This window comes from Pagrus pagrus (assembly GCF_965226575.1).
Source record: "Pagrus pagrus genome assembly, chromosome: 9".
Classification (NCBI taxonomy): Eukaryota; Metazoa; Chordata; class Actinopteri; order Spariformes; family Sparidae; genus Pagrus; species Pagrus pagrus.
The window spans coordinates 19,587,715-19,659,318 of NC_140193.1; the positions used below are offsets into that span (position 1 = coordinate 19,587,715).

The 71,604-nt window shown below is 42.6% G+C and overlaps 3 protein-coding genes across 7 annotated transcripts; 1 reads left to right on the forward strand and 2 right to left on the reverse strand.

Annotated features, from left to right (window-relative positions):
- Positions 1-12,221: 12,221 nt before the first annotated feature.
- On the forward strand, positions 12,222-43,014 carry bcl9 (BCL9 transcription coactivator). 3 transcript variants are annotated; one of them, XM_084362868.1, is made up of 10 exons: positions 12,222-12,377; positions 14,360-14,526; positions 30,545-31,027; positions 35,547-35,860; positions 36,553-36,660; positions 36,807-36,993; positions 37,846-37,942; positions 38,054-40,232; positions 40,713-40,985; positions 41,150-43,014. In XM_084362868.1, exons 3-10 carry the CDS (start codon positions 30,741-30,743, stop codon positions 42,187-42,189), a joined length of 4,485 nt encoding a protein of 1,494 aa, XP_084218994.1. In that variant the 5' UTR covers positions 12,222-12,377; positions 14,360-14,526; positions 30,545-30,740; the 3' UTR covers positions 42,190-43,014. The 3 variants fall into 3 exon arrangements, with proteins under 3 accessions (XP_084218994.1, XP_084218993.1, XP_084218995.1); XM_084362867.1 differs by lacking the exon at positions 12,222-12,377 and adding an exon at positions 12,410-12,760; XM_084362869.1 differs by lacking the exons at positions 12,222-12,377; positions 14,360-14,526 and adding an exon at positions 27,234-27,288.
- Positions 43,015-43,950: 936 nt separating this feature from the next.
- acp6 (acid phosphatase 6, lysophosphatidic) lies at positions 43,951-50,599 on the reverse strand. Of its 2 annotated transcripts, none has more exons than XM_084361457.1 (11): positions 50,453-50,599; positions 48,553-48,772; positions 48,319-48,447; positions 47,387-47,517; positions 47,169-47,248; positions 46,992-47,079; positions 46,687-46,819; positions 45,860-45,960; positions 45,674-45,766; positions 45,413-45,578; positions 43,951-45,320 (listed from the first exon to the last, which is right to left on the reverse strand). In XM_084361457.1, the coding sequence occupies exons 2-11, from the start codon at positions 48,763-48,765 to the stop codon at positions 45,186-45,188; spliced, it is 1,269 nt and encodes a 422-aa protein (XP_084217583.1). In that variant the 5' UTR covers positions 48,766-48,772; positions 50,453-50,599; the 3' UTR covers positions 43,951-45,185. The 2 variants fall into 2 exon arrangements, with proteins under 2 accessions (XP_084217583.1, XP_084217584.1); XM_084361458.1 differs by lacking the exon at positions 50,453-50,599 and adding an exon at positions 49,890-50,358.
- A 1,885-nt stretch (positions 50,600-52,484) lies between these two features.
- On the reverse strand, positions 52,485-63,442 carry gja5a (gap junction protein, alpha 5a). 2 transcript variants are annotated; one of them, XM_084361460.1, is made up of 2 exons: positions 63,233-63,442; positions 52,485-55,426 (listed from the first exon to the last, which is right to left on the reverse strand). In XM_084361460.1, the coding sequence occupies exon 2, from the start codon at positions 55,358-55,360 to the stop codon at positions 54,209-54,211; it is 1,152 nt and encodes a 383-aa protein (XP_084217586.1). In that variant the 5' UTR covers positions 55,361-55,426; positions 63,233-63,442; the 3' UTR covers positions 52,485-54,208. The 2 variants fall into 2 exon arrangements, with proteins under 2 accessions (XP_084217586.1, XP_084217587.1); XM_084361461.1 differs by lacking the exon at positions 63,233-63,442 and adding an exon at positions 56,470-56,556.
- Positions 63,443-71,604: the final 8,162 nt, after the last annotated feature.

Below are 71,604 nucleotides of genomic sequence, written 5' to 3' on the forward strand. Positions count from 1 at the left end.
GCTAAAGGAAGAGGGAGGGAGGGACGAGGAAATAAGGCAGGGAAAAGAGGAAGCGAGGGGAGGGTGTTTCGGGGGAGGAGAAAAAGATGGGGTGTAAAAGGGTAGATGAAAGAGAGGGAAAGTTGAAAGGTAAAGGGGGTGGAGAAACGAGTGGAGACTGTGGCGAAGGAAGGCAGGGATGGAGAGAGGGAGGGAGGGAGGCTGGCGGAGGAGGGAGGGAGGGAGGGAGTGAAGGGAAAGGGAGGAGGGTTGATCTCTGGGGTTTGAAGCACATTAGTATTCATGGGGAAGAGGAGGCCACAGACAGCAGAGAAACAGAGGGACCAGACTGAGAGCAGCATACCACACACACAAACACAAATACACTCACACATCTCTCTGTATACGTGTCCCCCCACCACACACACACACACACACACACACACACACACATTACAGAGGGCCTAACCACTCCTTGAGACATTCGCGCTCCATCTTGTCTAATATCTCCAGGTTGCACGCATTAATGTGCATAGAAGGCCCTGAAAATCCTCCCAGGGGACACTTTAGCGGTTCAGGCCTCCGAAACCGCACGCACCCCTGCTGGCCTCGGATCGAATCCCGCTTCAGAAGCATCTCTCCTGTGTTTTCACTGCTTCGCATCCCTTTCCTCCCTCCTTGCTCCGTCAATAAAAGGCAAAAACATACCGGAGGGCTGTGGATGACGTCTGCCCGTTTTTGCTTTTGCTTTTGCTTCTTCTTCTTCTTGTTGTTCTTTTCTTTTCTTTTTTTTTTGTAAATAAGAAGACCTGAACCTCTACCATGTACCTACAGAAGCGGAGAGAGGAGCGAAGGAGTGCAGGTGACTCATTTCACTGTGGGAGAGGAGCAGAGAGGAGGAAAGGGGGCTGGGCTGAGCTCTGGGGAGAGGGTGGAAGACAGAAAAGATTCCTATCGTGTTGGAGGCCACTTGCAAAAACACCGCTGACGGTGGCAGGAGGAGAGGGAAGAGGAGGTGGAGGGAGGAACAGCAACACTCTCTGGGTGTTCTATTCTTAGTCGCTTCTCCTCAGACTTTGGGTGTACGTGTGTGTGCGTGCATGCGTGTGTGTGTGTGGGCAGGCAGGTGGTGTACAGCTGACAGTTGATTTGCTGTGACACCAGACACACTGGCTGCCTTGGACTCCCGTGGCCTAGATATCAGAGTCTCCTGGAAGCCCCTCACACTCTATTTACACACACACACACACACACACACACACACACACACACACACACACACACACACACACACACACACACTTCATCACATGCACACGCTCATCTGTGTCACTCTCCTCTCTTTCTCTCTCTCTTTTTTTTGCCCCCCTCTTAGACCTACATATCATTTTCTGATTGGCAAGCAGGTGGTCTCTACTGTATGTCCTTAAGGGTTTGGAAAAAAAAAAAGAAGAAGAAGAAAAAAAGTAGAAGCCAGAGAAAGAGAAAAAAGAGTGGGAAAAAAAAGAGAGGAGCGATAGTGATAGAGAGAGCGGGAAGAAGAGATCCCATCATGTAAACAGTCTGAAGCACCGCATAGAGATGGAGGAGGCTGTTGCCATGGCGGCAGAGGCTGCATCCTTTTGTTAAAGATGTCACTCAGGGGGAATCAGGGCTAATGAGGAAGGACTATTGCGCCTGCGTGTGTGTGTGTGTTGGCGCGCGACTGTTTAGTCAATGTGTATCTGAGCAACTGCTGGTATTCTTGGTTGAGGAAATTGAAAGAGAAAATGTAACAGGCGATAGTGGGAAATACGGCGAGGAGAGCGGCGAGGGAGGATGAGGGGGGGGAATTAAAAATAGAGGAGAGCTGAAGTCAAGCAGGGGTTACACGGTGCATGTGGAGAAATGTCAATGTCATTGGTGTGAGGGGGGGAAGCAGAGAGAGGCGGTGAACTACAGATGAATGTAACGTGTGTGTGAGTGAACTCTATTGAGACTTAGGCAAGTGTGTGTGTGTGTGGTTTGGTGTGGCGCTGTGCTGCGTAGGTGGTTTGTTCTTCGTGCTCTTCATCTCACTGCAAATTAGTGAAGAATCAAAGGGAAACAGGTTTCATTTAATCCTCCCCTCTCTGTCTCTCTCCGTCTTCTCTTTCTTTGCTCTCTCTTTCTCCCTCTCTTGTCTCTCCGTCCTCGGCAAACAGCCTTGAGCCTCCCACAGAGTGAATGCAGACATCTGCCTGCACTTTCTCTCTCTCTTCTCTCTCTCCGTCTCTCCCTCGTTTTCTGTCTCAGATCCAGCACACAAACACACACACACACACACACACACACACACACACACACACACACACACACACACACACACACTTGCACGAGGCGTATTTGTTTTGCTGTCAGCACCGTCATCAAAGAGAGTGAGAGAGGTCTTCGCGCCATTCTTCCATTCTACTCCATTCCCCCCCTCCTGTCTGTTGCCTTCCATTCCCCCCTGATCTTCCTCTCCTTCCCTCTCTTCCTCTGCCTTTATAGACAGGGGATAAATAATTTGATCTGGAGGGTTTTTAAATTCCACCACTCTGAGAGGCGTGACGTTAATCTTTTATTATCTGCTCCCTCATTCTTCCTCTCCCTTTCTCTTCCTTTCCTTTTTCCTCCTTATCTCTCCACCAGACCCTCCCCACCCTCCTCTCCTCTCTCCTCTCCTCTTCACCCCGTCCTTGCAGTATTCTAATGATTCATATTTCACATCCACTGCCTTTTCATTTAGCCTGTCTACACCGCTTCAGGGACAGCTACTCACGATCTTAATTGACTGAGGAGATAGAGGATAGAGGGGCTGGGGTATAGGTGTAGAGCCACCATCCCATCCCCAAACAAGGGTGAGACGGAGACGAGCGCACATACACCTCGCTCTCTCTTTCTCTCTCGCACTTGAACAAAAACACATCAATGCACGGGCAGGCATGCAGATTTGCACGCCGTGGTAATTAAGCTGTCGATTTTTTCTTTTAGGGTCAGGGGAGTGACGCAGGAGAGCAGAGCAGAAATGATGATGTGAAGCAAAAGGATGCTCTGATGAGGACTCACTCCCTCCCTTTCTCACCTCTCTCTCTCTCTTTCTCCTCCTCTCTCTGTCTCTGAATCCCCCCACCCCCCCCACCCCCAACCCATCTCTCTCTCTGTCTGTCTGTCTGTCTGTGCCTCTCTTTGATCTCAGCCTCTGTCCCACGCTGCATATTAAGATGCCCGGGCCCCCTGTTTGGTATTCTGAGGCGGGCACCGGGATGCCAGTCTCCATATCCTCTCCTCGCTTCTCTCTGAAAGAGAGCAAAAACCCCTCTGTCTGTCTCAAGATGCTTATCCCGCTAAATGGGTCTGAAATAGCTGGAGAACAGGGCGGGGGAGCGGTGGCGGTGGTGGCGGCAGGGGTAGAGAAGAAGAGAGATGCTCGGTGGTGGGGGGAAGTATTAGACACACACACCACAGACGGGGTGGCGGGGTGGGGGAGGAGGAGGGAGGGGGGGGTAAGGGAAGGGAAGAGAGGCAGAGTGATGGGGCTGATTTTAGCTGAGAGGATAATTAAACGCTATTATCACAATGGGCCAGTAATACAGCTAGCTTGTACACAGAGAAGCCAGCCCTCCCATGTTTGGAGGAAGGAATGAGGGAGAGAGAAGAGGAGAGGGAAGCACAGATTAATAGGGGGAGGAAGAGCAGGAGAAACAGAGGGAGGGAGACATGGGAGGGGAGGGGAGGAGAGGAGAGGGGGGAGAGATGGCAAAACAGGCAAACAGAATTAGAATGGGAGAGTGAGTGGGAGAGTTTAGTGTAGTGGTGGGGTGATTGCTCAGTGTTTGGGATTAGCATCTCCCTCACCCACTCTCTCTCCATATATCTCCCTCTTTCTCTCTCTCCCTCTCTCCCTCTCCTTCCATAAGCCCTGGGGATGGCACAGCTTTAGTTAAACTGCTCTATTAAACGGCGCCTGCTGAGAAAATCAAATTATAACTTCCTTTAATCAGCGAGTATCAGTGGCCCACACAGGAGCAGCCGGCTCTGACAGCACAGAGAGAGAGGGAGAGAGAGGGAGAGAGAAGGAGACTGTGACTGGAGACCTGAGGGAGGCCGATATGAACCTGTCTCCCGTCTGCTTTGGTTCCCATGGCAACAAGATAGAGTGAGGGGGAATATGGGTTGTCTGCATCTATCGTTTCCTCTCGGTAAGCATTCATACACAGAGATAGGAGGGAGGAAGAGAGCACGCTCAGTGAGTCAGGGTGTTCTTCTTCTTCTCTTTGGGTGGCGTTTGAAGGTGGTGCGTGCATGCGCGCGCACACACACACACACACACACACACACACACACACACACACACACACACACACACACACACACACTATGTGTGTCTGCTGGCCCATGTGAGACCTGAGTAACCAAGTACATTTACTCAAGTACTGCACTTAAGCACAATTTCAAACTCAGATTCAGAGAAGTGTGTCCAGACTTTTTTGACTTGACTTACGCAGTTGGTGCATGAAGTTTGTACCTGCACACATGCTAACACGACTGGATAGCATTAATTTACCATTTCTCAATCTATCTACTTTTATCACTAACATTACAATGTCTGACAGTCCTCTGTTAAAAGTTGTATTTTAAGGTCCAGTTTGTAGGACTTGGTGTCATTTAGTGGTGAAGTTGAAGATTGCAACCAACTGAATACCCCTCCACATATACCCCTCCACCCATCCTTCCCTTAGAGGCATGTAGGAGAATCTATGGTGGCTGCTAAAAACATTAAAGAATGTAAAGGCTCTCTCTGTAGTGAGTGTGTGATTTGTCCATTCTGGGCTACTGTAGAAACATTGCAGACTTCATAGAAGAGGACCAAGGGCATTACATTAAAACCTGGATACAGTGTATCATAGTTTCATAGCTCTTTCTTATGAAAGCTGCTCAGTGGCGCTTGAAGCCAAAATAGCTTGACTTCCTGGCTATAAAATAACCCGGATCTTTCATGTTGTGTGGCCCATGCGTACTAGAGACTTTTGGTTTAGCGCCCGGCTAATTAAATGGAGATAAAATCTTGCGGATCCTCTAGACTTACCAAAAATGTATTGGACCGAATGGTTCAAATTATGATAGTCAAACGAGTCATTTTGCCGGGGTTGTGACGCTCAAAACAATGTATCCACCGTTTTACAGCCACTTCTTTCAAAATGTAAGGTTATGGGAAAAAGTTTTTTTGGGCCTCAATGCATTACGTGATATTGTACTTATACACTACAAAAGTTGGTTTCAAAGCCTGGTGCTCCTCCTGGGGACTTGAAGAGGACCCGCTTCCTCTGAAGATAGCCTTTAAAAGACTCATTCTAAGGTAATGAAAATACAACAAGTTTCAGGCAGAGATGTGGTCTTGAGTCACTTTGACTTGGACTTGAGTTGAATTGGAGTTGACCTCAAAGTTAAAGACTTGTGACTTGACTTGAGAAGCGATGACTCACATGACTTGTCTGTGTAAATTTTTATGTTTTCAGTTTGCATATAAAATATAAAATATTAGAAATGTTCAATGTTGTCAGTGTTGACTTTAAGGTGCCTGTGTACCTGGTATGCAAGCACACGTTAGTTATGGCATTGTCATGACTGGGAGACTACTCAGTCAGTCAAGTTCCTGATGATTGGATGGCTAGGCAAGTTTGATGCATTTAAAAAGGAGGTTGCATATCAACAATGGGCTTCTTATCGGATTACTGGAGCCAAAAAATACAGTGAGCAAATTCCAAAAAAACATGAAAGGGCAGCACATCTCAAATTTCCAAGTCAGGGAGGACAAAATACTCACATTCCACTTGTTTACTAGGCTCACATCACAATAGATTAATGCTAGCGTTTAAGGCACAGAGCCTTCTTCAGAGTGTTTTGAGGAGTTTGATGTTATAAATTGGCTGCAATGGGTGTGAAGCCAATCTCACAAATGTTTCTGATCATAGCGAGTTGTTTTTCTTCCATGGATGGAAAAAAAAAGGACTTTGGACTCGACTTGACCTGCCCAAGGAAAAATTACTTGGGACTTCCTCAAGACTTGGACCGAATGACTTGAGTCACATGTCTGGCATCAGGTGAGAATACATAAATGAAAACATACATCGAACTAAGGTGGAGAAAGGGTCAATTTTCCACCTTTCAAGGGGCATGAACGGTGGAACCTGACCCCATCTATATTTTGCTAAATTGTTTTCCAGATTTAGATGTACTGACGAATGGAGTTGCTGCCTGGATTATGTTCACATGCAACCTTTTTGGCTGGACCACAGCAAAGTAGGGCCAGAAAGTCTGTCCCTGACTTACTCACTGAGTGATGAAGTTGCACCATTGGCTGGTTCGAGTGTTGGAGTTTCCCCATTGGCCGTTTCTCTTTAAAAATGAATAGGGACTAACAGTCCTCAATTACGTCCTGAGGGGGCTTTTGCAGCAGTTCCACTCATTTAATGCCGTTTATTCCAAATCTATCGCCCACTAGAATTCTGCTGCTCTCGGATACTATAATCTGAAGACTAAAGACTTCTGCTTTTATCGCATCAACCATCTTAAGATATGAGTGGAAAGTATTGCATTTTTTGACTCAAACATAGCTTTAACATGTCATGGGACATGCTACCTCAGAGAACTTTAAAGGGGCAATATGTAAGAATTAAGGTTGAAAATGTTATTAAATGAACTAAAATTGTCAACAGAATGGGAAGAAATAGCAGCTTTGAGGTTATGTCCATTGGTTTGCAGAGATACTGAAGTTATTATGCTAACTAGCTTTCCCTTCCCTGTTCCAGTCCAGAGTTCCTGCGCTGGTGGTGTGAACACTTTAACACACAATGAATGAATGAGTGAATGACACATTTATGTACCAAACTGGAGTAGCAGGGGTTACAGACTGGAGGTTCGTCTGTGGTTTAGGCAACAAAATGACTTTGGTTAGAAAGCTTGTGGTTTCAGTTAAATGTTCACTTTAATATTGTGTCTAGTGATTCCAGTTACTGTAGACTTGTTCCTGTATTAAACTAGATTGTGATCTTAGTGCTGTAAGTCCTTAAACATACATAAACTCTATCAATGCTGTGGTCACTGCTAGTGGATATTGTACCGCAAGATATCTTAGATATTTTTGTGAAAAAAATAAATAAATAATACAAATAATATAATAAATAATATATGTTGTTACTGAACATTTCAGTATCAACAATGTTGTGGCTTGCCAGAAATGTCAATCTTTCCTTATTATGTTAATGGCTGGGGATGACCAAGTACACTATTGTCTGTATCTGTATATGTATCTGTTCAGCCAACTAAAGTATCTGTATCCTTAGCCGTACCTGGAATGGGTGGATCCTGAACAGGAAGTGGTTGGTGCTTGAAACGGAAGAGGGCAGGGTTGCAAGAAGTTGAAAGTGTATGGCTGAAATTGATATGGGTTGATCAGAAGTTGCTATATTTATTATTAATTTGAGAACTATTCACAGAAAAGCATCAGAATTGAGCTTCACATCAATATTTTTGATCACAATAAACTACAGTCATCTACCAAATGAGGATTTTCCTTCATCATGAGTGCAGATATTGACACATTTTACCAGATGAAACTCATACTTTTAAAGATGACATTAGAGTTGTTTGAGGATTTGATTAAAACAGTCAAGTCCAACAATATCTATACAAACTTGTGTACCAGGCAAGTAAAATGTTACTTACACATTGATGCATCAATATATATATATATATATATCAGTATGACTATTGTCATATTGATACTTTTACTCACATAAAGGAGCCGAGTACTTCCTCCACCACTGAAGCTCAGCTCCTGCTATCACTGTAAAGGCCTCAGCCATATAGGCATAATAGACTCTTGCAATCATAAATCCTTCTCGTTAGGAGGCGATCTAATCGCTCTTGCCTCTGATTAGTCATTAACAGTCCAGTTAGTGAAATGGTGAGACGCAGGTGGGTGGGCAAGTGCTTAGATCTCCAGGGTCTGCCTTGACTCGTTAATGATCGGTTAATTAACATTGTTTCAGTCCTCCAGCGTGTTTACACTCACCTGCCATGGGGAAGAGTCAGAAAACACTGCTGCAGGGGACAGTAAACAAGGGCAGGAGGGGGGGGGATAAGGGGAGGCAGAAGGGAGGAAATGATGTTGAAACTTCTAATTGAATTGAATCTTTAGGTGTGCAGTCAGCTTCAGCAAGAGCGATAAAAAGAGAAGATGTAAGAGGTGGAAACTATAGAATGGAACAATCCAAGTGGCAGCATCTCAGTGCATCAACCATCATTAGGGATCGGCAAGGCAGTGCTTGACTCTGTTACTCATAGCAACACTGCATACCATGATAATAGGCTGACTGATGATTGGTCAGGCAGCCACACTCTGGTAAGTGACCTCACCGCTGTGTGAGTGAGCTCACTGTCTCAGTATTTTGATAACCCAGCCAGTCCTGGCGTTCTTCACAGCAAACCTGTTAATGAACAAACATGAATAGGACCAGCGATCCTGCTGTGGGCCAAAACAGGAGCCCTGAAGATACACTCCCAACCCCCATCCCCCGAAACCACCACAGAGCTTCCCTGAGGCCGGCTGTGTGTCTGTTTTACTGTATTTTATGAATATTGTATGTGTGAATTTGTCAGAGTTGCTGTCTTTATCAATAAAATGTATCACACCTCAAACCCACCTCATCCTTCCTCCCTGCGTCTACGCTGTGTCTCCCCAGCATAAGACTGTTTTTTCGAAGCTTTAAATAATGCAGATGGTAATATGATAAGTGAACAGTCAATGTTGGTGTCCTGCTTAAACACACACGCTCACACGGATGATGCACACACACCCACGCATGCAAGCAGACAGATGGGCAAACACAAACACACACATAGCGCTCACGGGGCAATAAAAACGAATCCGTTTGTCTCCAGTCGTTTTAATGTTAACATTGGGCAGAAACAGGATTTTGTGTCTCTGTTTCCAAAGTATTCTGGGTTAGTCATGCCAGAGAGCTGCAGCGCTGGAGAGCCAGAACATCGACCTGAAGAGCTTTGCTAGTGTGCATGTCTAATGCAACCCAGTCTGGGAATACTGCCAGTCTACTGTTACTCCACCAGTGGGGTTTATCATACACACATGCACACACCCACACATTTACACACAGAAACCAGAGAGGGAGGGAGAATATGTGTGTGCGTGTGTGTGAGAGACGGAAAGAGAGACAGAGCTTTGTGGTGTGTCACTGATCTCTGCTAGCATGCACAAACATGTCCCATGTAGCCATGGCCTGCTTGTCAAAAGTCACAAATATGCAGCTCTCATCCCGCGATTTTGTGTCCTACAGATGTACAGTACGTCATCCAACAATGCTCACTGCCGCACAAGGTTTTAACATTGCTGATGATTTACAGCCATGTACGATATATGCAGGGAGGCATTTGATATGTTAACACATTGAGGTCATTTTTGAAGCAAAACTCAAGGAATCCCAGAACTTAAACGAATATTTGTTGGTTTTCTTGCTCCTCTGTGATTGCAAACCCTTGGATTTTGGACCGTCTGACAAAATAAGTCAACTTGGGCTTTGTGAAATTGCTGTGGATATTTTACACTATTTTCAGACATTTTGTAGACTATGAATCAAGAGAAAATTCACTGGCACGCTTAGAAAAGAATCATTAGTTTCAGCTCTAAATGTTAAGTATTACAGTATACAAATCGAACAACTTTTGAGCATGCAACTCCAATTTTCTGCGTGTTAAAGTCCAAATCTGCTGTTTCTATGATTCTGTCCTTCCACGCCCTGCACTTCCTCAGACTCAGTTTGCAAAAATATCTTCACTTTGAGAGTTTAAATCAGATCTCAGAGAAGAACAGCAACCAACACACACACACACACACACACGCACACACGCACACACACACACACACACACACACAGGCCAGCTAATAATGTGTGCACTTAAACACCAGTTCATTCAATCCCCCATGTTATGATTATACATTTGGGTTAGATTTGAAATGTATCTTGATTAAATATTGAGGAGGACCACTCTCACATCGCATGTCCTTAATGTTTCACTCTTCCTCTGCGGCTTGTGATAGTCTGACAAGTGTTTGTGCGTGTACGTGTGTGCATGTTTAACCATGTGCATCATGTCGACCACTATCTATTCATACATAGGGGGATTTGTAAATGTATGGTTGTGTTTGTACATATGAATTAAAGACACTTTCTTTCTTTCTTTCTTTCTTTCTTTCACATTCTTGTTTTCTGGTGAATCTAATGATTTGGGATTAAAGTAACTTGTCGTGGTACAAAAACCGATACTGATATGTTTGTGTCTCCTCTGATTTTACACATACATTAAAGGCCAGTTAACTTGTCACGAGGAGTACTACTCAGCCTGCGCAACACTAACAAAATCTCCAACAACGTCTTATTCTATGACGCTTTAAAAGGGACTTTGTCAATTCTGAAAAAAATAACCCCTGCAGATGTCATCAGGGTTATCTCAGTGTGAGCTTGAAGGCTACAAGTTTACAGCAGAAAACATGAGTCACAAACTGGAGGTGTAGAGTCTGAAAGACATGGGTATTGCTGCACAGGGAGGATCTAATGAAAGATGGTTTGATTGTGGGAAATGTAGAATTGAGGGTTTTTGAAACCCATACTGTGGGCCAAAAAAACTTGATGCTTTGATTTTGTCAGTCTTTTATGAGCCCTCGAACTTAATAGAAGTGCATTAATAAATGGCTGAACTCCTTTTAAATCTAATGCACATGTAGATAATGAAGTACTTCCTTTTGAAAAACATCAAGGCACTTTAGAACAGCTTCTAATCAATTGACAGCTACATAATAAAAATAACCGAGAATATTCTAGTAGGATTAAGTAGCATCTAGTGGTGGGGTTTCAAACTGCAACCAACTGAAAACACCCTGTCTCACCCTCCTGTACGGTGAGCCCACGTTTGGTTTGTCCATTCTTGGCTCCTGTAGAAAACAACATGGCGGACTCCCTGAAGGAGGATCTACTACTCTGTAGATATAAAGGGCTCAATCTAAAGCGAGAAAAACACAGCAATTCTTAGTTTCAGGTGATTATATACGAATGAAAATTATGAATATTGTATTCCATTTCTGCCAATACATCCCCATAAATCCCACACACTGGACCTTTAATTCCAGTGACAGTAAACCAGGATGCAAACATTTTTCAACCTCTGCCACGGAGGTTATTGTTTTGACCTTTTATTTGTTGGTTTGTCAGCAGGATCACACAAAAACTACTGGACGGATTGCCACGAAACCTGGATGGAGGATGGATCTCTGCCAGAATAAACCCCATTAACTTTTGGTGTGGATCCAGATGGGGGTACAGATCAATTAATTCTTTTCTCACTTTCTTAAAAACAGAGTTTTCGGCATTTTTGTTAATTTCTCGGGTAACAATGCATGGATCTCAGTGAAAACATTAGACATATTTAGGTGGCTGGTATCTATGAGTAAGTACAATTGCATGCAGATCCAACTAAAGTTCTGGATCTAGCTGATTTGAATATATTTTATGTGGTATTGGATTAGGCTGGACTGAATTAAAGGTGACTGTTTCACCTTGGCGGTTGCTAATTCTAGATTTTATGATTAAAATGCCAGTTATTTTCTTGATTAGCTGATTTATAATCTGATCTTTATTGTCATTGCAACTTCCTACTAACAAGGTGACTATCACCAGTTCACTTTCACCTAAAACAACATCAGAAAAGTGTCATTATTGAGAAGCTTCAACTAAATATATTTATTCTTTTGTTTGAGAAATGATTTACGGCTATCAACGAATTACAAAATGTAGCCGGGACTCATAATTTCTTAAGGCATGTGTGCCCTTAAATCATTATCCTGTGAGAACTTCCACCAGTTTGATGCTTTACTACTCCAAAGTTCTTTCATGTGAGGAAGTTTGACGTCACCACAAAGACGAGAGTATAACTCGCTACGCAAAACAGAAATAAATAAATGTCTAGAGCACAGTTTGGGTGTGTTTGTCCTCTGTACATTTGTATGTTATTTACCATGTTGTGAGCAGTGGACATTGGTGGCTCGCCGCTGTCCGACAGTAACATTCTCACTGGCACACAGACCTGACCTAGAATTGCTACTTAGAATTCGGGCTAAACCATCGCGCTGGAGCGGAGAGGGGGGGGGGAGACGACAGGAAATCTTGACTGGGATGTAATGGAGTAGGACCACTGGAAAGCTCGGGCGAAAGGGGGGAGACACATTTCTATTTTATAATGTTACCGTGATAATGTTGTGATTTGATGAGTGTACGCTATGAATCCGTCGTTCGAGGAAAACGGAAATTAAGCTAACATTCCAGGTGAGTGCTCCTTTATCCAAATCCAGGTGGAAAGTGTCGGTACCAGAGCTCGCCTCCTGGCAACGGGCACACGCGGGTCCTCCTCCCGGGGACATCTCACTCCGGTATCCGTTCTTCTCTGCCTCTGTCCCCGAAGGCTGGCTAGCAAACCCACGTCGTGTCTGGCCTGGCAGACAGCGAGCACCCTTTCAACCGCGAATGCCGTTTTTTTCCAGCGCACCGAAAGCGGATTATTCACGATGTTTTCAGCATGGTGTAAAACCCGCGGAGAAATATTGGTTTTTACCCCATTATACTGGAGGACCGCCCGTGCTTGGTGAAAATGAAAAAAGGATACAATGCAGCATGCATGTTCTGCATTCTTCGGGAGTACCACACCGCTGGTATTGTATTTCCTTTATTAAAAATGTGTGTGATATGATTTATAAACGCGTAGCGAGATTATAGGCCTCGGCTGCTGATTGTGTCGGCCAGCCCTATCATCTGCCGAGCGATTTAATTGTTACATTGTTAACGGAGCTAGCACAACTTGAAAATGAACGTTTGCCCGAGGAGGCCTTGGATTGTTTTATTCACGCACAAAGCCCTCCAATGAATCTCGTTTCGTGTGTGTTTTTTGCGTGTGCTTGTGTGCCGACGTCGTTGTTCTCGCTCCCAGCCGCCGTCCAGTGCCTCCCTCTTCGGGGAAGACTTTGTTTGCGCTGGCCGACGCTCCATGAATGCAAGTGCTGAAGTCCTCCCTTCCCCCCCAGTTCTCTGGCGAAACAGGAACAACTTCTTTTAGGAAAAAGAAAAAAAAAAAAAGTTCCTGGAGTTTCAAGCGCCATGGAATTACTTTGTCCGCCAAGAGTTGTCCAGTGAGGCGCTGAGATTTCAGGGGGGGAAGTCTGGTCTCTGTAGTTGTTGTGTGCTTTACGTTTATTTGCAGACTTTTAGGTTTGAACGTGTCTGTGTATATTTTAGGACGACTTCCTCGACTAGGCCCGTTTGTGAATAACTTGTGTGGCATTGTGCTGTGTTACCTTGGCAGGACCCAGAGAGCTAAACATAGCAAAGAATGTGTTCAGTCTTTTAGTGTTTTTATCAACCTTTTTTTCTTTTACTTGACTGTGAGTGAGGAAAAAATCCACAGGTCCTATAGTGGAAATGTTTAGTAGTAAAAGGCATCTGATACCTGTGGATTTTGTGAATTAACTCCTCTCATGGATAAAGTCTTAACTTGTTACCTTTCATGAGTTAATTTAGGGCTAGTCCTTGAGCCATTTATTTAAATTCTTATAAAATCAAATTTCCCATATTTATCCGGCGTCACATTGGCAGAATACTAATGGTATTTTCTCTGCCAGGAAGCGTAATCTTAGCAGCTTTTGTGCTTTGTTTCAGTTAACCGTCCACTCCTTAAACCGATGCTGTTATCCAGAGTGACTTCTGAGTTCGGTGTCTCGTTCAAGGACCATTTCGAAGCGTACCTGCCAGTTGCTGAGATTGAACTGCAGACCTTCCTGTTACAGGACTCTGGTCTCCTCAATTGCTAGGCAACACTGCTGTCTGCCATGAGCGTGTATCTGTTGCATAGTCTTGAGGATGTTTCATATGTATCTTCTCTGTGGTCACCACTTCAGCATTATTTTCTTTGCATTATTTAGGTGTAAAAAAAAAAGTCACTTTGTCGCTCCCACAGTTTATATCTGGAGGAAGTCCTCTCGGGTGCAAAGGAGCAAGGAGGCTCTTGACGGAGTATCATACGCTGCCTTGTAGTCCCTTATGTGTACACTGGTCGATAACTGAAGTATAAATGAGTGTTTGGGTTAAAAAAAAGCGAGTATACACCGCTCCTGTAGCCCCTAATGACCTCAGCCTTGCACTGGTTATGTGTTTGCTACACGCTGGTCTTGTCAACACAAGCGACTGAGTGCTTTTCCTTGCCTTTTGCTTGTTTTCTGTTTCACCCGATGAGCAAAGTTCTTCTCCCTCTGTTCCAGGTGTGAATGACTTGTGGCTGTAGGGTGTCGTGAGTGGGTCCAGGTTCCTGCACAGCCTCCGTGGCTGACTGGGAGGAGTTGAGTGGAGAGCAGACATCAGTGCCCAGGGGACCTGAGACCTGGTTCTCCATATGAGGCCCTGCTGAAAGGGCAGGGGGGCTTCTGAGGTAACCCAGCTCAACTCTGGCTCTCTTTATTTTTTTTACTGTGTCACACTTAATCACAGACTTTCGCTCACACATACACATCTCCACTCTTTTAAAAAACACACACCAATAAGATATGTAAATACGATTCTCCTAATTGCTGTCCCTCAGTCTGAAATCCCTCCCTATTTACCATGTAGCGCACCACATTTACTGTCCGCCATTTTATTTAAGTGTCCGAATTCCTTGCCCATAAAAATTTCCACAATGCAACGAAAAAAGCATCCACGGCATGCACAATTTCTTTCATATTGGGAGTAGTGATTTCAGATACAGTCATGACGTAGCAGTAAAACAAAGTTGTTTTTTTTCCACCATACTCGGGACTAAGAAAAGCAAATTGAAAAAGAATGAGACTATCTGTGTGCAAAGTTTTCCTCACTAGCATTTCACACACATTTTCCCGACTATAGAACCAATTATAATGTTTGTTTTAAATAACTTCCCGGCAGAAAACCCCTGCATCACGCACTAGTATACATACAATCATATTGTCTTTTTCATGTGGTTATTTCAAAGCTTAAAAATCATTCTTTCATCTAAAATGCATGTTTGATGCTTTGTTTGAGACCTAATTTACCCGTTAGACCACAGACTAAAGAAAACGACAGCTTGGGTATACCCCAACGCTAGCAGTTATACCGAGATGTCGCTGTTGTGTCAATATCAAAGGCGCTAGCTAAGCAGCACAGTACATAAAATAAGCTCAGTAGAAATATCAGATAGTTTGGATCATCGTGATTTACTAAATGTCTTTGAACGTTACATTTGCCCCTGAAAATGACAATAGTAATAAAGAAGTTGCCAAATTCACAAATGCCCTTAATGTGAATTAACTTCCAGGTGTCTGTCCGGAAGTGACCGTTGGTGTGAACTCGCAGTGATTCGGTCTATAATGTTTGTGTTTTTGTTGTTTTCTGTTTCTCAAAGACTGACTGGTGCCACAACTTCATAGCTTAGTGTTGCTCAGATGCAACCATAACAAGCATGCTCTTCCCAAACCAGTCACTATCTCTTTGACATTTATCTATGAATGTGGCCATGTTGATAGCTGCACTCTGATGACGGAGGCCTTCAATTGTAGAGCGTCTTGAGGAAAAAGGACCTCAGAGCTGCACTGCTTTGGACTATCCGTGCAATATTTGGTCTCTGATCTGCACATGCTGAGGAGGACGCAGCGCGGTCAGGGCGCTCTTCCTGAGAACGCTGTCCACGCTGTTTATTTATCTGCTATCTAATCCGGAGCGTGTTAACCAAAAACCACAGTGAGGTGAAGGACGCAGGGAAATGGATATTGATGTAAAGTGGCAAAGGATTTATTTTCTCCTCTGTGTATTGGCCTCTCATGTTTCCGTGCATTTGTTTGCTTCATGGGTTTTCTAATTAAAACTCGCAAGGCTTGTGTTGTGTGTGACATGGAGGGATGTGTCGGAGGGGGAGGTTTGTCTCATTGCCTGAGTAGTGGGTGGCAGTGGGCTGCCCTCCTCATCCATACAGCAGGTTAGACCCAAGTCTGTATTTTCTATAGCTTAATTTTTTTTATTTTTTATTACACATAAACTATAGAGTCTTAATATTTAGTAAAAGCATCAGTTCCCCTTTAAAGACTTCCATTTACAAATAATTAAAGAATTTAGTTCATCTGCTGAATGACTCCTACAATAGTCAGGCCTCCATTGTACAGTAATTATGTAGCATCCCCAGGGAGCAGAAAAGTACTATTTGGTTTTTAATCATCATAGTCTGCAAGCTTACGTTCATATGTGCATTCGTTTCCCAGTTCCAAGAAACTGTTGCTTGACAGAAGACAATATGTCATTCCTCAATTTATATAAGGTAGTTGAAAAAACTACTAGATTTAACGTAATCAGGTCTTTGAAGTTGAAGACAGACGAAGTGAAAAATAAATCTTTAATTTCTGTGTGTAGTGATTTCAGTGATTCTGCAAACATTGCCAATTTTCTGCACCGGTGGTCATGTCTCCCATGTCAGTCAAAATAAGTAGTGATCTAATCTGATAGATTTAATCTATAGTGGCACCTATAGACTTTATCCCATGAATCCAGTTCAGGCCAGCTGTGACCATCTGACTGACATTTAATGCTATTTATGTTGGTGTAAAATTGTGACCACAGTTTTATAATAAAGCTTCAAAACACAATATAATTAAAATCAGTTTATTAGTTCCACTCTGAAGATTACAAAGTTTTTTTTAAGTAGTTTTTTTTTTTTTAAGAAAGAAAAAAGTGAACTGGTATTGGATTATTCCTTTATATCAGCCAATATCCTGAGTTTAGCTATCAGACTTTGTATTTAAAGGGAGAAAAAGTGGAGCCAGTGTATCCCTAAAAATAACGGTTTAGCACTTGTGAATGGCCAAGCTACAAAGTTCAGAAGCAAGTTAGTAACAATAGCTGTTGTTACATGGAAAATATTTATTCAATCCAGTAGAAGTCATTCTGATTAGAGATTCCCACTTGACTGTTTATATGGATGCTAAATTAACTGGTCCGATAAGATGTACATTCACATGCCCCAAAGCATTTGATTAGAACTAACATTTTTTGACCTGTGTTAAGTGGTTCCCTCGTCTTTGTAGAGTCTGGAAATGTAACATAAGAAGAATAAGAATTTTGACAACTTTATGTAGAAAATGTAATTCATTCATTCACTCCGCCTGTCAATACAATTTTTAAGAAGGCCCCATGTTGTTCTGGGCAAATCTGGTTTGATGGATTCAGGCTTCATCCATCTTTTCAAACATTTCGAACCTTTTGACAAAACTGTTACCGGCCAAAGATCCAGTTTTGTGTTGTAACCACCATGTTTCTGTCCCGCCTGGAAGCAGTGTCATCTAATGTTCGCCCCTTGTGAGAATATATTATTCCAACTAGAGGGAAACAACCATAGTGTTTATGGAGTGATTATCAAAGGTTTACACCACCCTCTTGATCCGATTTAAAATTCACTCTGCTCCGACTGGATCAGTTTCCTCCGATTGAGGTGGTTGAATGAGGCATTTTTGTTCTGATTATTAGCGTAATGTTAGTCTCCATGTAAATGCAGCTAATAAAACATAAAAACTACATCAAATGGGAAACAATGCAATAACAATTTGACTACAACTTATGTAGCAGGGACTGATAATGGATAGGACAGAACATTTTGTGAGTGTTTAACAAATAAGATCCTGTTATTTAGAAGCACTAACACCAGTTATTCAAAACCAAAAATCATTCCATGTATAATCATTCATGCCACGCAGCATTTTCTGTAAGTACATAAATAAGTGCATCATATGTTTTCCTTATTTACTGTAGTCATTTGATCAAAGTCTACACTGACTGAAATAAAGCAGTCTTCAAACAATATAAATTATTATAATAAAGGACATTGCCTGCACAAGGCAGGAGGAAGTCTATGTAAAACAAATCTTCTACCAAGCTTCTTGTAGTAGGTCTTTTCAGTTTAGTGCGCCTATCCAAACAGTCACAGCTTTAAATATGAATGTGTTTTTGTAATGGCTGCATTTCATCTTTTTTAGTGTAGGAGGTCTCAGTCTCACATGTTGCCCGTACACAATCCTCAGGGATGTGTCTGGCTGAGTCAGAATGCACCTTTAATTCTGCTTTCATGTTTCTCTGCTGTGATTGACAGTTGTTGCACAGACGGTCTGCTGCCCCTGCTGGGAGGGGAGGGTCCTCTCAAACAGTGCAGCGCGCAGGTAGAACCTGGGGGCTGTGGTGACCTGCTTTCACCCCAGCTATCCATGTTAAAAGCTGCCAGCCAGACTGACGTACCATCCAGCTACCAGATTGTTGTCCCTAGTTAGCCTAGTTTAATGTAGCAACATGACACAGTGCTAACCAGGTTTGGAGGGCAAACCACTTTTTAGAAATAAGGTTTTCACAAGATATTAAAGCAGACGCAAGCACTGGGCAGTCATGGCACTAAGGAAATGCTCCATATCTGGCAACCACAATCAAGCAGAGGCATTAAAGTTGAGATTTTGGCCACAAAACCTGTAAGGATTTTCTTATTTCCTATCTTATTTGTTTATGGTCAATACAATACCTAAAAATATCAATATTCGATACTATGGTGGAAAAATTGACAAAACATTGAAGGCATAACATTTTAGATTTTATTAAAAGATAAAGATAACGAGGCTCGTACACTGTGTTCAGAACAACAGCATCAAAGGTAATTTACTTCTGGAGGAGGTGGGGCTATGTGGGCAATACAGCAGTGCTTGACAACTTGCAGTCAGAGAGAAGGGTGAAAAAACACAGATTTGAGGATCCATATTTATAATTATTTTAATATTTTAACCACGCTGTCTTTATTAGACTCTTCTATTTTCAAAGGACTTTGGAGACAGGTTTTTGGGCTATTCATGCACTGTCATTGAAAATGGGAATAACAGCATAACACCCTGTTAATCCAAAAGTAATGCTTTTTTCCCAGTGTGATTTCCCCCATTGTTTGGCCTTGTTGTCTGTCCATTTAAAATAACCAGCATTTGCGCTAGGTTATTTGTTTGACATTATAATAGCTAGCATTAGTGGCTTGCAGCCATTTTGCCACTGGTTTGTGGCATAATTGTATTAAGCTGGCATTAACAGAAAAATCAATATGATGTGAACTTACATGTAGTTTATTTTATATTTGATATCAGTCCATTACTACAGTTGGCAGTCGACAGGTACTAATGCTAACATGCTAACATCTATCGTGATTCCTTTAGTACAATTCTAAAATGTGCTAGTTTAAAAGGAATTATGGTGTTTTTTTCTTTTTTAGTACTAAATGAAATAAAGTTGTTTCATGTCAGTTGAATGTATCTGGTGTCTGTTGGGCAGGCACGTCAACAGGTTCCCTCCTTTCTGCTTCTACAGTTTGTAGTTGTGGGTGGTGAGCCGGATGTGCCTGCATGCTGCTTGTTTTACTGCCATAATTTATTTTGTTTGCAAACAACTGTAGGCTTATCAAGATTCATCTAATTTTTTAACAACATGACATCCAAAATGGTGCCACACCTTGGATTTGAACTGCTCAAATCTCATCTTCATCCTCCATGATTTTTTTCCTCACTGTTTAGTAATTTAAGCCATCTGCTTATGCTCATAAACAAAGGAAGGGAGTGTGTTTTTTGTACTTTTTTGAACATCAGTTTTACTCACCTTAAATGCTTAAAAGTGCAAATACATGCCTCAAAAATACAGTGCTTTTTTTTTTCTTTTTTCTCATAGCAGCAAGATTAAAGTGTGACAATGAAGAGACTGTCTAACGACATTATCATCCTCTTCTTCCTGAAAGGACAAGGTGTTAAGAGTAAGGGAAGAAGTTCATTGTGTCGGGATTAAGTGGCAGATTGCATTTTACAGTACTTTACCTGGATCACATGGGAAATATACATGCTTTCAACATATTACCATGAGTGTTTAAGCAGCATAGACATGTCTTGTTGCAGAACATTCAGAAGAACCTCAAGGAGCTCAGATTCATGGGAGCAGTAGATACCATTACTTGTAGCGCAGTCTTCAGTGCATCGCAGACATTATTAGGACAGCTAAGTACTGCCGCATGTTGGTATGAGTATGTGTAAAAGTATGAGTATGTGCACGTATATTGCTCTGTGCCTGTATATTTAATTGGGCAGGTCTCACGCAGTGTGTTTAAAATTCCATGGGAATGACACACGAGTGCAAACTGGGGTAATTCTGGGACGCAATCTGGCTCGTATTCCCTCCACAGTGCTAATTTTGTTGAACGCTAGCGGAGAGGAGACGGCACACGTATTGCCGTACTGTGTGTGTTTGGGAGCGTTTGGAGTAAAATGTGTTTTTGCATGTTTGTTGTCATGCCAGGTCAGTAGAGATGCCTGAGCTGTGTCACATGGTCTGACAGGTTGAGTTTTCACTTAGTGTTTCTGTTGTGAAGTGATTTGAAATGCACAAAAAGAATCTATGGAAAAATATTTTGAGCAGCATCCTAAAATTTCCTTCCTTTCCTGCCTGATGTTCTTAGTGCTATAAACTGAGGTTTGGCCCAGCGTGGGCTGTATTGACTGCTGCCTCAAATGTGGGTATTTGATGTTTCTGTGCTGCTTTTTGTGAGGCTCTATATCAAGACGTTGATAATGACTGTCATGTGTTAGTTTTTTACTTGTGGCTTGTGTGTAATATATTTGCAAGTGGCTTACAGGAAGAGCCTTATGACGGGCGGCAAGCGAGGAACCCAAGCCTCCTTTACACATTTACGTCTGCACGGCCTCTGAAGGGCCTGGCCGTTGGGATTTCCCACAATGCTTTTAGCCACAGGGAGACGTCCTCCCAGCATGAGCAGGGGAGGAATGTGGCCCGAGTGTGGGAGCGACTGTCGGGATGGAGGGAGGGAGTCACGGACCAGAGAGCATGGTGAGGGGAAGGGAGGAAAGAAGGGGTCTGCACAGAGGGCAGCAGAGTCTCTCTTAAGCAAATGGAGTTTCTGTTTGGAGCTACAAATGACAGAAATGTACTAGGAAAAACGTGGAAGTTTGAATTTGCACATTTGCTTTGTGTGTATGAATTTGCACTGGGAGTGTGTTTTTTCTTTTCTACTATTTACTGGTGATGTCCCTGTAGCTACCATTGATTTCAGTGGGCACTCTTATCACATCCCATTGCTCCTGCCTTAAAAAGCAGTTTTACTTTGCTCAGACGTTGACTCTAGTTTTAGATTCTTGTCAATGTACCTACACAGAAAAACGCATCAAGAACTGAACAAATAAGTTAAGGTTAAAGAATGATGAATGGTACAGGACAGTACTGTACAGTAACATGTGTGAAGAAAGTAGGTGTACACACGGTATAATCCCAATGGCCAATACCATAAAAGTAGAACCTGACCAATACCAAATTTTTGCGGTGATACAGGTATTGGGGACTAAAAAAAATTCTGATATTGATATATTGGCTGGTCTTTTTGACACGGAATATAGATATATAAACACACATTTGTGCAATGATCCTTCAAATGTGGTTATCAAACACAAAGGGATATCTAAGAAAAGGCAGGGTTTTTTTAGAATCGAATCGTATCTGAAATGTAGTCAAGAGACCCAGAAAAAGACCACAGACAACGAATTGGTGGTGCATAATCAATAAACAAGCACCTGTAGTCTAAAAGAGAAGCAATATGTAATATATGATTGTGCGTCACTGTTTTCTCTCTCCTGAAAAATCACCTTCTGCAGTCAAACACACCAGATAATCGCCTATATTGATTCATTGACCCAAAACCCTAGCCCTACCAGATTTAATTGGACATAATCTGAATCTGGCCAAATTTAGGTTCCGGAGTTGGGTCTTCTTCACTGGACAATTACAGTTGGATAAGCCTAATAATGTCTTGTCTGCCTGGGCCTTGGCTTGCTATGCTAACATTTACTAGTCAACCTATTGAAGCGTCAGCAGTTTGCAGGTGCAAAGTTGTAAAAGTAATGTAAAGCAAAAGATAGCATGATTTTTTTGTGCCTGATTAAGAAATCTCACTGCCTCAGGATTGCGCACAAAGCGTAGGCTTAAGCTCCACTCGTGGTTTGTCATTTGGCCTTTCATTGCTCTCATATCCCCAACCAGTGGAGGAAGAAGGTAGTTGTTGCTTTATTTTAGCGATAGTGTGGAGAAGCATGGGCTGTTATAAAGAGCGTCCGATTTTTGTGCACATTTACCGGCCTTTTAAAAAAAATGATTTTAACTATTAACACCCAAAAGAAGTTAGAACTTATTTGAATGGATACAATTAAAAAGATACAGACATGCTGCATTTACAGTAATTTAAACGTACAAGGTGAACATGGTGTTTACCTTGTACGTGTACCATTATATTTTTGGCCACAACAATCACACTGTAAACATTTGCTACTGGCACTCCCCCAATTTGCACCTGCACTTGTTGTATCAGTGAAATAATGGCACGCCATTTACCCAGTCTCTTTGTCTCGTATTGCGTAGAAAGGTGACTGTGTGTGTGTGTGTGTGTGTGTGTGTATGTGTAAGCAAGACACACCCACTTAGCCAGAGATGCACAGACAGAGGGCAGATTGACAGAGATGGAAGTGCAGGGTGAAGTGTGTGAGACGGAGATCACAGCAGGCCGGAGTGCTGAGTGCCAGTCCTGCTGCCGGAGCAGGCCGCCACACATGGCACTGTGCCCAGGCTACGCCAGCAGATGTGTCACTAGTGAGTCAGCTGTGTGTGTGTGTGTGTGTGTTTGTGTGTGCGTGTGTGTGTGTGTGTGTTTGAGACACAGACACCCACCCGCACACTGTGTGAAGAGAGCGACTTGTGTAATAACCCCTCCCCCTCCTCCTCTTCCTTGGTGTATATCTGTATCGCACCCCTTCCCCATCCTCCTGTTTCCATTGCCACTTCCATCATTGTGATGGACACAGCGACGCTTCTGTCACCACGATATGATATGACAAAATGTGACATTACACACATGTCGCCTCCCTGGGGATGAAGGGGCATCGTCTGCAGACCAGCGGAAGGGATGAACCGAGAATGGGGGAGTCAGAGTTGTTATAGAAAATGCAGACAATGGACAGTGGAGTGAAAGCTCATACAGGGGTAACAGAGTGACTGAAGAAGGATGGAGATATGTTACTATTGTACTTCGGGAGCAGTTACAAGTTTGGAGAATGCAGAACAGTTGCAAAGTTCTCTCTAAATATTTGTGGCACAGCTTGGTTTCAGTAGAAACAGGAGCTCAGTCATACTTGTGCGAGCGTCCTTGTTCCTGTCACGGTAGATGCATTATGTCAAATGTTACGTCTGTGGCGTTACAGCTCTATCTTTAGTGACACTCCGCATTCCTCACATTCTGTATGTAGCAAGCATGAGTCATGCGTGCAATCTGCAGGGTGTGGCATGTTGGGACAGTGTTCTCAGGAAGCCACATCAACAGGTGAGCATTCAGGTGTGTTGTGTTGCCATAGCCAGAGACTGTGGGATGTCCAACAGATTGGATTGGACTCCCATTGCTTGAAGGGCAGCATAAGTCTTTTTTGTTATATACCTTTTATTAAGTAGAGTAAATGCTGTTTGTTCTGTCTGCAGTTGGTTACTCTTTCACTAGCAGGCAGGCAGGTATGTGCAGGAACTAGTTGCAGTAAACTGGTTTTGTACAATGCAAAAGCTGAGCTTTTTACTTGATGTATGATTGCCAAATAAATAAACCAGACTGGGGCTGGGTGTTGAACTTCGATACTTTCATGGCACCGATCGAATTGCCAGGATATTATTGAGTAGCAAAAAATGTCTTGTCATTGGATACCAAATTTCAATACCTAAGGAGTTAATGTCATCTCCTCAGTGCACCACTAAGCATGCAGCATGCTTGTTGTGCCAAGATCTAATAGTGCTGTTGATTGGCATTCTCAAGGCATGAAGGAAAAACACTAGGTTATGCCCGGATACCAGTCTCACAATGTCAAAGTCACTCATTTACTTTTTCTGTTTTTTCTATTTCTGCTCTTAAAGAAAAAAGATAAACATTTTATTTGTTTGATCATCAGAATTAATACTAGGGCTTATTATGATTTCCATATGAGTCAGAATTAGTGGGAATGATTGTTTTTGCATCACAGTTGCAAGTGAACCATGAGAAATCCCTTGATAAAATACTAAAAAGCATAACAAACACTAAGGAACGGAAATTAACGCAATCATTTTATTCAACACTTCCAAGTTTTACCATCCACCTAACACAAACCAATGTTTAGCGCAAGAATCAGGTTTTCTAGTTGTCTTCCCATTGAGACCAAGACCAATCTTGAGCACTACAAGACGTATCTCACATTTTACATAGATCAAATCACTGTAGCTTCTGTGACTTGGATGTTACACTTGGCCATACTGTGATTTTGATAATATTTCAAGTAATTGTGCAGATCTAATTATTGGAAAGTTCTTGAACACTAGAAAGTATAAAGAAAGAAAATATACTGGTGTGTTGGATAAAAAACTGTGTGAAAGAGCCATAATTTCTGGCACTTTGTCAATTTACTTTATTTATGACATTTCAATCCTTGGTCCATCGGGGAACATTCATAATTCATATCACAAGAGTAAAACAGGAAGTAAACACACGCTCTAGTACCTCTTGGGAAGACATGACTGTTGTTTCATGCTTGTGTTCCCTTTACACTTGTTCTCAAGATGCTGATGAAGTCATTGAAGTGTTGATTCAGGAGGATTTTTGGAAAAGTAAGACATTTCTGTGTACCTTTATCCCATTATTACCACCTGTGGCTGCTCTTCAACAAAAATTACTTGGCTCACTTGAAGATTTGTATTATTTCATTCCTTAAAAAAGCTTTATTTATTGACATAGTTTGACTTAAATGGCAGATGCCTCAGACCCTGCAAATGGACAGTATTTATACAGTGCTTTTCCAGTCTTGTTACTGCCCACTTAAAGTGCTTTACAACCCAAATCAGCCTTCAGATTAAGATTGTAAGATCCTCTTTTCATTGAGATTTTGATGCAAAGCTTTGACCTGAGACTTCATATGTGCTAATTTGATTTGAACGAATATTAGGTACATGTATGTGGCAGCTGTTGTGTTTGAGAGGAGCTGGCTGCTGCTGCTTTGGTCCCTTTTTTCTGGCTTGTTTTTTTTTTTTTATATATATTCTTGCAGAAAACTGTGAGGAGAGGTGGAAATAACGTTTCTGATATTACCCTAAACAAATAATGGACTGAGGAAATTCGTGAGATGGAGGCCGAGCAGACGGAGAGCGTGTAGGGGAGCTAGAGAGTAAGAAAAGAGAGAGCAATACTCCATTGTGACTGAACTGCAAAATGGGATTTGCATAAATAAGGCTGAAACATCAGCAGGCCCTTTTACAGCCAACAGCAGGACTGAGATGAGGGAAGAGAGTTGGGGTGTGTGTGTGTGTGTTTGCACATTTGCACTTGAGTGTTTATGCCTCCCCTTCTTCTTAAAAAAAAAACGTCTTTGCAGCATTGTTGTGATAAAAATTTAAGCCAGTGGACTAGGTTGGCAGCAAGGTCATGGTTCCCCTCCTGTTATTGATCCCACTGGATACTACACTGGTATAAACCTCCCATCTCCCCTTCAGAGGAATTTGGGTGACGTAGCAGGGAAGGGTCTACTCTCTACACTGCGCTCAGCCAGCGTACGATGACTGTGTTACATAAGCATGAAATGAAATGCTCCCTTTTAGTGCCACCCGCATTTGAAAACCCAAATCTAATTGAATTGAACTATTTTCTGCCCTCTTTTCATGTGGAACCCCATATTTATATCAGAGGCAAAAAGCTCATTTTTAGAGCCTCATTATACTGTTTTCCCATTAACTTGCACGCACTGCAGCTCCTCGTGTGTGCTGTGATAGACAGTTCAGCGTCTTTACTGGAGATAGAGGAAGAGAAATCTCTGATTACCTCTACAGTGCTTTGTTGTGTGTGTGTGCAGTCGGCTGCACGCGCTTGATGTGCGCGTTTGCGTGTCAGTGTATTCCTTATGACAGTCATGTCAGCAAGCTCCCCAATTAGTGTCTCGTTAGTGTGTGATTGGAGGGAACAGGTGATTGACAGGTCCTGCTGCTTGTGTCTGTATGCGTGCACATACTCGCATTATACGCACTTGTGTACGATTGAGGTTGAGATAACAGCCCTTGAGGGCATTCATGCTAGTTAGGGCCGAATGGGGTAGGAGGCTGTTTTTTTATATAGTAAAATCGGATCTCGCCTAGAAATCTGGATACATTTTCAAATGGACTACAGTGAACAGTTGACCACCGTGTCTCTCTGAGGCCCCTGTGGTAGATCATGTCGGTCAAGACTCTTTTCAGTGGAGCAGTGTCACTGCCCATCCACAGCAGGCTGGGTTATTAAACTACGCCTAGACAGCCATGGCTCCAAGTGCTTTACAGATGGTCAAACATTATCTGAAATCCCCTCTCCCCACACCTTTCTGATGTTGGAATAGAGAGGACTCAACTTCTGCAATTATCTGAAACTGACAATCCAGCATTTGATTTTGCATCCACTTCATGCAGTGTTTGGTTAGATGTGTGGAGCTGTGACAGTAAACACGATTTGAATCTATCTCTCAAGCTCTTTTTTCTGTTCTTCACACAACTACTGGCATTTTTCAAGTGTGTGTCCTTATCCCCTCATTTGAATGATGATCGTGCCTTACCTCTTCCTCTGACGGCAAGCTTGTTAGCCTGCAGTTTATGTGGCCATTCGGAATAAATGAAATATATCAGTATTTTTGCCTTTTAGACTTGATGAATGATGAGCTGGCTTGTTTGAACCTTTCCGTACATTGCTGATGTCTCATTAAAAAAAAACAAGAAAACTCTTGTACTGTAGCACTCAACATGCTCTTTAAAATGTTCTTGCGGAGACTGAAAGCATTTATTGTAAGTCACTTTGGACAAAAGCCTCCGACAAATGAACGTAATGTATGATAATGATTTGTGTGCACCATTAAGCCCTCACTTATCAAATGTGTTTTGTAAGGAGTTATGAGTTTTGTCAATTTTTATTCAAAAGCATAAGAAGCTGAATGTTGTTTTCACCTGTGTCCGGTTGTTGGTTGTTTGGTTTGTCAGCAGGATAACACAAAAACTACTGAACGGAATTACAAGAGACTTGGACGTAGGATGGGTCTCGGCCCAGAAAAGACCCCATTTACTTTTGGTAAAAAGTTTTTTTAACATTGTGCGATGAGTATTTTTCAACACTGTCATTAGGGAATAATATTACATGGATTTGGATGAAGAAAATCAGACATATTAATGTGGCTGGAATCTGTGAGTGAGTACAGTTTAATGCAACTAAAGGCAGGGTTGGGCCTTAGTAGTTATTTGGAGTATTTTGGTACGGAGCTGCTGTCCGTCAGGTCTTTTCCACTGTGACTTACAAAAGCCACCGTTTCACTTTGATTAGCGAGTAACAGTCAACAAAAAAATCAAACTGCCTGTGTTTTTGTCACTTTTTCATCTTGTCTACTCTCACACATTGTTTCCCTGCCCTTAATCCAAACTCTCTCAGAACCCAGACTAGAAACAACTATTGATCTGAAAATATCATACTTGTTAGACACAGGATTTAGTAAGCCGTCTTACTAGGCCCTTAGTTGGCGCTAAAGCTCTTGTGTTAAATTTCTGGTCCTCTTTTCCAAAGCTCTGTATCAAAGCGTGTTGTGTAGCTAAATAGAAACATGTCATTTCACTCAAAGAGAGATGTCTTTCAAGCTGTTTTGTTGCAAATAAGTAAATTCACTGGTTCAGCAATCAATAATCTGCCCACCACTTCTCTGAAGAGCCCCACTTCTGTGTTACAAAGTGTATTTTTATATTTAAAAGGTTAGTCTAATCAATGTAGTTTGGATAGACAGAGCTCCTCCTGCTTCCCCCTCTCTGCCCCCGTGGAGAAGCCGGCCTCTGCTCGTGTGCAGCGGTGATCTGTGGTCCTGATAGTTGTAAATCACTTCTCCTGTAGCCCAGTGAGAGACGAGTGTTGCTGCTGTAGCAGGAGTCGGAGTATTTGTCTGGTTCCCAGTGACACCCCCTTCCCCCTGCCGCCTCCCTCCCTCCCCCAAACCCCCCCTAACACTCCACCTCCTTCTCCCTGGGGGAACTCTGGAGCCAGTTACAATGTTGAGTGTTTTGGAAGAGCTCCTAAATATTTTCAGGATGACAATGTAATCTGACTGACTGGGCCGCTCTCTCTCGAACAGGATTCTCATGCAATTCTCGTGCTAACTCACCAACACACACATACACAGAAACACACAGTGGTTGGTTTGGACCACAATGCTACCTCTCCCACTCCACCACCAAACTTTGCTGTTTGCTGCAGTTTCAATTTAGTGCTGGTATTTATTTAGTTTACATGATACTCCACCCAAAATCTCTATAGTTTTAAAGACTAGCCTGGATGATGTTGGAATTTTAGGCAAATACGATTATTTATATTTTTGATGGTAAAAATGGGAGAATGATATTGACCAATAGTCATCTTTGTCTTTAAAAAATTCCTTAAGTTACTGTTAAAAAACTTGACTGTCTTTCTTGTTGAACCCAAACATCTTTGGCATTTCTTTGCTGTAATTTCTTGGTGATGCTGTCGAACTGTCGTTGCAATTTCACAGCAACATATCTATAATGAGGTGTTTTGGCCAGTCTATCAGTTCAGCTCCATGAAAGATTTAAGGAAGGGTTGAAAGGTGCCTTTTGTAAATTTGCGGTATGTTACAATCGATTGTATTTTGGTTGAATACCTGGTTTCCATTTGTGCCATGTAGGGTTAGGCTGATTATAAAAACATTTTTAAACCTATTTGATATTAAGTCAAACACTGGACCGTTAAAAAATACCAAATTTTACCACTAGGTTTGGCACATTAGTATGCTGTTCCTGAGTGAAACATAATGAGTCGATGAAGGAGTGTAGCAACACCCACAATCCACCAAGAACTGTGACACATCTCTTTTTTTATATGTATCTCACAGCAAACATTTAACATAACTTTTCATCAAAATATTAAATTGATAAGACTTCTGCTTAGTGTTCCTTGAGAAAAGATGGCAGTAGCTACTTTTCAAGTGTGTATGGGAACCTTACAAGTCAGTAATACCCCTTTCACACTAGACAAAAAACCCAATAACAACCGCTAAAATTTGTCTCCAATCGGCTGTGACGGAAACGCAACACCTGGGTCAACGCGCTAATATTCGCCCCTTTTTAGTTGTGATGCTGTGACATCTGTTGAAGTTATGGCTTCTGGCTTGTAAATACTTTACCATCTGTCTCTGTTCAAGCAACACTTGAACATTGTTGAGTTTGAAAGATGGACTGAAGTAAAAGATATTTAAAAAGTAGCCGTTGTTAGTGGCTTCCTTCAGCCTGTCAGCTGCCTGATCGGTACCGTGCATGTGCAACTCTCAAAAGAGATGAGAAAGAAGTAAGATGTCTCACTGGTTTAAGACTTTTCAAATCAGGTTTTAACATCTTCAGGATGTAGTCTGGTGTGGTATATGATCTGCTGCCTCTACTGTTCCCTGTTTTATTCTGACGCATTCGTGATATTGAACGTGGCACAAAAGAAACAAAAAAACAAGGCTATCTACGCTTCATCTGGCTATGTAAAGAACCAACATAAAGATGCTAATTTTGGGGCACACGTGGTATTAGTTTTACACAATACCTTCCTACAAATGTTTCACTGCAAAAGCCTCGTCAAGAAATGCAGAGATTCTGTACACTGAAACACTAGAGGGCTTTAAATTTGGAATGGATACAGGAAGTGTTGAGTTTGGTAGCATGTAACATGGAGAGCATAACTAGCACCAACTTGTTACTGATGAGAAATCTCTCGTGTGGACATTGGTCAGATGAGTACAGCGGCACTGTGTGCATAACTGGCAACTCACAACAAAAAACAGCGAGGCAAGCTGTGGCTGAAGTAATTGGCTATCCAGGGGCTCCTGTTAACTAGCCGCATGCTGCTAGCTCTCTCCACCTACACCAGACAAATGTCATTTCAGTCCGATTGCAAAAACCAAACTGTTTTAAGTCTGTACACCGGACTGGCAGAACTGGAGACCTACCCAACCCTAGTGCCAGCTGTTGCTGTTGGTCACTAAATCCTATTGCAGGAGACTTTTCAGACATTTTTTTATTAGTAACACCTGTGCCTTCCCTATTGGAATGTGTCAAAATGTCTTCTGTGAAAAAGACCTATTGCAATCGATTCCTGCTGTCACGAATCAAAGCTGGCCAAAGCCACAAAAGAGAAAATTAACAGCTTCAACAGACACCTTTCAAGCCCACACTAGTAGATTGATACTAAAGAGATTTTGGGTGGAGTGTCACTTTAAGTTTGTTCAGACTGTCGCCCTCTTTTCCAGTTTTGTTAACTGTCTTTTCTCCTCTCTCTTCTCTCTCCACAGTGTGCCTAAGGGCCGTTGAAAGCCCCCTTGGGGGAGTTTCATAAATACACACCGAACAAGAAAAGACTCCTGGACTATTGTTATTGTTTTTACACACTTTTCCCCCCACACACACACACACACACACACACATACACACACATTCACACGCACAGGCACGCACACACACACCCACACAGACAAGGACATAGAGAGAATGTTGGAGGTCCAAGAGGAGAGGCCAGCGGCGGCAGGTACAGCAGCGACACATTTCAACAAGAAGGAGCGAGGGAAGAAAGAGCGAGAGGAGGCCAAGGACGGTCGGGGAAACCTCTCCAACATTGGGAATCCTGTTCCTGGCTCCAGGAACGTGCGCGCAAAGGCGCCGCTCTCCCACACAGGCAGTCCTCACCAGCTCATCACTCCACCCTGTTCTGTAGTCCTGGGAGCCCCATCAATGCACTCCAATAGGCTAAAGAACTCCCCGTCCACCAACACACAGAGGTGAGTGGACTCACTGACAGCCTGCTGTGATTCAGTCATGCAGAGCTGTGATGGTAATCAAAAGCAAGCACTGGTTTGTGTCTGTGCATGTAAGATCCTGATGATTGTTTTAACAGCCCAATCAGTCACAACTCTGATCTGAATGTTGATTTAAATTATGCATTTAATCCAGACTTTCTACAACTGCACAGCAAGTAGAAGTAACATTTCAGCTGCTCCATGTTGAGCAGATTGTTCTTGTGACTGCACAACAGTGACTACATTTACATGCACAAAATGTTATGTATTTTTCTTATTCCAAAACAGACAGTATTACTACTGTTTACATGCAGCAGTGGATACTCTGATTAACGTATCCTTGCATGACGTTTATCACGTCAAAATATGGAAAAGTGGAATGGATGCCATTTTGCTTCTTTGCATCAATAAAGGATTGTTTCTACATTTTCCACTAGTGGCTGACTAGTTCGACGGTGGGAACACAGCCTCCCTTCTTTTCTAACCCTTCAACAACCTTCTTTAATAGCTCAGCTTTGCGAATTCACACTAACCCTAATCCTATCCCGTTTACAAATACCTGTTGATATCCAAGTCTTTCATAATGTTAAAAAGTAGGTTTCTTTCTCCTTCTGACAAGAAATGTCTGGCTTTTCTTTTGAGAATGAATCTCTACACCAGCCTTACAAATGTTTGGCTCGTTGGTTTGTGTGCAACAAATCCATGACAACGCACAGAGCTGAAAGTAAACAGGCAAAAGGCTGCCTGTCGCAAAAAGAGACCGATATCCTGAATACGCTGTATAGATATCCAAATCATGCTCCTAAAACCTGTCTGAAGAGCCACCCACACCAAGAACTATAACTGCACCCATAACTATAATGGTAAAGATGCAAGCGTCCACACTGATGAACGATAACGCTCTGCAAACACAGGCGTCAAGAACGTGCTGCACGCTCCAGCTGTGTCGGCAGCTTAGGAAAATGGATATTAATGACCTGTTACTGCTGTAATTGCACAGAAACACAAAGAAAACCCCCAGAAGGATATGGTTTTATGAAATTCTTCAAAGATGACAGGAGTTGGGGGAATCCAGCACTCTGTTAGGAGAGTTGTCGTCTTTTGAAGACAAATTTTATTCATACTTCTGGCTGTGTCAACATCTATTATCCTGGCGATTATATTAAAGGACATCAAAACAAACTTCAGAGACCCCATCAGCACCAAAGATTTTTGACAGTATGTCTCAGATAAAGTGGCATTTTTTAAAGTTTAATTTACTGTCCATACGTTATATTTAATAAGTTGTATAAATATCCAAGACTGAGTTACTAGAGTAGACCATCTAAAGAGTGTTTCTTAAATGCCATCAATTTGTTTACATTAAAGAGGTTGGCTACAGTTAGAAACCAATATTATAATCACCCCTGCTATACTATTTTGTAGGAAAATGTCCCCAAAGTCAAGCTCAGTGATGGCCATGTAAGTTCAGAAGTGATCCTAACGATATCACTAGCCACCATTGTTGTCATTATAGTTGTGGTGTGATCTCCGCCCTCCAGTTGAGGGAGAACGATATTTAAAACAATATATTTATAGTTATTGTTATAGCTATCAATCTTGGTGTGGATGGCCCTATAATCAGATAATGCTACAACTGGAATAAGGCCTAATTCAGAATATCCAAATGGAATATGCTGTTTACACACGGGATATTGTCTATTCTAAAATTCTAGACTAGAAGTGCAAATACAAGAGTGCATGTAAACATAGTCATTGTTATTGTCAGTAAGAGACAATAAATCAAGTTCTTATCCAAAGCATTCTTGTTATGTACTGATGGCTGAATCACTGTCATGTCTTCCCACATCAATAACATAAACAGGTTTTACAGGAGAAGCACAAGCTTCTGTCCAGCCCATAAACCTGCTTCAAGTATTTAAAAAATCATCACACAATATGAAAAATGAATAAACATTAGCTGTCTGTGTTTATTAACAGTTGGGAAGAGAGAACGAACACAAACAGTCAACCCTCTGTTCAAAGCAGAATGGAAGAAAAAACACGTTTCTCAGTAAAAACAAAAACACTGAGGCTACTTGAAGAATGTATGGACCCATTTTCTGTAAAAATGTGCAGTCAGCCAAGTACAGATGCCAATTTAAGCAGTCTTTTGGCCAATATGATTGGTTGCAGAATGATCACTGCATCTATCATCTCAGTGTTTGGTATGAAACTCTCATATCTCAGCAGTTGCAAGGAGCAAATCCACAGCCGTTAACAGCATCTTTTTGTCATACTTTCTTAATCCCAGTGGGGAAATGTGACCTATCCAAACTATTTAAGTACAGTGAGCAACCATTTCTAAGGCCAGTAGCTTAGTCAGTGGCAGATGGCTTTATAAATCAGATAATATTGAGGAAATTAGCTATTAGAATTGAGAATTAGAAGTAGAATTGAGCATTTGGACACAAACCTGAGCGGGCCTTACCCGCTCTGTTAGAGAGCAAGTTCAGGTCAGGTGTAATGCAGATCTAAGATCAGCTTCCCCGCTCCATTATTCTACCTGAAAGGTCTTGATGTGTGATCCAGAGCTGTTCCAGGGTCAGGGAGTACACTGAGCTTGGAAGTTTTCCCTGCTGACTCATGGTTCTGGAGCCTCTGGAAACGGCTGTCTGGACTGCCAAAATTCTGGCTTTGCCTTCTTTTTCTACTAGCTGCGTGTCTGTGTGTGCGTACATAAAGTGTGCTAGGCTGCGGCTGTGCTTTTTGGACATGTTGGCATTTGTTTCATCCCACTCGTACAAGTGTGTGTGTTTGTGTGCGCGCGCGTGTGTGTGTGTGTGTGTGTGTGTGTGTGTGTGTGTGTGTGTGTGTGTGTGTGTGTGTGTGTGTGTGTGTGTGTGTGTGTGTGTGTGTGTGTGTGTGTGTGTGTGTGTGTGTGTGTGTGTGTGTGTGTGTGTGTGTGTGTGTGTGTGGGTGGGAGAGAGACAGAGAAAGAGATTAGGGTGTGGTAAGGGAATTCTCTGCCAGTTGGATGTGTCCTGCTTGCCTGAACTGAACTGCTCTCATAAGTAGTAAGCAGCAGTCATTTGTAGATGGCCAGTGTCTCTACAGCCTGTTCCTTCAGGTTTAACTGTGTGCAAAGTATTCCCAGTACCAGTAACCTAATCTTGTGTTCATAGACGTCCTTACCAACTGCTGGATGCCACGATGACATCAGGTTTAGCAGTTGCAAAGGAATAGAAAAGGACAAAAAAAGAACAATCACATTTTCCTTTTTCTCTTCTTGGTGCCACAGTTAGGAACATCGTTGGGTACAAGTTATAGTGGAGAGCTGGGGGATATCTGACCTGATAGATAGCCAGTTGCCATAATATAGGTCTGTTTGTCCAGAGCATGATTACTGGGCAGCCTAACTCTAAGCCCCAGGCTTTTTACTTAATATGCCCCTTTCCCTCCTGTTGTGTGTGTGTGTGTGTGTGTGTGTGTGTGTGTGTGTGTGTGTGTGTGTGTGCGTGTGTGGTTGTGTGTGTATGCATCTCATAAGTGCAAATAAGGTCACAAATATATGTAAGAAGACAAAACATGACATTTTGGAACTCATGTCTTGTTGCATTTGAGGTCGGCTTGTAACAATAGTTATATTATTGCCATTGAACATATTATATCATACAGCTTATCTTATCAACTTATGGATATATGGACATGACCCAACAAAATGAAGCATTGTTATAGTTATAGTTGTGTGGTTGTATTTAATTTTTTGTTTTATTTATTTCCATCATTTAAAATGACAAGATTGTTTATCGCCATTATTTCTGGGACTATATATCTTACAACAGTGTAGTACAAACAAGAATTAAATTTTGGGGTGCCGATGCTGATATAAGGAGGGAAATAAATTCTGATATTGCTTTACCAATTGTCATCCCTACAATATTGTTGCAGTATCAGTAGTATCGAGGTATATGGTCAAAATTATTGTGGTATTTGCTTTCGCACTGTCCTAGCATTTATAGAATGCTTTTGACGAGATTTCAAATTATGGAGGTATATATCGTATATCATGATATGGCCTAAAAATATTGTGATGTCATTTTAAGGTCATGCCACCCAGCCCTAGTTATACAATAAACGTTATTGTCTAAAATGACATCAGTGCACTGAAACAAACAACAAACTCTACTGGGATTTAATCATAGATTACCCCAAGCATTTTTTTCTGCATTTTAATCCTTAAACAAAAAACCTTTCATATTGGTGCAAATTGGACATTATACAAGCTGGTACCAATATATGTGTGATAAGCTAATATCAGCCAGTAATATTGGCCAATCATTATATCAGGTGGGCTCTAAAAAGTAGTTGTTGTGTGGTACACTTAAATAGTTTCATTGTTGTTGTATTAAAATCTGTAATATATCTGTCTTTTTGCACTGTTTTTGACAAAATGGAAAATGAATTTTTTTACTTCTCTTAATGCAAATCTATTAATTATACCTGTGATTTTCTCTGTCAGCCCAAAACCTAAGACGGAGGCCATGGTACGCTCACCTCCTGTCATGTCCCCCTCCACTGCCACCCAGATGGACTCTAAAATGCCCAATCAGGGTAAACCAGGGAGCACCGGCAGTCAATCACAGCCCTCACCGTGCGACCCCAAAACTCTGGGTGCCAAGGGGGCTCAGAATGTGGCAGGGGGCATGGGGCTGAAGAACGGCCAGGGCCTGACCTCTGGCTCAAGCTCCAAGGTTAAAGTCAAAAGGGAGAGAAGCACCTCAGTGGAGTCATTTGAACAACCAGAGAGTGGCACACCCACTAGTGAGGAAAAAGGTAAGAACCACTGTAGCATGCACTCATTATTATCAGAGCATCTGACTTTCAGGAGGTAGTTGGGGTCAAATAGTCCTTGTGAGAAAGTCCTTGAAGTTTGACAGTATGAATTAAAATCTCTGAGGCATTTTAAAATGTTTTTATTCTCAACAGAATGATGAAATAGTTGAACTAACGTAGGTGGGCAAGGTGCATAAGATTCTTGATGTTTTTAGGAGCGTAATTAGCAGCTGTGCTTTCATACATTGTTACCAAAGTTCCCTTCTATGTAATGAAATGCTTTGAACTGCTCAGTATACATTGAATACCTACAGTTCTTAAACAATACCATGCCAGTAGTGCTTGTGTTGTGATTGTTCCTATACATCTGGTAGTTTTACACATCATTTCCGGTAGAGGCTTTTTATTAGATTTATTCAGCACTGAATAATGAAGGAAATGGCACACATTCTCCCTAATTACAGCCTGTTGTGGGCTTGATATGTTCCTCTTATCCTGTACCACTGCAAAACTTTATTTACTGAAAGTGCTGTACGTATAGTTCTTTATTCTCTCAGGTATACAACACTATCTGCCGAGAGAAGGCAAAAGTTGGAAATCTTCAGAAAAGTGCTTTGCAGTCCCTCATTGTCCCTCGCACGGATAAACCTAAGCCCACTGATAGTTGTGTGTGTGTGTGTGTGTCTGTACAGACAGCAGCAGGGTGAAGAGAATGTGTGTGGCAGAGAGGAGGCAGCCGTACAGTGGAGCCGACTGGTGCTCTGGGGGAGAAAGTGACGAAGATGACAAAGGATTCTTCAGTAAGTGTGTTAACTTGTGCATCCAAGCATACGAGCAGTCCTTCCACTGATCAACTTGACTTATGACAGCTACCTTAGTAGAACTGCATTGCCCATAAGCCCACACTGGTCCTAAAGCCATCGTCTTACCTGTTGTCTCCCTGTAGACTGCAACTCCAGTGACGTGAAGCCCCAGGACACAGTCACACATTCTACCTCCAATGCTGGACTCAGTCGCTCCTCCACACCCTCCCACAATACGCTGGGAGGCCAGGGCTCCACAACAGAACCTCCAACTGGCCAGAAACCAGGCTCAAAACTTGTTTATGTCTTCACCACAGAGATGGCCAACAAGTAAGGAAGCTGAGAGTTACTTTTTTCATCTGTTATGACTAGTATCTTTCATAGTTTGGTCATTCTTAAATTTTCCTCCTTAGCCATAATTTAATTCTCAAATCTTGAATTTTCAGTATATATTTGTGTGTATGTTAAGTTACTGCATTCATTTGGTCTTGATTTTGTTATGATTTACTGATTAATATTTACACTTGAAGCTCATCTCCTACATGTTTTTAATATTTATGTGTTTAGAGAGGTTAATTAAATCATCATCTCAATACTTAGACCTTTTTTTTTTTACATGAGCAAAAACATACACCCACTGTGGAACCCTTTGTGGAATTGCAGTTCAAAATTAAATGGAATTACTAACAATGTCAATTGCCTGAAGTAAATCTCCGTGCCCTTGTCATCAGTGGTTGTTGTTGTCTTTGATGTTTGTTGCAGCTTTTTGTTTGTATGGCACTAAGATGCTTGCTTCCCACCCCTTCTCTTCCTTCCCCCAACTTTTCCAGTTATAGCCTAAATCCATTGTGTATATCTGCACAAACATGTGTGGGAGCTTGGCTTAGATTAACACTCTGTTGGGAATTAGAGATCAAAGATGTGGATACTCGGTGGAAGGTGTGTGCGTGTGTGTGTGTGTGTGTCTGTGTGTGTGTGTCTGTGTGCAATAGTTTACTTACTCTGTTGACCTTGGTTTTACCTTCATGGTCCCATCTAGTACTCATTCATCCGGCTCACCGGCTCTCAAATGCACACACACACACACACACACACACACACACACACACTCATACTCACACATCCACATATATTTATTGTGTCTGATGACTGATATCTGACTGTCTGCCTTCTTGTCCTCAGGGCAGCTGATGCAGTTCTAACTGGCCATACAGAAAACATCATTGCCTTCCACATGAAAAACATCTCCAACAGCAAGGACAAAGCTCACCTCCTCCTGGTAAAGACACAGTCTCTTTTTTTTTTTAATCACACACACATGCTTTCATACACCAACATGTTGCATGACAGTGTTATGACTTCATCCTATTTCTGTCCTTCTCTGTTCAAGAACAACGCAGCAAACGCTCTCCGAAATGACTCCAAGCCTCCCCAGCAACCCCCTTCCCATGCCCAAGATCAGAGTCACCAGCCTGGATCCAAACCGTCCTTACCTGGCATGGCAGAGCCAGCCCCACCCCAGCCTTCAAACCAAGGGAACCAGTCTGGTGTTCTTCCACAGGAAGGGCCATCCTCTGCAGGCATGGAATCCAAAAATCTTCCTGGTAGTAGCCCCAGTAACACTGCCACTCCAGTTGACCAGGCCCCTGTCACCCAACCTGAGGCAGGCCTCAACCCTCCAACAGCAGGGGAAGGAGGGCAGGGTGGAGGCTCTGGTGGAGCGGGTCTGACACCCCAGCAGCAGCAACAACAGCAGCAGCTGGCCCAGGAGCTATTGAACATGGAGGCTAACACAGAGGGACTGTCCCAAGAACAGTTGGAACATCGCCAGCGCTCTCTGCAGACCTTGCGAGATATTCAGCGCATGCTTTTCCCTGATGACCGTGATGCCCCACCACCTGGGCCCCCACAGTCCCATGGTGGACCCCACGATGGAGGTCCTGATGGTGCACCCCGCAGGTCTGAACAGGGTCCCTTACAGGCTATGATGGCGCAGTCTCAGAGCCTTGGTCCGCCAGGTGGGCCAGGAGGACCACGTCCACAAGGTCCACCCTTTGGCCCACCCCATGGTCCCAGAGAAATGCCCCCATTTCCACAAGATGAAATGGGTCCACACATGGGGGGGCCTGGGGGTTGTGGAGACGGAGATCAGATGACCCCAGAACAGGTGGCTTGGTTGAAGCTACAGCAGGAGTTTTATGAAGAGAAGAGGAAGAAACAAGAAATGCAACACCGGCCACTTCCTCCAGACATGATGATGCATCCCCATGGTCCACGTGGCATGATGCGAGGGCCCCCGCCTCCTTATCAGATGGGTCCAGGAGAGATGTGGGGAGGACCAGGTGGTCCACCAGAGCACTACCAGGAGCGCATGGCCATGGGCCCAGGCCCCAGGGGTATGCCCCCACATATGCAGAGGATGCCTGGCTTCTCTGGGATGATGAATCCGGAAATGGAGGGACCCCCGAGGCCTGGAATGGGCTGGCCTGATGACATGCCTCCCCGTATGGGAGATGCGCGAGGCTTCCCTGGAGGACCTGGAGGAATGTTTGCTGGTCCTGGGGGTCGTGGTGAGCGTTTCCCAAATCCTCAGTCAGTCCAAGAAGCTATGTTCCACCAAGGTATGGGGGGTGAGAAGGGCCTCCCCCCTGGGATGATGATGGACATGCAAAGGATGATGGGGCACCAAAGAGGTGGAATGGAACCTGGTAATGGCATGGGTATATTTCCCAGAATGCCCGGTGATGGTCCTATGAGTCCATCCTCTAGGCTCCAGGGAATGGGGGGCAGGGAAATGGGGCCTGAGTTTGGCATGGGGCCTGGACCTGGGCCAGGACCTCATATGCACCCTTCAAAACTACGAGACCCCGGCATGACCATGAGTCCTGATGAGATGATGAGAATGAGAGGAGGTGGGGGACCTCCGATGGAGAGCATGGGTCCTCAAGGCAGGCCCATGCAGGGGCCGCCCTTCCCCGAGCAGACTCAGCCAGGAGACTTTCCCATGGGGCCTGGGCGGCCCTTCCCGGGGGGCCCTGGAGGAATGAGGGGTCCACATGGAGACCAAGCATTTGGTCCAGAGCACAGATCTACACCAACAGGAGGTAATGGTCGTATTAACCACCTCCCCACTTCTGGTGGCCCCTCACAAGGTCAGAGGAGCCGCAAGCCAGCAGATCTGAATGTCCAGGCAGGAGGAGGGAACTCTCCCAGTGTCAACCCACTTAAGTCCCCTCCTTTAAGGCAAGTGCAGTCCCCCATGATGGGCTCTCCCTCTGGAAACCTTAAATCCCCTCAGACACCGTCCCAGCTGGCTGGCATGCTCACTGGTCCCACAGGCCCCAGTGCTCCCCCAGCTCCTCCAGCTTCAGCACCAATGAAGTCCCCCCACTCCATGATGGGATCAGCTGGTGCCTCTCCTGTTCATATGAGGTCTCCTTCTCTTCCTAACCCCTCCCCAGGATGGGCTTCCTCACCAAAACCACCCATGCAGAGTCCTGGAGTACCACCTCAGGGTGGCAAGCCTCCCCTCAGTATCACCTCACCAAACATGATGGGCATGGAGCCAGGTACAACAATCTCTTTCTTCCTTTGTGTTCATATATGCATGTGTCTCTACTCCTTAAAATCATCATAGCATCTTTATTAAATACCATCCAGTTAATGTGATTTATTTTGTAAATGGTTTAGTGTTGAATGTTTTTTTTTTAAATTATATAGTGATTTTTAATATCAGATTTAAAGTATCTGACTGAGACACTTTTTAGTCCTTTGAAATCAGAATTAGTATTAAAAACTAAAGAATACAATAAATAGATGTGCAGGCTATAAAGTGCATCACTCATTCAAGTTAACACATCTGTTTGAGGGGTGGGGTTTGGTGGGTAATGGTCCAGTGGCTCCCTCTTGTGGCCACATTATTTGAATCCTACTGCACACCTTATTGCTAGTATCATCACAGATAAGAACAATCTGCCAAAGAATGAAAAACTGCTAAGTTAAATCATGTCTTTGTCATGTCTTCTCCTCCTCATCATGTCATCCTTTAGGTGGTAACGGGCCTCCCTCAGCCCCTCCTTCATCAGGGGCTCCATCTGGCTCCATGTCCCTCCCAGGCAACGTCCCGTCTGGCAGTCCGTACACCATACCCCCAGAGCCAACTCTATCCCAGAACCCTCTCTCCATCATGATGTCACGCATGTCCAAGTTTGCAATGCCCAGCTCCACCCCACTCTACCATGATGCCATAAAGACTGTTGCCAGCTCTGATGACGACTCGCCCCCGGCTCGCTCCCCGAACCTGCCATCAGTAAACAATAATGGTAAATCACATGAACTTAAATCACATGAATCTTTTTTTTGCTGTTTAATTTGTCATTTCAATTACTTCCACCATGGTCCATATTTATACTAGTTGTCCTTTGATCTGCCTCACAAGAGCTTGTACTGAATATGTAATCACTTCTTTGTGTCTTGCACATTACAGGTATGGCAATGAATCATCAAGGCAATCCACGTATGATGGGACCTGGAAACTCTGGACCCATGTCTGCCCTCAGCCCGCTGGGTATGAATCCAATGGGATCCCAGCCCCTCTCCCATGGCATGCCCCCACAGATGCCCTCTCCAAATGCTCCTAACATGGGCCCAGGCATGATGCCTCATGGCATGATGATACCACCAAATCCCCAAGATCCTGGTATGGGAAACCCTCAAATGATGCCCCAGGGACGCATGGGTTACCCTCACCGGGGCCAAGCATACCCCCTCACCCAGTCCCCTTCCCAGCAAGGCCCTTTCTCCCCGCACAACGGTCCTGGTCCCCAAGGTTTCCCTGGCCATCCCATGGGCTTCCAGGGAGAGGGAGGGCCTATGGGAGGGCGGATGGGAAACATGCCTCATGGGGGAGGGGGTGATGGGGGTATGTGCAAGCCCAATACCCCTGGAGGGCCAGAGTTCAACAACATGCAAGGTGGATTCAGTGATGCAGACCTTCATGAGGTGATGAGGCCGGGAGCTTCTGGCATTCCTGAGTTTGACCTGTCCAGGATAATCCCTTCAGAGAAGCCTAGCCAGACTCTGTCTTACTTTCCCCGAGGTGGGGGAGACAACCCTGGGGTAAAACCACCACACCCCTCTGGCTTCCCCATGCAGGGCATGATGGGCGATGGTCCACCGCGGATGGGGATGTCCATGCAGGGGATGGGGGGGATGCCAGGGGGCCCTGGTGGGGGAATGGGCCCCCAAGACATGCCAATGGGCAACCCTGGCCACAACTCGATGCGGCCACCGGGATTCATGGGCCAAGGCATGATGGGACCCCAGCACCGGATGATGTCCCCTGGGGGTCCGGGAGGGATGATGCAGGCGAGACAAATGGCCCACCCAGGCCCTGGCGGCTCACCTAACATGATGATGTCACTGCAGGGCATGGGGGGCCCCCCACAGCAGACAATGATGATGGGGGGTCAGATGAGGCCACGTGACATGGACATGGGGTTCAGTCCGGGCCCTGGAATGTTCTAATCCAACAGAAACCTTGTATCTAGAATGTTCTTGGACAGTACGCAAGGATAGAGTTAAGGTCATGGCGTGTGGAGTGTTCAGAAAACTCTGATGGACTCTAAGTAAAGGAAGTATAATACATGAGAAAGGATGTACTCAGAAATGAACAGAATGGAGCTAACCAGTCACACCTGGTAATGTCCTGTGGGAACTATTCCAATGGAGACTCGGACAGGCCCAGATTGGAGTACTTTTGCCGCAAGAACATTTAATTTTGACTCATGAACTTCAGAATGTATGGGATTGTTGTGCATCAATTTCGCAAAAACTGTTCTTGTGTTTTTTGATTATCTGACTATAAAGATGACTTCAACATCAAAGAGGAATCAACTTAACAAGTCAGCGTGGAGATGCTACAGTATATGTCTACTTTTTTCAAATTTAAAAAACAAATTTGTCATGAAAGTGGTATGGAACAAGAGAAAGGAATGAGAAGAATTTGTGCTTTGTGAAGACTTTAGTGGAACTCCATCTTGTCTCTCGCTCCATTGTTTTGACTGTTTCTGTACAGTATATACGTGTGAGAGTGCGTGTGCGTGACAGACTGTATGTTTGTGTGGTATGTATGTATGTGTCTGTATGTATAGGCATTCTATCAGTGACCTCTCAACTCCTCTTACCCAACTTTCATTGGGGGAGGAACGCCCCCTAAAAATACTGTACTGTTTACCATTGGTGGGCTATTCGAATTTTAGTCTATTTTAATTTCCTTTGTAACTCCAGTGTATAACAAACCAAACTATGACCTCATTAAGATAATAGTATTATTAAAAAAGCACAAACATGGACCGTCTGCAGAAAGCGTCTTCTTTCTCTATTTTTACCATTGAGAGCAACACATTAAGTGTGAGGATCCTGGCAGCTTTGCAGCACAATGACAAGCCCCGGTCCATTTCAAGTTGTGGATGACATTTGACTTGGTGCTCCAAATCTTTCAGGACTCAACTTTTCGCCAGCGTGAATAATACTGCTAATACCCAGATGTGCTATGTGTGTTCTTCTTGTTCCTGTTGTGTTCCTGTTTTGTTTTGACTCTCTTGTTGACTCTGGGTAATAATCATTCCCACAGCAATAATCCCCAAACGGTCAGCAGAATGGGACAGGAGTGGCTGAATGCCACAGCAGGTATGCCAGGTGTTATAGAACTAGAGCTAGGTAGATCTGGTAAAAAGAAATTAGTAAGGCAGGTGTGGTGTCCAGAGTGAGACACACAGAAATGTAAACACATACTGCTTACCATCCAGTTGACTTCCTCTCTTTTCTCTATTGTATAAGCTTGTCATGTGTTTCTCCATTGGCTTTGGTGCAGAATAGCCTACCAGGGCTGTGGTGATGGACTACAAATAAAAGATATTGTTTTGGTATATACATGTTGTCTATGGAGTGTGTGTGTGCGTGTGTGTATGTGTCCATGTGGCTCTCGACTATTCACATGTAGTCAGTTATGTGGACCAGGTGGTGTCTTTGTCATTCTACACGTCAAACCAGCTCACCAACATTTAGCTGGAACAAAGAGAGCAAGTCATACCAAGAAGCAGCATTGCCAAGTTTTATCAGGAGGTACTTACTGAGAGCTATTTTCAGAGGACATCACACTTCTAAAATAGATGCAAGCAAGTTGTTGCATTTGAACTCAACTAGTTCTGCTTGTCTAACCAAAGTTTTAAATCTTCACTCACTGGTAGGAAAGGTACAGAACCCCTTAAAGAAAGAGTCTTAACATTGATTGAAATCTTTATTTATGTCTCATAAGTCCAAACCAAACTTTCACATTTTAAGCAGCAGATCATGGGAAACTGCCCCTTATGAGGTACGATGCGTGTTATTGTAACACATGTGCGTATAGGTAACTCAGGTGTGTATAATGGACATGTATTCATGCCTACATTATACTGTGGTCTGATACTCCCAATAAGAAGGCAACCTAATGTTTCACTCTTAAAACACTTCCCTTTCTACAGGCTCTATATGATTATGAAGGCATTCAGCTACACACTAATGTACAATCCACTCTCTGCACCCCTTTGTTAATAAACATTAGATACAGTACATGAAATACTCAGTATTCCCCTGAGGAATGATGTGATTATGAAAGATTTGATTGTGAACACAACCAAATTGGCTGAGTTGTGTCAGTAATCAAATACAGGGATTGATGATGCCACATTGGTCAACCTATTAGGTATTTTAAGGAAAAGGCTGATAATACTCTATTGATCTTTTCAACATCCCCCAAAAAGAGCAAAACCAACTTAGTTTTTAACCTACTCACATGTATTGCCTGGTATAGTTATTGCTCTATGCCATATTGCTCCAGTTTTGTCTAAAACTAAACAAAACACATTCAAGTGCCACACACCACTTCATTGGGTGACATGCTCCTTCACTGCAAAGAACATGGGCACTGTAGTCACTGTCCTAGTTGTAAATACTCATTAGAATACCAAATTTGCCATAACATTTGTGAAAACTAGTGTCCGGTTGTCTTAAGGAATTATTAATTATATGAAACTATGTATTTGTCATCTGAGGGATGGAAAGACTTTTTGTTTTAATTGTTCACAATGAGAAAAACATGGAATAATGCCAGCCCTAAAGCCAAACGGACCAAGTGCATGCAAACAGACATTTGATATCAGGCATACACTGTATAGCAAAATCTTCAATACATACTCTTGTCAATATACAATAATCCTTAAATTAATTTACCTCTATAGAAAAAAATGCTGCCCTGGTTACATGAAAGTTGTGAAATAAAAATTCTAAACTAAAAGAGGCTTTAATCCAGGACTTGTGCGCTCACCAAAGTTTCCCCTGGTGTAGTTCAACAGTGAGGTATAATGACAGAGTGGCTGGATGGATTGAGAAGTGAGGACGTTTAAAAAAGAAAGAAAAAAAAGCATGATGTGTGGCAACTGTCAGAGTGTAATGTCATGTAGCACTGTGTTGAGACATGTTCAGGGCTTGGTCAAGCCCTCAGTGTTGTTACAAAGTGAGTGGTAGAGTTCAGAGCTCAATGAGTACGCTGAGAGGGCCTGTTTGAACTCCTCCAGGGGGCAGTAGACTCCACTACAACCTTGTATAAGTTGATCCTGCAGAAAAGACAAGTAACTTGGAGTGAAACACAAGGAAACAAACAGCAGTTTGTCAGATAAAGACACACAGACACATTCTCACCCCCTACCTGGCCTATGTATGACACCTTCACAAAGGCCTCTTTGGTCTGCTGGTGTTGGTGCAGCTCCAGAGTGATATCGGCAGCGTATGGTGGCCATCTCATGTCGAAAACCCCAAAAGCCATCAGACAGGGAATCAACGTGGTGTCGTGTGCAGAGTACAAAAACAACTTCCTGTTTGAGAGAGGATTTTAACAGTGGATTGTTCAAAGACCAAACACAATCAAGCTTGTGCAAGAAAAGGGTGCGTCCATCCCGACGTGTCCAACCTGTTTGGCTCCGATGAGGTATCACTTAGTTTCTCGTCAATGTTGGATAACAATGTGTGCAGGAGGGGTCCCACACACAGCTGCAGGTTCTCCCTGCCAAAAACACAGCAAGAGAATTACAGGTGGTCTGCTGAAAACAAAAGGGTCAGGTGAAGTGTCTCCTGTGCCGACTTTGTTTCGTCTTACCTCTTGCTGGGTTCGTACACGTGGCAGATCATGTCCACAGCTCTCTGCTCCACTGTATTCCTCCAAGTGTCCAGCACCGCTGGGCAGGGAAGGCCGTGTGTCTGAGGAACCAGCAACAAAAAACGTTAAAAGGAAACTTCTACCATGGCTGCAGGTTAATGACTGACAATGACTGAATTTTCATTTGTGGGTGAACCTATCCTTAAACTGCATTATAGCTGTAGTGACTCAAAAATGTGTCTGTTATTTGTTTCAATGAGTTGTAGCTGATAACAGGTGGATCCAAACATTAGCGAGTATGTAAGTTAGAGCTTCAGTATTTGGCTTTGGCTTGTGAGGGAAAAAGAAAACTCATCAAATCCCAATGAAGACGCCCCTTCGGCCCTGTTTCAGATCCTTTAGTGGCCCCAGCGTGCACATTTAAAAGATGGTTATTTGAACATCTACGAAAAATATGCCCCTTTAAACTCTGATATTACCCTATTCATTCAACTACAAAAAAGATGATTTTCAGTCTCTCGTTCAGTAATGAATTTCTTTTACCGACTGAATTAGAAGTCTTTAGATTTGCCATGTATGCAATTATGAAGTCAATAGGAACTTATTCTAAAATATCGCTCTCAGTGTTTAAACTCAAATATGCTGAATCTGTTATTAATCTCTTTAAACTTGATGACCTCTCTTACAGAGTTTCATCTTGCATAACTTAACAGCTCGCTAGGTCTCCACCTCCAGCCAGGCCTACTCTTCATAATAATGGTATGTATTCTGATAGCTTGTGGTGAGACCTAATAAAAATCATATGAATCATGGCGTGGCAGCGTCACCTCTCTGGCAACCATGTCGTCCCTAATGAGGATGAAGTCGACGTGCTGGTGAGCAGCGATGCCCAACGCGCTCTGGATGCTCTGCAGGTCTGCTGCAATGTCTGGCAGAGTGGACGACTCTGCCCAGCGGTGGCTGCACAGAACACACACAGTGTCAGCCGCAAAACACAGACGCCCTATGACAACCTGTCAGAGGCATCTCAACTCGGCTTATAATTTTGCACAACACATTATTCAAGATTCCAGGTTTGGGTGGCCAGTGCATGGGATGTCTGAGGCTTGGTATGAAAATAAACTCCTCATACCTGCCAAGGATTTTGAGCACCTTGCATCCGTGGTAGTTCGGATACAGGATTTCAGATTCTGCCTCCGTTGTCAAGATGGACACAATTTCTTCAGGTAGAACAGAAAATTACACAAACAGATTAGATGAATCCAGAATAGAATGCATGACATCATGCACATGTGGCTTCCTAGCCTACCTTTTTGTTTCTGCTGGAAGAGCCCAGCTACCAGGCACTTGGCAGATTCAATAGTCCTCACAATGTTAGTGGAGCGTATGCTAAAAATGGAAAAAATAGGTCATGGAAGGCAGCAAACTTGAAACATTTGGGCTGATATCTTTTATACTGCACTCATTAAGCCAATGTATTAACACTGTAAAGTACAAAAAAGGTGTTTGTGCTCTTGCAACACTTACTAGACCTCAGCTGGGCTGAAGGCGGGGTTGAGGAAATGGCTCTCCTCGATATATTTCCCCCTCAGCCTCTTGCCCAGCTCATATAGCTGCTGCATGCCCACCGTGGTCAGCTGACCGGGGAAGGTGCCACCCTGCGACAAACAGAACCGAGTTTTACTCCCAGATGTGGCCTAACAGACGCACATCTGCGATGGCATGCAGGAATCCAGAGCGGTTCAAGCATGGCGGGAGTCCATATTGTGGGATTTAGATTTCTGAGCTAAATCCAGTGCAGTAAACCTCTTTAGCAAAGCAGCTAACTCAGCACAGGAAACTATCATTTCCATGGATGCCATGGCTGGCAAACAGGACACAATATCTCACCGGGGAGCTCTACACACAGTTCAGCAGCATTACAGAGAGGAGGTGAATGAATGAACCCACTTTAATGTCATCCAAATGGCTTTGTAATGAATCCTAGTGGCCACTAGAGGGAGGGAGGCTAACAGGATGAATAAGAGTGCACAACGTGAATCCACACGGTGTTTCACATCTATAAAAGAAACGATCTATAAAAAGTGTTTAATCCAAAGTCTCAACTTGATTACACACAAGTTATTGTAAAACATAAGAAACAAAGGGCCACTTATCATAGCAGAAAAAAGATGGAGTTAACAACACGACTGGTGATTCTTGTTCTGGTAAACTGTGCCAGATTGCACAATGTCACAGCCAGGCTGAGACACTCCTCCATGAAACTATATTATGCTACTAATTACAGCTATGCTTTTCCAGTTTCCACATGTCCAAATGTCTGCTGTAAAAATCATTTAACCATTAACCTCCTACAACGCCTCTTACCAGGAACCAACTACACAAGTTGGGCCTGATTCTGATTGCTGAGGTCTTATCTTGTCTGACTGCATTCAGCACCACAAAACACACCTACTCACGGTCAATACGTTCTTTCGGTAGCTGTCTTCTACAGGAGCCGGGGGCTTGGGGCCGCCTTCAAGATCTGTCACAACATAGTTGATGTGGGTGTGTGGTGGAGGGTCCAAGAGCGTTGGCACCCACTGGACCTTTGACGAGACAAATGTGCCCAAAGAACTTTGTTCTTAATACATGGAGATATCAGAGACACAAGTAATAAATGAGTTGATGAAAAGCGGGAATATAAGTTTTACCTCCATCACATCAGGTATTGACTTTAGCGGCGTTCGAGCACCATGTCGGAACAGGACTTGCACCAGCTTGAGTTCGTAGGGAGAACTGGGGGTTTTGTCAGCTGAGGTCGAAGAAACATGGTCTGGTTCAGTCTTCTTCTGTGACCACCACATTGAACCAAAAGCCATCGACACTGAACCTACGACACCTGCTTTGGTCCAAAGACTCCTCATGGCTGGGCTGTGAACAAAATAAACCTATTTTTTAGGTGTCTGAACTACACACTTAGGGTTAATATCATTAACAACGTTAGTCACAGCAGTCTCACAACACATCAGTTCAAGCTTTCTCTCTTTCACTCTAAAATGTCAGAGAATAGAGAAAAAAAAAACATAAAACATTTCTAAAGAGCAATCGGAAATATTCATACTGCATGCTTGATCTGACAATTACTCCAAAATCCAAATATATTCAGTTCATCATCACAGAACACTACGAAAACCAGCAACATAATCACATTTGAGGATAGTTCACACTTTTGCTTAAAAAATGACATAAAGGATGCGTCAGTAATCAAAAGAAAAAAGTTGTTTTCTGTCAAACAATTAATTGATTATTTGCATAATCCTTTCAGCCTGGATGAGATGCAACAAACGATTATTTCAATTATTGATTTATCTGTGAATAATATTATTTTCTGAATTATTTGATTATTCTTTGAAAAGTATCAGTATCGGAAAAAATGCCACCAATACTACCTTAAAGTAACACTATGTAACTTTTTTTTAACCCTAAAATAACAGCTTCAAAATCACGTTGATCAAAATCCCACATAATGTTGCTTTAAATGCTGGAATCCTTATCAGGGGGTACACAAATCTATGTACCGATCTGATTCCACATAATTCATTTATAAGTGCTGCAGTGCTTTATTATTTACTGCTCATGTAGCCAATACCCAGAAATGGCAAGCAAATTGTGTAACTTCAAGCACATCCATAACATTACAGCTGTATACAGCTGTTTTAACACCATCAAATCAGTGTGACATCTAGAAAAATCGTGACAAAATGCTCATCGCGATTTCTCTCAGCCCAAAATGACGTCTTAAAATGTCTTGTTCTCTTCAAACTGTTCAAAACCTAAATAAATTCAATTTGATGCGCTAAAAACTCTCACATCGTCACATTGGAGAAGCTGAAACGAGATCATCTTTTGGCATTTTCACAGAAATTATTCATCAGATGTTTAATAGGCTCATTTTTCTGGGTGATCGACTACACTTGACTTTCAGCCGACTAATCATCTTCGATCTACTTTCAGCTACAGGTTTTTTTTTTAAACATCAAGTACAAACCTGCGTTAAAGGATCAAATTGAACTTCCTGGCAAGTCCAATGCTGTCGAGGATGATGATGATGCAGTAGCAATAACCTTAACTAAGTCTAGCTGAGGTAAAGCAGAGGTAGCAATCTACACAAGGTAAAACAACAATAAGACTCTTGATCATATGTGACGTTACGTGAAGTTATTTCAAGGCTGACAAACGAGGAGCCAAGCTGGAGCACTAGCTGGTCTAACGGACTCTTCAGGGGGCGTAACAGCGTTTCTTCTCAAACCTTTCCTCTCTTATGAAATATATTTATTTTAACTACATTAGGCAATAAAGCTCCTATATCCTCGAACTATTCACACTACAGATAAGCTGAATTAGCCAACTCGTTTCAACACAACCTCGCTGGTACCTGCAGCACGTTATGAAAACACCAGCGGACACAATGCTAACGTTAACTCTTACAAAACCAGCTAGTTGCGACACAACGCGATAAGACGAAGTTCAACCTTCGTCTCTACAGTCAGCCGAGCTAACTGTAGCATCACAGCGACGCTCTCCCATCGCAGGTATAATACAACTACTTACTTTTAAAACGTAGTTCTTCCACTTCTCTCTATAGCAAACACAGTGTTCAGTGGATGTAAACGATAAATTCACTTGTCATTCGGCCGCTGGAGCCACCGGTTCAAACCAGAGGAGGTGTCGGGAACTGTAGGGCAGCTGATGCCACTCTGCCATAGAGGTAAAGGTGGCAGCAACCAGGATAGAACTACATTTCCCAACGGCTATAGTACAGGCTCACATTTCTTCTTCTGCTTCTTCTTCTACTTTTTCCTCTTCTTTTTACAGATTTGCGATGGAAAGTGTGCTGCTGCCCTCTTCAGGACCTAAGTGTATCTGCAAGTCACCAGGCTTCAGTGTTAAAGTTTGTTAGAGAAATGAACAACAAATGTAATCTTTATAGTGATACAGAAGGCACAATAAAATATCTACTCCATGACTCCTCCATTATGAAAAGGACGAACCAGAAAATAACTGTGAATTTATTAATGTAATTTGGTAAATGTAATAATTTTCTAATGGCTGTTTTCTAAATATTATGAATTGTGAATTGAGAAATAGCATTGACTTTATTAAGATTATTACAGTAACTATAAGAAAAGGATAGGCCTACATGTGAATGTGTCATTTTGAGTTTTTGTCCTACATTTGTTTTTTATTTATACTAATTTCACTCCGCTACATTGCAGAGGGAAATTTCCAAAACACATAATACAAGAGATTATAAAATGATATAATATGATGCATTGTTGTGCCCACAAGTGTATGAAGTAAGACGTAGCTGCTTGAATGTTAATCCATCAGGAGCGATATTTTAATATTTATAGCCCATACAAAGCTCTGAAAACATCCACTCAGCAATGACTAGTAGATTTTGCTAAGGTTAAAATTTGGATTCACTTTTGATTAAGTAAATTATCTGAATACTTTTTCCACCACTGAATAACACTGCAAAAAGTTCTGTGCTGGCAAAGATTTAATATAATAGATTTGGGAATATGAAATTATCTTCTTAAATTGACCACTGTGATGTCTTTTATGCCTCAATTAATCAGGAACTCTTAAAATCGAATAATGTACTGGTAAAACAAGCTAAAATAAATAGATTGAGGTCACGTACCATTTTCTTTCATTTAAAAAACAAGTAACAGCAGCATTATACTCCACTTGTATTAAGTATATGTCTACTTAAATTGGTGATTTGATGAAGTAATTTGATCTAAAAATTAGTATTTTCCACTAATTCCAAATCTTTGAACAGCTAATTAATTTTCTCCTCAAATTCAGTGTTTATTTCTTATATCTGAACTTTCTTTTTTAGCAGTGTAGTCCTCACCTTCCATCCTTAATGTAGATTTCTTTCGTTTCCAAACCCTGTGGTGGTGTCAATCATTTAAATAAACCTCATACAGGTTTATGCAGTATTGTTCAAAATAACAAGAGGTTTAGAGACTGAAATTAGAAAAGCATATTCCACCTTATATGCTCATCTTGGTTACATTTTTTTGAATAAATAAGAAAAGCAGACAACAAATACCCTTTAAAGTGCATAAAAACATCGCCTCAGCCCTACTCATGGGTGATTTTCAGAGAAAGGACTTCAACGTGGAGTCATCATCCAGGGTAGAATATATCTGCAACCAACAAACAAAAACGGCATCATCTACTGCAGCTTTCAGCTCGGTTCAGCATGTGACAGACTGAGTTGGATATTGGCGCTCAGCTTCCTGGCAGAGATAGCGAGACAGTCTTTGTTTGTGTAAATACTGTGCATCTTCCCCAGTCTGTCTCCTGCAGGTCCTCTCTTGTGAGCACAGACTGAGAAATGTAAATGGTGATAAGATTCTGATCTAAAAAAGCAGGAAACCCTTCACATGTGTATGTTCTTCATCAGAGTACAGCTGGTAATAGCATCTATCCTGTCCTTTTGTATCACACATACATCTTCGTATGTTGATAGCACAAAGATCGAAGAAGTACTTGAATTAATCACACACACTGAGGGACGACAGAGAGCAGATTGTACAGTTGATGATTTATTGATTTGTGATGGGTTAGCGATGACATTTATTGCATAAAGGTCTGTGTGAATGAACCAGAAGCTGCAGTGACTGAACAGCAGGCTGAATGTTTGCTGTGGGAAATATGTAGGATTAAACTTAAAAAAACAGCTATCACACACAACCTGTAAAATTATTCTGCATATAGTAAGAACAAGACACTGAAAATGAAATAAAATACATTCAAAGACATCTACTGAAACATATATTGCATAGGGACAAATTCAGTATTTACACAATGGCTCCAGGAGAGAAACTGAGAAACGTTAAGTGCAATGCTGCCACCCAGTGGCCAGATCTCCTCATAACAGCATCTAAGCAGTCTTGAATCCCTTTAAAAGGAAAATCCTAAAAATCAGGCTACATTCTCTCATCACTTCTGCACACAAAGGCTCCATTCAAATACAAACTAATGAAAACAGTTCACTCACACTATCTTAGAGTCTAAAGTAGATTATTCTTGAGTTACATTAAGAATGTTGACCTGCAGGTGTAGTGCAATCAGATTAACAAATAGACATATGGCTCACTTTAAATTGACAGTCTTTGGCAATGACTTTTGGAAAAAATCTATATAGAAACACGTTATGTGGAAAGAGATATTTTCACTCTAGTTAAGGCACTTTACCTTTATGAACTGAAAATGTGCTCCACAGAAAAAATCCAATTTATATACTGGCAAGCTTCACAGTTTTATTGCATATTAAAGTTCCTGCAGGAGACAAATACCTTTTCTTTTTTTCCTGTCCTTCAGTGTTTTTTATATTACTTATTTATGTTATTGTGCATGTAAAAGATCTTGAAAGTTAAAAAAGCCCAAAGTCCGCACCAACAGAAGCCCCTCTCCCACACAAAACACTGCTCCTGAACGCCTCGTCAGTAGTCCCGCCCTTAATTCCATGACTTTGTGACATCACACTATGTCAATACGTAAAACTTTCACATATTTTATGCATAGCTACTAGGTTGGCATGTAAGAATTGGTTTAGCACAGCTGCTCTGTTGTTGTTAGCGGTGCTGGCTCAGGCGTGTGCAAGCTGACCAATCAGAGGAGACTGGGTATTCAGGAGGCCTTAAAGAGACAGGAGCGTCTCAGACAGAGGCGAATACAGTGCTGCAGAAATCTGATGGTTTTTTTAACATTAAAGCATGTAAACCCATTCTAATAGTAACCCAAAATAAAATTATGAGCCTGAAAATGAGCATAATATGTCTCTTTTAATGAATCTTATTTTTTGCAGTGGGAGAAAGAAACTGTTGGTTGTAGTATTTAAAAGGGAATAGTGGAGATGTGCCTCGTATTTTGTCTTGTAATTAAACTGATTCCCTACGTCATCTCACACCAAGCATCGTGTCATTCTCACTTTAAAGCCTCTTTATCTCTCTTCATTTTTGGTTCTGTTTAACTAAAACATTAAATGTGCAATATTCAGGTGTCACACCCGTTACCCTGTTTTTATTATATTTAATTATTTTTCTTTTGCAGTTTAGTTGTCAGCTTTTCAAGCTCTGGGCTGTCACACATGTCAAGTTTACATGGTCCACTAACTCAGATCTCAGTGTCTCTTTCTAAAGTGAACATTTAGTCCGTCCTCTACAGTCAAGTGTCAGACTACAATGCCGGAAATTTCACTTTTTGTCTCTTCCTAAGCCAATCGTTCGATCTCCGTCTCTTTGGCTCTGAAGGTCCAGTCCCCTCTCCTCTCCCATGGTTCCGAGTCTAAACTGACAGGTCGTCTTGGCGAGCCCGGCTGCTGCTCCCACTGGTCTTGCTTAGCCGGCGTTTGTCCTTCATGAAGCCGGAGTGCAGCAGAGGGGACGGGGAGCAGCTGTTGGGCAGCTCTGTTGGCGGTTGCTCGTATCTCATCCTCAGGAAGTCTTCCTCGTCCTCCAGGTTGTCGCAGCTGTGATGCCGCTCGGTGGCCAAGTTGACCGAGTTCTGCTGCAGTGCCATCCTGTTGTTGAAGGGATGAGAGGCCATCGAGGTCATGGGGTTCATGGAGCTCGGGGCCGCTAGGCACTGGCTGAAGTCAGGGGGTGGGGTGCAGGAGGCCGAGGGGCGAGTGGGGCTGTTTGGCTCCAAGGTGGCGGACACTGCCACCGTCACAGCTCTGTGGTTGTTCCTCTGTATCGCCTTCTTTCGTAGGCACCTCCTGATGCTCTTCCAGCCGAGGTGGTAGAGCTCCAACACGGAGAGCAGCAGAGACACACCGGCCACCACCAGCATGAAGATGATGAAGACGTTCTTCTCCGTGGGTCGGGACATGTAGCAATTGACGGGGTTGGGGCAGGGCCAGGCCTTGCACAGGTACAACGAATTGAGGAAGATCCCGTAGATCAGGTACTGCACCACGATGAACGTCACCTCCATCACTGTGCGGATCACGATGCTCAGCATGTAAGTCTGCAGCAGCGCACCTTTCAGGCGAACACGGACAGTCCCATCAGTTGTCATCGCTTTTCCACTCTCCTTCTGCTGAAGGTACTCCTTCTCCCCCTCCAGGTCTCCTCCGCCTTCCTCTCCCGCCTCCCTCTCCTCCTGCTCCTTCCTCCTCTGCTTCTCTTCCCTGCGTACCGTGTGCATGGCGTGGCCCATGTAGATGAGGGACGGCGTGGACACGAAGACAATCTGCAGCACCCAGTAGCGGATGTGGGCGATGGGGAAGGCGCTGTCGTAGCACACGTTGGTGCAACCGGGCTGCTGGGTGTCGCACAGGAAGTCGCTCTGCTCGTCGCCCCAGGACGACTCGGCTGCCGTGCCCAGCACCAGGATGCGGAAGATGAAGAGGACGGTGAGCCAGACCTTCCCGACCGAGGTGGAGTGTTCCTGGACCTCCTCTAGGAAATTCCCCAGGAGACTCCAGTCCCCCATCGCTGCTGACACAAAGAGTGGAGAGGGAGGAGAGAAAAGGTGGAAAGCTCTAGAGGTGGAAAGTCACTGAGGTGGATGAAGAGAGAGAGAGGAGGGTAGAAAGGGAGAGAAGAGAAATAATCAGTCACAGAGAGCTGTAGACACTCCTACAGATGAAATGACCTGGGTGTGAGTGTGGCATCATATGCATAAAAATAGCTTCTCTGCCTGTGAATTGCTTGAGGACTGGATGCTGGCATGAGAACAACCATTTTCCCAAGAGAGAGATAGGGGGAGAGGAAGTTCAGGAGTCATGTAAAAGTAAATAAAGAAGTTGTTTTAACAGAAAAATGATTCAATATTATGTTACGTGTGTTTACATTCCCTGTGCGTAATTCCAAATTACGTATGACAGACATGACAGAGACCACAGATCGGCCACCACCGGGCAAGTCGGAGCTAGGAGACTTTGTCCTTTATATGTCGTGACCGGGCCTGATCTCGCCTGTGGACCATGACCGGCAGACTTCACTCACATCAGCAGCTCTGATGTCCGCTGTCCTCTGTGCAACAATGAAAACCTCTAGAGCTCCATCTGAGAGCGTCAATCAGATCTCAATCTACCCACTGTGCGTGTGTGCTTTCACCTCTTGACTCGAGCATTAGCGATAGTTTTGGTAAGACCCAAACATGGCAGTTACAGGCTGGCAAGTCTCAGCCGAGAATGACCCTATAAGGCAGCTCACCAGACAGCTTCAAGGGGGCAATAAATGACCCCCGACGTTGAGGGGTTAAGAAAACCCATCAAACTCCTACAAGAGGTGACCTCTGACATCTTTATGCACTATGTACATTTATACCTCCTGCCAGCCTTTACTTTGCAGTTAGAGATCAAAGACTGATGAGTTATAAGATAAGAAAAGAGGGCTGAAAGTAAAAGTTTGACAGGTTTTTCCGACACGTCACACATCTGCCCTACTTGGCAAAGTTAGAGGAAAATGTATACATTCCTCAAAAGCTGTGTGTTAAAACAAACTGTTATTTTAACGGTGTGTCAGGTAGGATACACAGTCTAATCACTACAATCATAGAGAGTGAAACGAAAAGCCAAACAGGGAGCTCTCTCTTACCTCCCCTCATCTCCCTCTGCAAGTAATCCACAAGCTTCCATAATAAGTTACTCCCATTGTGAAGTCCCCTGTGCAGCTCTGAGCTGCCTGGCTTACACTGGCTATGTGTGAGAGAGAGGATGTAGAAGACCATGACCATCTGTCCCTCAGTCCGTCTCCCCCTCCCTCACTGTCTCTATGAAGTATATATATGGCAATAAGATGTGAAATCAGAGCGTTGTGCTCTTTATCAGTAAAACAGCCGGGAAACAAAACATCCCCCTGCGAACACGTGGGAGCGGACATGTTCAATCTCAAACAAGACTCATACGTCAAAGCATACCATAGGAAAGTTTGTGGTGTGACAATTGTTTTCCAGCATGCTCTTAGCACTGGTTATAACTTCACACTGGCTCCAGTTGGAGATCAGTTGGATCACCAGTAAGTGAAGCTGGCCCTCGTCCTGCTCAGGGAACTACTGGCTCGAAGCCCTCCTCGGATAACGCTGATGGTCTTCACAGGAAGTAAATCACAAACAGGCTGAGCGTTGGAGGAGGAAGGGAGTCCAGACAGCACAGTGGCAGGAGGTACACATTATAATAGATGTTCTTATCAGCTCATACTGACAGCAGTCTTTCCTCACCTGTGCAGACACTGGTAACAATACAGCTCCCCCTGGACTAATTCAAAACTGTTTTGATAGTCTCTTATTATGTTCACTCCAAACTCTTGCATCCAGTACAAGAAAGTCATTAAAGGGTAACTAGTACGTAGTATAAAGCCTTTTGTGGCTTTTGTGATGTCACTCAGTCGCTAAGTTGCATTGTGGGTAATGTAGGCGCCGTGTTTTGAAAAGGAAGAAGCATCTGTGGAATAAAAAAGGCGATATCTCTGGTTTTGCTGTATCCATTGATTATAACTGTCCCTAATGAATTCAACAGTATGAAAAGAGTACAATGCTATCCCAGTCGACTGCTTTTTAAAACATGCCACCTACATTACCCACAATTCAACCTAGTGGTGACATCACTGGAGGCAATTTATCAGATGACACGCAGCTTCCTATGGAGCCACAAAATACTTTATATTAGGAATTTAAAAGTTTTCCATTAAAAAAATCGTTTGAATATAAATATAAATAAACATAAAATAATAAAATATTTAGATACGGTAAAATATACATATAGTGTAGGTCTACCAATCATGTCACACATCTTGTGTGTTTACCAAATATCAAATCTTGAGTGTGTGTGGGTCTGGAGGGGTTGGGGTGCCTAGAAATATTGAAGTTCAGATCCTCATCAGTGTACTTGCAGCACATGAGTAAATTAACTGACTTTCCACCATTGGTGCAGTAACGTGTCAGTCTGGGAACACACATGAAAGAATACATACGGCACAGTCAGCACAGCGCTCTCAGTCTCTTTGTCTTTCCCTCGACTGCCCCTTCCTGTTCTCAGAGGAAGTAATCTCAAACAATATGATTTCCGAAGGACAAAATGAACAAGGTACTAAAAAGAGTCGGAGGCGGAGGTGGCAGAGAGGTTAGAGACGAGCTCTTCTCTTCTGTAGAAACCCTCTTTGCTATTGGTTGTCTGTCACACCTGTTCTCCTACTGGCTCTCTGGATGCCTGGCAATAACCATGGATTTACTGTCATACATTGTGCCCTGTGCTGAGCGGCCTGGTTTGCCTGTAAACCGTCATGGCTGTCAAATTTGTTTATAATCTCTGTGGCAGGGTAATGGACAGTCTGGTTATAAGGCACCCAGAACGGTGAATTGCGCAAATGGGGTATTATGCACCTCTGAATTATTCCTCTCTGACGTTGATCAAAGTGTAAGGGGTGATCTCTGAGTCCCTCTGAGAGTTTGTATGTGTGTACTGAGCAAGAAGTGTTGAGTTAAAACGAGTTCATGGAAAAAAAAAGAAGTCTAGGGTAGGTGTGAGAGAGATATTATGATAAACTAAGTGAGAAAGTACACTTTAAAACAAACTTAAACTGTATTTAAATTTCCAGTCAGACATGCCTCCACTGACACTGAGTCGGTCTGGACCGCAGCCAGGCAGCTCGGAGAGAAATAGCAGCTACTAAACTGCATCACGGTGAGGTGACGGCTGCTGCTGTGACTCGCTGCAGAGTAACAGGAATAAATGCCGTGTGTTTTCTCTGCCCTGCAACACAACAATAAATCCTGCGGTCTGTTGGAGCAGCCTAAATGTTGCCTTAGAGGGGAGTGACTCTGGTTCAAGAATCAGTCGGGGCTGTGGCAGAGCCTCAGGCTGAATAATCCTTGGATGGAAGTTTTATGGGACCATCACGCCATGTTTTTTTTTTTTACTGCTGAACAACAAATCAACAGTTTCAGATTTATGTCTCTCACAGAATAATTGAGTGTAATTTTTTTTGTTTTAGTAACACGAGAGAGCAGCGATTTCTCTCTCAGAATATAAAAACTAGCTGGTTCCCCTCAGGCTGCAGTGTGTCACAGTCCAGAGACAACAGGGGGCAGGGTTGATTTAAACATTCCTCCAGTGATCTGCACCTTTCAGCACTAAGCCCTGTTTGACAGACTCCGGATCCTCATAGAGGACCAGGATACACTGCCGGCTCAGCGCCGTCCTCATAAACACACAGGCAATTAGATGGCGGGGTATACATCGCTTTGGTCTGCTTCCCTTTAACTGTACGTGTTTAGACTGACATCAGTGGAGGAAAAAGTATTTATACAGTGTTGTTGATTAAATACAAGGTTTCGCTGGAGATTTTTCAGCAAAGATCTCAATACACCTCTAAACAAGTCATTTATTGTTGTAACACAGTTCGAAAAAAGCACCTTTTCAGGTAAAACATCTGTAGTTTATCACCATTGCAGAAGGACAAATTAGGCCACACAGGCTCACAGCTGAGTTAGATTCTAAAAATACGTGGAGAGCCAAATTTGGACGGCTGGTGTCAGACATTTTTATAGCTACATGGCTCTACTGTTTGTTCCAGATCAGAAATACCTCAAATATTTGGACTATATGGCTTCATTTTCACTGCACACATCATTCCACCGCTAATGTACAATCCACAGAAACGATAGCTCTCTAAATGATCCTACTTAGGTGTGTTTCTGTTAAACAATGTCACAATATGACCCCCTGCAATGCCAGCAACTTCATCTCAGGTGGTGTTTGTTTAGATTTTCACTTCCAGACTTGTCAGGAAAGACCTCTGTTTATTCGACTAAACTAAAAAGACTAATAAATGTCACATAATAATGCTTTGTTAACTCAATAGTAACTGAGCAGAATAAATGCACATTACTGGTATATTACACGTGACGTGTCATTTCTCTCTCTGTCACAACGTTGGATGGACTTTCTTATAGACAAAAATTATTAATCACTTCATGATATTCATTTAAAATACTGAAGCAGGGGTGCCTAAACTTTTCCCCTGGGGGGGCCAAAACTGAAACTCAATGGTGGGACACAGGCCAACACCAATTTATTTTATTTCATTGTTAAGGAGCAAAATAGTACCAGGATCCGAAGTTCCCACAACTTTGACCTGCTCATTTTGTGAAAGAATACATAATAATTAGGGATCCTACATATATAAAGAGCACTTTACCTCATGCCAAATAAAACAGGATGAACAGTAATTTATAGTATAAATGTTTATGATTTTGGCCCGTGGGCCCCACTTTGGACAGAACTGCTCTCAAGCTTCCAAACTACCAGGTATTATCCACCCTTTAAATGGAAGTAACTGCAAACTTCCCTCAGACTAGACTTGTTCATTCCCCTTTGGGAAAGTAAAACTTTATTATCTGATCTTTATATGACTCTGGTAATTGTTTGTTTAATGATTGTTATATATCTGACTTGTTGTTTCCTGTATGTTGGTTGTGTTTTCCTCAGACTGAATTTTTGTTTTCAGTTCTCTCTGGAAAAAGTCAAAGAGCCTCCCTCATGGAGTGAAGTTTCCAAAGTAGGTAAACTCTCCTTTGCAGCTCATATTAAAGGACACCAGACAAAAAGCCTCTGTCAGGAGCTCTTTAACCAAAATATCTTTGCCCGTAGCGGTTCGCTCTGCAGTGTTGTGACAGCTCAGCAATGTTTCAGTGGAACAGCCACAGCGGAGCGGAGGAAAATGTCAGACCAACCACACAACTGCTGTGCGCTAACACATTTATACACACGTTTCATCAGTCTCATTGACATCAACAGAACTGCACACGGGATGCCAAACATACCCAGGCTGCAAATATTCAGCTTAGAGATTGTTATTTTTACTCTGAAGCCATCTCATGAGCTTGATTTAGTAAATAAAATATTATTTATTTCATTAGAATGACTGCTGGCACGTGTGTCAAAGTTCAAGCTGGAAAGACATGCCTCATATATGAAGCCTGGCTTGTATTTTAACACGTGTGCAGCTGTTTGGCGTGTGCATCACTCCCACGAGTGCCGTGATTACAATCAAGGATGAGCATATTTAAGTTTAGCTGTATTGGCTCGCTGGAGGCAGGGGTGAGTTTGGGATAGCGTGACCTACAAAGTGGATCCGATGTTGGACGCAGGAGGGGAGAACACTTCCAACTCATGTGAGTCACCTGTTGCCACCACTTACAGGCCGGCGTGGATCTATTATGCCATATATCAGTCACACCAGCAGAAGCCAGCGGGCCGATGTGCTGCCTGCTACCTTACATGGCTGTCTGGCTCTTCATCTGCCCACTACTGTACACAGACCCACAGCCCTGTTATGATCTATTGTTTATCTGCATATGGCATTACACTGGAACCCTCCGGCCAGACAGCTGCAAGGTGTTTCATGGAGGAAAATTCTGACGAACACACTCCCGATTGAAGTTCCTGCATAGCTGCTGCTTTTTCAGGAAGGAAGACGGATTCGATGTTTATCTTGTTTTGATCTTTTGTTTATTTTGTTTTTTTTTATCATTTTCATTTTGAAGACTATCTTCATAGTCAGTAATACAAGTGAACCATCTGTTGTTTAGCTTGTTATATTCCACTGAAATATAAAGTCCTTTTTATGACTCTACTGGGAGTTAAGACATGGTGCTGGTTATTTTTCAGTGTTTCAAACAGAAAACTACTGGCACAGACTCAGGTTGAATTACTTCATGTGACTTTGTCTGGCGGCGTTAGGGACTCGTTTATGTGATGGCACGTTATTCACTTTTCATGTCTATTCATATATTCCTGTTTTCTGAAGAAGACTTGATGTTTAAAGTACATTCACCCAAGCACCATAGTTAAATTTGTTCGGAGGCACTTCTCTCGCTACTTTTCATTGCATTTCAGAGGAAAATCCTGTGATTTTCACTGTACTAAATGTATTTAATAGCATAGTTACTTGTTCTTTTTCAGATTAAGATAAAAAAAAACAACCTATAATGAACATAATTTATGCTTTATTAACTTTAAACAGTACATTAAACCACCTAATAGTATAAAACAGGCAGAATGAGCTCCACTAAAGCTGACTACGTCATTAACATGCTTATTGCATGTTAATACATAGGCAATAATAATCCAATGTTTAAAGGGGCACTATGTAGTTTTGGAGAAAAAAAAATCAGAAACTCAGAAGGGTATTATTTACAATATTGATAAGGAAATAATAACTAAGGAAATATAGATTTTTTTCCATAACTAAATAAACAAGCTGTTCTCAGAGGAAAATAATGTCCCCAGAACACTGTTCGAAGCTAGAAAGGTGGCAGGGTCTGCCAAACATAAACAAAGTAAAACAGTATGACATTGTGTTGTCTTTTAAGGTCAGTTTGTTGATTCAGTCGTGAAAACAAAGAGTTTGTTTATTTAGTTTGTCTAGGCATAAAGATCTCTCTCTTCTGATTAAAATGCTTTGACAAAAACTATATAATGCACCTTTAAATATATTCGATAATGCAACAATGACAACACAAGGCTGTATTACCTGCACACTTATACTTGAAGTACAGTTCTGCCTGTGTTCTTGCACTTTTTTTCCAGAAGTAACATCTTGATTACATGACGCTTGCTTATAATGAAAAGTATTTCTCACTGTGATTGATACTTTTACTTTAGTAAATAATGTGAATACTTCCTCCTTACTTATCACTTATTTAAACATTAAATCAGACTTAACAACTTGTGGCCTTCACTTCTTTGTTTAAAGCCTCAGCTGGGCAGATGTGCATTTCATTTACACTTTGGTTAATTGACTGACACATTTGTATTAGTGCATTTTGTCAATCAAGATGAATGCACAGCAGCATGAATTCCTGCTTTTGTCGGAGCCAAAGAAGTTTGATTAGTTCACCTTATTAAAAACTGAAACTGAGAAATTTTCAGCAACAAAAAATTACGACTGCCCTAACATCATTTCTGTGTAGAGACGAGGAACTGTGTGGGATATTTGTGACAGCATTAAATCAGAGTTTCACACTTTTGCCCCTGAGACACCGCAGAGATCATAACTCCTCAAAGTCTTCATAAAGTATGTACACATTGCTGGTGGCTCTATTTGTTAAGGTCTCCAGTGCAGCACTTTGTTTGAATATATCTGTCTCTAGCGAGAGTTATGAGCAGAGAGGAGGGAAAGAGAAAGAAGGACAGAGCTGGAGAGAGCAGGGTGACAACTGTACCTGCTGGAGAGGACAGGGACTCTAATGCACACCAGGCCTCTCCCCCCAAGTAAGATGCTGAAAGTGTTCCCCAAATCTCTGCATCCTTCTGAGTTAGAGTTGTGTGACAACTTTGATGTTAATGTTGTGGCTTACCTGCTTTTTCTGCAGTCGGATACGTGTCTGGACGGCTGTTTCAGATCAATTAGAGGCTCCTGTAACCGTCCCCTGGTGATATAGGTCTTCCTTTAACTCAGTGGACAGTTGTCAGGTGAGGATGCAAAGATGAGCTGCTTCAGCTTTCTTCTTCTTCTTCTTCTTCTTGTGAACGTCAACAGGATCTGGCTCTTGAGGACTCCGTCTGAGCTTTGTGTCGTCCCAGTGCCAAACTGTTCATCCACACAGGGGGCACGCGAAGAAAAGCAGGGGCATCACGAGAGTGTGGTTCCCCCCGTGGCCCTCCCTTCTGTCTCTCCTCCTCCATCTCCTCCTCCTCTTCCTCCCCCTTTCTTCTTACATCCCTGGTGCTCTATTTTTTGCTGGGAAGCATTCTTCGGCAATGGGAGGGGAAGTGGAATTGTTTGGTGGGATCAATGGCAATTCCGCTTCAGGTCGACTTCCAGAGTGCTCTTGTTTACTGTGTGGTCCTTTAGGTTTACGGCTCTGTTGTCAGCGCCAGGCTTGGTGAAATTCCTATTAAACAAAAGTTTACAAAAACACTCAATTCTGTAATGAGATCCTAACAGTAATAAAGCACTTCTGTCTACTCGTGGTTTAATCTATTCGTTCTGAAGTTAGTTCAAATAAAGGCGAACTGTTTAGTGTGTAAAACGTGATTTCAGCTTTATTTTGGAAACAAACACACGCCAAAATAAGTGTGTTTACTGTCTCATAAACACAGAGGAAACAGTCATGAAATCTGGTCTTACCTTGAAGGCTTTGCTGGAAATACTGTGACTACTTTGTTCATCCATGTGTCTCTCTGGCCTCAATTCTTTCTCTGAGAGCTCGTGCTGGTCTAAAACCACTTGCTGAACTTTGGGATGCGAACAAAGACTCACTGACAAAACTCAAAGAGCTCATCATCCTCATCCTCCTCCTCTTTCCTTCCTTCCCCCTCTTTTTCTCGTCTGCCGTATGAGGTGCGAGTTGTAGCCTTTGACAGTCTCTGCTCTGCAGCCTGCCTGCAGACACATGCCGCATTATATAATGAGAATCTTTTAGGTTTGATTCCTCCTTGCTGAAGGGCCAACGTGCATTCAAAGGCATTCAAATGGCTGTGTGGAGCTATGTGGTGAGGGCACATTGTGCGTATAAGCACTCTAATAATAGTCCTTTGACTGACAGATGTGACTCTAATCCTCCATTTGCATCGTTCTTTGACTCGTGACATCTGTCTTCTGCACAGGGTTGTCAAATTCTTGCTGAGAAGCTGGTTAGCTTAGCTCCAGGCAGACTCCTGGAAGTCACTGCACCCAGCCAAGAAAGAGTCCGGCACATAACCCTGTAAAGGTACAACATTGTCGCTTTGAGAATGAAACAAATGAGATATGACGTATTAACAGTGAGCTTTAGAGGTGCAGGTTGGTGGATTTTGGAAACGTTCCTTCCAAGAAAAATGATGTCCGGTCGTTTTAGCAAATGTATAAAAAACATTTCTCTATGTTTAACTGACAATGGCCTCTAACAGTCTTTACTATGACTGATAATTATGACTGTTGTCTGTCAAGCCCAGTCGCTTCAATCTGCGTACAGACATCAAAACTTGAGACTTTGAAATCACATGCAGTACATATGCCAACGTCCAATTTTGTGTGCAGGTGATACACCACTCCTTCACATTAAATTACCTTATTCACGTGGCGGCCATTTTCCTCCAACGTCACGCTCAAGTTGGCAAATTTGAATGCTGCGATAATTAAAGGCTGATGTGATCCAGGTTGTAAGTCATATAAACTTGTCATTTTACAGAAGCTTAACTGAAAAGATGATGATTAGTGAAAATCTGGAGGCACATTCAGCCATATTTCAAGGTAAAACATATTTGAAACGCGTTAGCTGATGTTAGCATTCAACAACTTCCTAGCTAACTTTACCGTGTGATTACATCCTGTGTGTTTCACTTCCAGGTTGAGACAAACGTCTCCAAGATGTGTGTTGATATTTCTGAACATCTTTCATAATCGTATCGCATTAAAACAGTAATGTTAGCTATAATGAATGCTAACGCTAGCTGTTGTCTAATGGAAGCTAAATTATCATTAAACGATTGAATGGTTCAACTATCTGTTGTATTTACAGTTGGTAATCAATCAGGAAACAGGAAAATATTAATTTGTCAGATTGCCTCAATGGTATGACTTCCACCCCAGAACATAGCAGTACAACATCTGAGCTTCCAACCCTGAGTGTGATGTTACAGGAAAATGGCCACTGTGTGTGTATGGTCTTTGGAAAACAGATGTGTCCAAATCAGACATGAAAAAGTCAGATGACATAGGAGAGTGTAGAGGTCGGGGTTGATGGGTGGGTGACACAAACACCTTGGTGTTTTTGTACAATGTGAAACCAAAAGTCAGTGTTGACATATTTTCACTTATGTCCATAAAGTGAACAGATGAAAACCTATTAACTTAACTTTTAAACTTAAATCCCATACATCACGTAACTTAACTTAAAAAAGTTTGTTTTTGTTGCCATGACGATGACGATGGTCACATAACTATGGATGATGACAAAGTTCAGCTGTCTCTCGATCTGCTCGCGCCAAAATTGAATGCATGTACTGCATGCAATTTAATAGCTAAAAGGAGGAAGTAGTGTGACAGTGTTAGAACCACAAAGTTTGCAGAGGCAGAAGGTCGGGTTGGACGGATGAGTAACACAACATTGGACATTTTTGTTTCCTAGTTCTTTCCGACTGTCAGCGTTGGTTTTGTTCATGATGGTCCGCATGTGATCAAAACACAGTGTTTCCCTAACTTGAAAGTAGTAATCTCAAAGTCCAAGTAGCTTTCAAGCCTTAACAAACTTTCATTATAGTGCTGTAAGGTCAGAAAAAAGGAATGTTGTCTTGTCGATAGTGGCATCAGATAAAAAGACATTGCACGTGTCATTCTGGAGGACATGGAGAATTTTTTTTTCTGGTAATCCGTTTTCTAAGTGTGATCTAGATTATATTCTCTCCTGTGTTTATGACTTGTAGTCTGGTGGGCAGAAAAATGTTTGCCAGGATAATCGTTCTATGTTCCTTTTATTTTTTTACCAGCTGTGAGAGGAAGTAATTTAGATCACACTAAAAAAAACTCACTTGTCCTTCTAGGCTTCCGTAAACAGCTGACTATATGTGAAATGACAAATAATTATCAATATTATTATAATGATAATTATTATTAAATCGATCTCCAGAAAAACAAAATTCTCACTTGCCACTCAGGGCTTCCGCAGTTGTTACCGTCGTGAAATAAAAAACGCTGCTTCCTCTCACGTTTTTTTCATCTCCCTGCCGATGTCATGGCCTAATCAGTGATCTGAATGGCTAAATTCTCCTCTCCAACAACTGCGTCTTTCACTGCAGAGCTGAGAAAATGGTTTTGCATGTATAAATAGCAGGAGAAACCAAGCGATTAGGATCTCATGACAAACCCTGCCAAACGTGTGGTCAGAAGATTTTTATATGATTATCTGTTGTACTTGCATTAATTTGGTCCTTTCTTGCTCTTACAAATCATAACAGTCAGGGTGCTGCGGACTCCTCAAGCATCTTATAAGTCAGTGAGAATTGCCTGTGATTTCCGAGTTTCCTTAAACAAAAGCCTATGGAGCACCTAACATCGCTTCAGGCCTCAGTTAGTGAAACTCCACTGTTCGAGTGTTTGAAGGGATGGAAAAGCTGCTGCTAATTCCTAATTACGTAGCCTTCCTCAGTTTAAAGTCCACTCCGACGTTTCCATTGTGCTGCTCATCAGGATGGATTTAGAAGTGGAACAGCATTCACACAGAATAACAGCATGAAGTGATTTGTAACAAAGGAGTGATGTTCCACGACTTCACTTAATCTCATCACTTACAGCTTCTCGGCCGTGCCAGGATGAGGTCTGCATGTGAGTGTGTTACAGAGATCGAGAGACGAGTGCATGTGTTTATGTGTGCCCCCGTGTGTGAACATTGTCCGTGTACTTGAGTGTTTGATGGAAAAAGCCCGCACTGCCAGGATGCATTAGCGTAACCCACCCCACCCGCCCACCAGCCTGACCCCGGCCTGCGATTCAGCTCGTGACACAAACCCGTTTTCAGCCCTGCCTCGGCCGCGTCCGAGGGAAGCCAGGCTTGATGGACACGTGCTCCTGAGCAGCCATCACAGCCTCGCATACTGTACACCCTCCAACTCATCCCTGTAACATAACAAATGGCGGTGAAACATGGCATCAAACTCAAGAGTGGGAGAAGAGAAACTCAAGGTTGTTTTAGTTGAGGTAAACACACACAAGGACAAACTGTTACTGAGCCGCACACGTCAGCACAAAGTCGCTGACAGGTGTGAATCACAGCACAGGCATGTTGTTGTGGCAGACTTCCTGTGATCAGACTCATTTACTGTACTTTACATTTACTGGTGACGTGTGGTCGTCAGTCAGAAACATCCTCTTAGTCTTGTCTCATTCCATCGTTTGAGTTTTATTTCTTTGTTTTCACCGTTTTTTTCCTTTTCTATTTTATCTTTTGCACAATTGTTTCCTTGCAAACTTTTTCCATTCTAATATATATTAATCGTCATATTATTGAATGTTGACACACTTGACTTGTTTTCTTTATTAAAAATCAATAAAAAAAATGTTCAAATGCTTTAGAATTCAAAGGTAGCTCCAAAACTACAGGGGGCAGCATAACCGCTCACAGCTGCTCACTATGCTGGACTTGCCACTCTTTGCTGTAGCTATCTGTTACTGTAGCGATGAGCAGCCGTTCATGAGTAGCTTGACTCAGTCTGTCTGCACCTTAACCTCGGATCACGGAGGTAGTCACCGCGGGCACGTGAATTAAGGATTTACTGTATACCAACAAAACCAGAGGTGATCGTGGAAAGACAAACAGGTTTGTCAGGTTTGAATAAAGTTTGTTATAAGATGAATTGTTGGGGATAGCTATGATTGTCTTTAATTTCTTGACATTAGGTGAGATTCTTTGTTACCTTGTGTATCTCAGCTAAAACTATGTCCTATCAGACTATTGTTTTTTACAGCACAAAGTGTGATCAGGAAACAAGACGGGCTAGGGCTAGCTGGTTAGCATGCTAACTTCAGTCGACATCACTGCAACACAATACATAGACAACTTCAACACTGTTGTTTCTTCACACTCTGTCGATAATATTAGTTCATTTTTTGAATGTTTGAGACTAAAACTCTGGCCATGTCTCTCAGACCGAGCCACGCAACACTCTTACAGCCAATTAGCAACACAGGAACTCTTTGCACTACGACCTCTGCCCCTTCCTCTGCTTCTGCCGGCTACTCTTCCTCTTCCATTATCTCGCCACAAGGAATGAGCTAAATGATATTAATGAAGCATAAACATCGGCGATACTACCCTGCCAACTTGCTATAAAAATATTGTACTTTCTCAGGCAGAACTGATTCGTTCTCTTAGAATAACACGTCTTTGTCTGTGTGAATCACTTCTTGAGGCTATCTTACCCTCTGGCAGCAGTCGCTCTGGATTCTGCCATATTTCCTTTTTGGTCAGCTCACCCAGTTGTTCGCATCGTTGCCTTGGCAATAGACTATATTCACACAGTGGCCATTTTCCTCTGACATCGTGCTCATGTAGGGAAGATCAAGTATCATACTCATCGTCGTACTGCTGTGTTGCAGGTTTTAAGTCGTGTAAACGTGAGGAATAAACATGAGGAATCTGACAAATCATAAACATTGCAACTGAAAACAAGATTGATGGTGAAAATCCGGAGGGATATTGGGCCATAATTCAAGGTAAAATGCATTTGATGACCCGTTGACATTAAACAACCCTTAGCATTCAACTGTATTTGTTCTGACACCATCAGTCAGCGCTCTCATCTCATCAACATCTTCACCATTGCAACCAGTTTATTATTAACCCAGTGCTGCTCTGCCGACGAGCTGAGGAGAACACATGGTCACGGGCGGTGGATGATTATCCTGCTGTTTGCTCATTATAGGGTGACAAAGCTTTGAGCAGACAGGTGAGGGATTGTGAGAAGCCGACATGGCAGGCGATCAGTCATTCATTGTGTATTTTAGACTTCTGTCAACTCCTTATGTTCCCAACGCTGCCTGAGTCTACAGATTTAGACTGATGCTATTCTTACAGCTGATCTCTGACCGTGCCAACTAACTGAATAACTGTCTGGAGGCATTGATGATGAATAGCTCATGGATGCATATATGGGTCAGACATGCATTATGTGTGTCAGAGATCGTTTCCATGTTTGGCTCTTGTTAATCTGTTTGTTTCCATTAGCTCTCTATATATGTATGTGTATGTGTAACTGCTAACATTAGCTATTTAGTTGTCATACCAGACTAAGACAGACTGAGCAGCAAAACCACGTGCTCCTAATCAATCAAGGGTGAGTGTTACTGCTCATGAATTAAACTTTTCATTATCAAGAGGACAATTTTTTTGTTTATTAAAAGTTGCATGGAGTCACTCAAAATCAGTAATTTGCAGCGAAACATAGAGTGAGACGGTAGAGCCAGATTATGGTTATATAATTATTATGGTTTGATTTTAGTGTGTCACAGATATATTGGTGTATGGGAGTCAATAAGTAACAAAAACTTACAGTAGAAACAATACATATTTTGTCCACCAGAGAGCACTGAAAAAAATTCAAATGTATAATGTCCCAACTAATTTAATGGTTCCTTATCAAAAAATTGATTATAAGGGTGTGTGTTTATTACACAGTTATCATGTTATGTTATTTATTTTTTTTTTCTCAAAACTGTAATACCAATATAGGCCATGTCATGGATTTCCATTAAAGCTTTAGGGGGCATTTTAGCACAGGTATAAATAATAAAGTTAATGATAGCTAAATTCTTATACCAATTTTTTATTCAGTTTTTATTGACTTCATGTCAGCAGACATAAGAATGTAACAATAAACAAGTAGTTTCATGTAATTTTTTTTTTTTTTTTTCCAATTCCTGCCAATAAATACTTCGTTTAACTCTCAGCAGGTCGGTCATTTTATCCACAGAATATATTTTGAGAGCAATCTCAAAGCATTATTCCTTCACTGAGGGTTTGGCTTTACAATTTAAAAAATATATATCAATCTCCTTTTTGTACAGCCTCCTCCAAGGTTCATCTCAGTAACGTTATTTGGATTGGTGTAGCCCATAATGTCGTTTATGGTTGCATTCACACTCATTGGCCACTAAGTAGGCACACCTATAAAATCTAATGCAGTCCAATACAACTGTTCAGTAACAACTGTTGTAACAAACTACTTTACACTGAGAAGTGTTTATAATATTATTTCCCCTCATGTACATGAAGACCACCTTTAACTTAAACATTCTCAACAATGTAGTACATTGTGCCAGAAAGGCTTTCCCTTATGCTGCATTCACGTGCTCCTCGGATGGTCCCACTTCCTGAGGTGGAAGTCGTTCATCTGACTTCGGGGTGTTCATGTGCATCAGGTCTGAATGTGGGATCAAAATGGATGCCAGAAAGAAGTTGCTATGTTGCTCAGAGTGTTCAAACAACACATTGACAGTTGTTTCCAGTATTTGAGTGAAACAGTACAATGACTATACAATACATGACTTTGGTAAAAGTTTCTTACCTTTATACTAATCTTTACTTTCATCCGCCATGTTTCAACGTCATATGACTTCACCTGTGCAACTCCTGTACCAAAATGTTCTTCAATTTTCCGAGTTGTTGTTCCGACTTGAGAGGCCATTTGCTTGAATTCTACCCGTCAGAAAAATGTTTTTCCAATAATTCTGACAGCACATGAATGCACAGTTAGTGCAACTCCATTGAAGAAGAGTATGGTTGGTACTGGTTGGACAGATCTATTCAAAGATGGTAGCTGGGTGGTCACCTGTCATGCACATTTTACAATTCTTCATCTAAAAGGTTCAACAATAACCGCTATTATTATTTGTTTTTTAAGCATCGTGTCTCGTGTCCTGTCTTCTCCTGGTGCATCCACAATTATGACTGAATTCATTTAGTTGCTTCAATTTCAGGGTCCTGGCTCAGAGTCACACTGTCATGACTCACATGGACACAACAAAACCATTGTTAATGTTATGAGAGCCACCAAAGCTTTTGCTACAACGGCTGAATAAAGTGTCTGCTATGATAAGAACCTGGTTGCCTCAACTATCAAGCAGCTATCGGCCGGCCTGTAGTTAAACCCTTCAATCAACGTCTTTATTCTAAACGTTTTTATAAGATTACTGTATGTTTCTTTGAGCAGACTCAATAACTGATAGTTTAACAAAATGAAAGCAAACAAAACT

Excerpts from the sequence above, each read along its gene's own strand:
- acp6 (XM_084361457.1), bottom strand. The coding sequence starts at position 48,765 with ATGAGGAGTCTTTGGACCAAAGCAGGTGTCGTAGGTTCAGTGTCGATG. Across the intron at positions 48,448-48,552 it reads CAATACCTGATGTGATGGAG|GTCCAGTGGGTGCCAACGCT; the intron begins GTAAAACTTATA and ends GTCTCGTCAAAG. Across the intron at positions 47,080-47,168 it reads CTTCCAGCAGAAACAAAAAG|AAATTGTGTCCATCTTGACA; the intron begins GTAGGCTAGGAA and ends TTCTACCTGAAG.
- bcl9 (XM_084362868.1), top strand. The coding sequence starts at position 30,741 with ATGTTGGAGGTCCAAGAGGAGAGGCCAGCGGCGGCAGGTACAGCAGCG. Across the intron at positions 36,994-37,845 it reads ACCACAGAGATGGCCAACAA|GGCAGCTGATGCAGTTCTAA; the intron begins GTAAGGAAGCTG and ends TCTTGTCCTCAG. Across the intron at positions 40,233-40,712 it reads CATGATGGGCATGGAGCCAG|GTGGTAACGGGCCTCCCTCA; the intron begins GTACAACAATCT and ends GTCATCCTTTAG.
- gja5a (XM_084361460.1), bottom strand. The coding sequence starts at position 55,360 with ATGGGGGACTGGAGTCTCCTGGGGAATTTCCTAGAGGAGGTCCAGGAA.